This window comes from Coptis chinensis, chromosome 8, assembly GCF_015680905.1.
Source record: "Coptis chinensis isolate HL-2020 chromosome 8, ASM1568090v1, whole genome shotgun sequence".
In the NCBI taxonomy this organism is placed as follows: Eukaryota; Viridiplantae; Streptophyta; class Magnoliopsida; order Ranunculales; family Ranunculaceae; genus Coptis; species Coptis chinensis.
The window spans coordinates 92,253,697-92,325,040 of NC_141463.1; the positions used below are offsets into that span (position 1 = coordinate 92,253,697).

Sequence of the window (71,344 nt, forward strand, 5' to 3'; positions counted from 1 at the left end):
GTGGGTTTCTCAACTAACTTCATAAGTGTGTTCTTATGCAAAGAATCCATCTCGTCATGCATGGCCTTCAACCACTTTTCTTTGTGCGTACCTTCAAGTGCCTCTTGATAGTACATAGGTTCTCCACCATCCGATAGTAGCATGCATTATGTGGTGGATACTGGTTGAAGCTAGTCTCCCTGTCGGACCTCCTTGCCCCATCTCGGTGCCTCGGGGAGTATGCACTTCGCTTGCTCGGTGGTGGTTCATGCATCTCATCTGCATCTTCTATACCAATAGGTTCTATCCCATCATGAGCAATAGGATTCTCATCATGAGCTTCAAACTCATGGTTTCTGCATTCTCAATGCCTTACGACGTTCCACGGAGGGAACTTCGGTTCTCAATCAACAAGATCATTGGTGAAAGCACGTAACTTCTCACCCTCCTCAAAGTCTGCTATGGTTTGGTCTTCTAAGAACACAACATCTCGACTTCGGATTACCTTCTTCTTAATCGGATCATAGAGTTTGTAACCAAACTTTTCATCTCCATAACCCAGAAAAATGCACTGCTTGGCTTTGTCATCAAGCTTGGATCTCTCATCCGGAATATGCACAAATGCCCCGCACCCAAATACCCTCAAGTATCCATAATCAACATCTGCGACCATACTCTCTCGGATAATCACTATTGGAGGCTTTGCGGCGACAGGTTGATCACATGCACGGTTTGATGCATTGCTTCTACCCGGTAGCTTCTAGGTAGCTTAGAGTGAGATAGCATGCATCTCATCCTCTCTACAATGGTGCGGTTCATTCTCTCTGCTATTCCATTACGTTGCGGTGTCTTGGGAACGGTCCGCTCATGACTTAATCCCATGACTCGGCAATACTCTTCAAATGGCCCAATGTACTCACCCCCATTATCCGGCGAATACATTTCAACAACTTCCGGTCTCTCTTTCCACCATCTTTGTGGAATTTCTCAAACACGCCAAGTACTTCATCCTTGGTCTTCGACTATAGGCCCATATCTTTCTTTGACGATCATCAATGAATGTCAAGAAGCACGGCTCCCTGGTGGGACTTCACTCTCATAGGACCACATAAGTCGGTGCACTAGCTCAAGGACGCGATGTCCTCGCTGGAGACGGGAATCTTTGGAAAGACACCCGTGTTGCTTTCCTACCAAACAATGAGTACATGTATTTAAATGTGTACCTTTAATGTCCGGCATGGCCTTTTGCTTAGCAAGAACTTCCATCCCTTTTATGCCCATGTGACACGTCTCTCTTGCATTGTTCAGATGAAGCTTCTTCTTACGCGCAGATTCGCTTCGCTTTACACAAACTAGCCTGCGTTTTGTAAGAAGAGCAAGTCTTCTTTCCTCCGGGCTGCTACAATGGAACCTGCGCTCGGTTCCATACCCGTTACCAAACGAGTTTACAAAGCCATCGTCATCTAATTCCGGCCCGAAATTAGGCTTAACCGTATGTCGGGGACATGTCTTACATCCTTGAGTGTCAAGGTGTAGCCGACATTGGTTTCTATATGAACATCTCCAATGCCTATAATCTTCGAGGCGCCCTTTGTTACCCATCCTCACTTCACCATATTCACCACAATTTGTAGGTATAGGTAGTGAAGAATCTCTGTCGCGATTGACGTGATAGGATGCTCCTGTATCTATCACCCACTCGTATCCCCGACATGAGGTACTAAGACAAAGACACACCACAATCGACACAATTCCCACTCAGGTCGCCGACTAGTGCGGTAGTATCTCTGCGTGTTTCCGTTCCGCGCACCATGTCTTCATGTACACGCGGTTATTCTTCTCATCCCTCTTGATTGTTCTCGCGACTCATATCCGAAGTGGCCTTTTGTGGCACAATAGTAACATTGCCTCGCGCCTTAGGAGTTCTAGCTTCACCCCCTAGATTTACTTACATCATCACCTCTAGAGCGAGATGATTTTTTCTGTTTTGACCTCTCCCCGTTTCTCTCGTGAAAAGGATCTCTCGAGTGAGAAGAGTCGCTTCTTGCACTCCTTCTAGTATCCTCATTCAACAAAGGCGTGGTAGCCATCTCCATGGTAACAATTCCATCCTGGGCGCTCCATGTGTAGAAACCGCTAATGTCTCCCAACTTTCGGGTAGAGAGCCTAATAGAAACAAAGCCTCAACTTCGTCTCCCAAATTGATCTTCATCAAATGCATCGATTGATGATATTACGTACTTCATTAAGATGCTCATGACATTGAAGAACCTTCTTGGTACTTCGTGGTTCGCGCAAACTTCTTAACGACTAGCACTTTGTTTCCACCGACTTCCTCTCATAAAGGTCTTCGAAGTTTCTTCCATAGATCGAAGGTTGTAGTCTCTTGGGCCACATGGTGAAAGACACCGGTCGTCAATCCATCGTCGAATGTATCAATCGGCACTCGTCAAGCTTTTTCCACTCGGCCTCATCGGGCCTTTTTTACGGTTTTACTCCCTCATTCTCAATGGGAAGTGCCAAGTCCTTGCGATTATAGCAAGTCTTCCATCTTGGCTTTCCGGATGGTGTAGTTCTTCCTATTCGGACTCATCATACGAGTGTTCACGGAATGGTCCATCTCTACAAGTTATTTAACCTCAAATCTTCTCTCGTGAATTTCATCAAACACCGCCCGACCAAGATTCGGATAACACCCCTAGGCTATTCTAACCAAGGCTCGATACCACTTGTTGGGGATTATATCAATACCAATCGATTCCCCATTTACACGGATAACTTGTATTTGAACACAATTCAACTCCGGACAAAATCTAAATATCAACTACAACCTATACTAACATGCCCAACTCGCTAAACAACTATTAACAATGGATAATAATGTAAAGTAAAGAAAAGCAAACCACAACACAAAGATTTACCGTGGTTCGCCAATGATGCCTACTTCCACAAGAGTCGGGTTCTTAATAACGTGGGAAGGAAGATTACAATATCTCCTTTCGGTCTCTCACCTTACTAGATCACTCTTATCTCTTTACTGAGGGTTATATCTCGTAGAAAGGTTCTCTATTTGTTTTGTCCGGATTCCAATCCTTCCGACTTGTTTTGGTTAGGTTTTCCAAAACCTTGATTTTGGTTTTTATCTCCAAAAACCAAATTTTTGAATCAGAAAGCAAAGCCCACGAAAATTAGACTGGCCTTGGAAGGCCAATGTCTTCGAGATCGAAGCGCTGGTCGCCCTCTATAGCTGGTCGCCCTAGTCTATCTTGGAACCACGAGCGAAGTCGCTTCATCCGGCGCTTGCTATCTCGACATTTCCAACGCCGAATTCGCCCGTTTCTCTCCAGCTCTGTTTTCTCTCCTCATGTGAGGGATAACTCCAACACGCGAAACCCTAAAGGCAGATGAGACCGAGGCGGCACGTGGAGAGGCAGGGAACGCTGGATGAAATGGAGATCAACGAGTCAAAAGAAAGAGAGAAGTTATAAAGAGGGGTGGGAGGTTAGAGAAAAAGGGGAGGAAAAAAAGAAAAAAGGAGAGGAGAGAAGGGAAGAGAGAGAAAGAAGGGAGAATACAAGTGAGTTTAGATGGTGTAAATTTAGGTAATACAGTCACTCTGGTAGTCTGGTTGCAACATTCAATTCTTTGATTATTATTAATAATATCCCTGTTTGTGTAAAAACAAAAGTATGTAGCAAAACCTGACTTACACAAACTTATAAGTAGCAACCACTTATAAGTACTAAAAAAAGTAAACAGGCCTTAAGCTCGAGCTTATTCCTAGAATCATTCTCATATCCCATCACAAAGCTGCACGTACTGTACATGTTCCGTCAACAATACGAAGTATGAACTTCTTAATGTGTGTAGTATCGGAAATTCGGCACATGATCCCCAGGTTCATTTAAAGCAAAATTAATACAAATGAGAAGATAGTCTTGGGGTGATTACAACTTGTAATGGAGTGGCTTTCATATTGGTTATCCCAGCACCCTCAGTCATGTCCACAGGTGCACCAGATGGAGTTTCAAATATGAATCCTTGCAACAAAGATGCAAGGGTCAAGTGGATAACTTGAAGAGCAAATGAGATACCTGGGCATGATCTTCGACCAGACCCAAATGGAATGAGTTCGAAATGATTACCCCTAACGTCCATATTTGTCGGAAACCTTTCTGGCCGAAACTCAGAGGGTTTGGCCCATTTAAGTGGATCACGTTGTATCTTGGAAAGATTTGTAATTACTTGTGTGCCAGCCGGAACATGGTAACCCGCTATAGTGCAATCCTCTATGGCCTCATGTTGTACAGACAATGGCGCCGGTGGGTATAAGCGCAATGTCTCCTTAACAATGGCTTGGAGGTACACAAGTTTTTCTATATCCTGTTCTTCAACACGTTTATCTTTCCCCACTTGAACATCAATCTCATCTTGTGCCTTCTTCAAAACGTGCTTATTGTTAAGCAATAAGGAGAGTGCCCATGTTAGAGTGACCATAGTGGTATCCGTTGCAGCCACGATCATAGTCTGCTTCACAAGGGAGAGTGGTGAGTAGAAAAACAAGACACGAGTCTAGTTTCCTCATAGAAGTTCATTTACAACGACTCAAAAAAGGACTAAAATATCAGAATGGGCGTACTTCAAAAAATTTGCATACTATCAAAATGGGCGTAAATATCTATGATTTGTAATACCAAGAAACTAAATACCTATGATGGCCGGATCTATCACAACAAATCAGAATTTAACTCACCTAATATAGCAGTATTAAAAAATGTCAGATTACCAATCTATCAATATTATTAGTCTTTAATTGTGGGCAGGTATAACGATTAGCTTACCAGACAAGTAGCCTTGTTAACAACATCAGCCTCGTGACCAAATAGATTTTCATCGTCAAGCACTGCCAACATCACATCCATGAAGTCTCTCTCCACCTTTGTCTTACGATTCAACTTATCTTGTTTATGTTCCTTCAACCATCTCCCCATTATACTGTCCATTACTTCAAAAACTCTCCTCATAGCTTTTTCATGTCCTTGAAAGTCCAACCATCTGAGGAATGGAAGTGCATCAGCCACCACAAACACCCCTAATAATCTGAACATGTCTTTAGTCGCCCATTGTAACTGTCCTGCCTCACCATCATCCAACTCAGCACTAGCGCCGAAGTATCGCTTTCCAGCAACCATCCTCACAGTCACATTCAGTGTCAAGTCACCGAACCATCCTTTCATATCCATCAAAAGTGGTGTTTTGCCGTTGTTACTATTCGTCGTCCATGTTTGGTGCAATTCTTTAATACAAGTGTTAATCTCCGAGATTCTGACATGTTTTAACAACTCAAGCCGACGGACAGAAAGAAGCTCAACTATTGCTATTTTGCGTACTTCACGCCAATATGATCCGTAAGGACCCAGACCAAACATTCCATAATTATAGCCCATGATCTCCACAGCAAGGGAGCTTGGGCGAGTGGCAAGGACCCTGTCATTAGTAGTAAAACACTCCTTGGCTACCTCCCAGTTACTCACCACAAGAGCTTTTCTAAAACCAAGTCGAATACCGAAAATTGGTCCATACTTGTCAGCCATGGAGCCCAAAGTTAGATGAGGTAGTTGAGGTCCATTTAACATATGCAAGTGACCGAGGAGCGGCCATGCACCACCTGGTTCAGGAGCGAAACTGGACTTGGCGCTTGTTCTTCTCTTCCATGACAGAAGAAAATAAAGGAAGAGTATGGGCAAAACACAACTAAAGATAGTTGCTAGATTTTGGTTTAATGAATACATGAATTACTTGTTTCGAGTGATGAATTTTTTAAACTACATAACTTTTCCTAATTTATAAAAGGATGAAAGTAGAAATAGTGCGTGAACCTTGCAGTGTCTTTTGTCTTCATACTACCAACTTAAAATTTAAAATGTTATCTTCTAATTTTTAACTCTTCGAGGAAGAATATAAACTACTACCAACTTAAAATTTAAAATGTTATCTTCTAATTTTAACTCTTTGAGGAAGAATATAAAATACTACCAACTTAAAATTTAAAATGTTATCTTCTAATTTTTAACTCTTTGAGAAAGAATATAAAAGAATGAATGTAGAAATAGTCAAGGACATTTGTCGACTTACCTTGAACCTTATAGCATAGTATAAAATATCAGAATATGGGTATTTATCGATATTCAATTTCTGGATATGTATCGTGGATATATCCAAAATATCGACAAATATCGTAGATATTTCTTGATATATCATGATACATTATTTATATTTATTTGAAATATAATGGTAAATATTAAATAAAATTGTATATACACAAAATATCTCAAAATATCGCAAAATATCCCCAAACATCACAAATATCGCAAATAGTATCGAAATATTACTGATATTTACAATCGTATATATCTCTAAACATATCGTGATATTTATATATCTTTCTCTGAAATCTGGATAGATATCCCCAAATATCGCGATATATTGGGATATTTTGTACTATGTCTTCTAGTGTCTTTTGTCTTCATACAACTAATCTTTAAAAGTAATGATGAAATATCTTCTAATTTTTAAGAGTAATTCTACGGACACAGGCATTTTGGCCCAGTTTAGTGGCTGGCTAACGTGTTTGGCAAATTTCTACTACTCTCTTAAATCCACTACTCAAACAAAAAAAAACTAAATTACTCTACTACCCTTCTTATTCCCAATTTGTCATCTAATAATGTTTTAGAGTTTCTAGAGTACGTGGGATATATGGGTGCGCAGTCATCATCTCGTACTTTGATTGCAATACATCTTGGAGCAATACACACGCACCCTTGCCTAATGAGTGGCCCAGATGTGAGAGTGCACCTGTTAGATTTTGCAATAATGTTTTATATATCCTTAGACTCTGTAAATTGAAATTCCTCATCACTAAAGAACATAAAATTAGAAGAAAATTTTATTTGAGAACAGGATTTGCTGGAAAAGATGATTCCAAAAATTTATTAATGAAAAAAGGTTTTCACAAGTTTTGCACTTGTAAAGAGATTTTGTCTCCAATCAGAACCTAGAGATATCATCTTCTTTCTTTGTTTAAAAAAAAAACCAAAAATTGGTCTTGTTCAGTGTTCACTAGTGGAAGAGAGAAAGAGAGTTGGGAGTCAATGTTAGGAAGGGATTGGGGGCTATTTTTGGTTTTTTAATTTTTTTGTCATGTGAGAAAGAGGTTAAAGAATCAGAAATAACTTGCCACATCATCCATGTCACTAAACCAGGCTAAAAATAATGTCGCCCTATAATTATTTAATTTTTAACTCTTTGAGGAAGAATATAAAAGAATGAATGTAGAAATAATTAAGGACATTTGTCGACTTATTACCTTGAACCTTGCAGTGTCTTTTGTCTTCATACCACGAATCTTTAAAAGTCGTTATGATGAAACATCCGCTCAAAAGTCCAAGAAACATCCCAAATAGGTCAGCCTAATTCATTTTTGGATTCCAATTTGACACCTTTTGAAATAGTGGTTATATCTTTTTCTAAGAACCTTCGTTTTGCGAAATTGGAAACTACACTTCTAGAGCTTTTTAGTGGTATATGGTGAAGAAAGCACTAGAGCTCGGGTGGAAACACATATGGATAGAATCAGATTCTTCCTCGGTAGTTAAAGCATTCCAGGCGGGTAAAATGCATTGGAGAGTCAAGGCAACTTGGCAAGTATTACAGAAACAAATTACATGGTTAAACGTCACTGCTACTTGGCGGGAAACTAACTCTGGAGCTGATAGTTGTGCCAGTATGGAGCAGCACTACTCATGGGACAAAAAGTATGGTGGGATGTTCGACCTCCATTCATAAGAAATCTGGAGAATCATTATACTACCTACTTTAGGTTCATCAACTAAGATTTAATGTATTGAGCAGGATACACAGATGAGGATACCCTACTTGAATTCTTCGTATCTTTTTTATTTTTTCATCTTGTAATTTTTATTCTTTTAATTAATCAATCACCCTTTTAACAAAAAAAAAAAAATAGTAATATATGGTATGTCTTGAGAAACGAAACTTCCTATGTAGATTCAGTTTTTACTGTGAAACTAGGGGAAAATCTGCACCAATTTTTAATCAGCACCAATTTTTAATTATTTGTCTCTTCGTGTTTCCCGGTTTGACATTTTGTATTTATTTATAAATAGGGTCCGGTTCCTCGGACTCAAGTTTTCTAGACTCAATTTTGAGACTGTGAGATCAGATCGCTCCAAGGGTTCAGATTTTACACCAGATACTAAACATAAAAATCTATAATGGCTGATGTCATGTGGGACCTTCCATTATTTCTCTCTCTCCATTCTCAATCTCAATCTCTCTCATCATCATCTTCTTCTTTAATTCTATTATAACAAAAAAAATTCATGTATTTTTTAACTCCATAAGCAGCTAGAGTTAATGTACACTTCTGTCATTGATACAAAAACTAACGAGATACGTACAAGAGAAGATGGATTGAATTTAGTGAGGGAGCAAAACAGACAACTCAAATGGAGTGTTAGCAATGATTAAGTTTAAGGCAGGAAAAATAGGAGTAGAAGCTTGAATTGAATTATTTGAGTTTGACATGTAAATATTCAAAAAATGAGCTTGAATTAGCATTATTGATGTCAATAATGTGATTTTGGAACCAATAGAATTCATCCGCATTTTCTAAGCAACTTTCTTATATCAATTAATTTCACCTTTGGCTCCGTATTGAAGATAAAGTTGAGTATGAAGAGTTGCTCGAGTTTCGCAAGCTCCCCCATGCCCATGTCTTTTACTGTTTGGCTCACGTGTTTTATATCTCCCACTACCATTCCTTTCTCATTCTTTCTTTAATTTCCTCTCTAATTATAAAGTGTCATGTAAATATATATCTTCACAAAAGAACACAGTAACTATGTCTACACTTCTAGACATTTTCTAGTGGTTTGAGAAAATGTCTGTGACTTGGAGAAAAAGACGATGATGAGAAAGAATGAAAGGGAAAGGGAAAATAAAGATGAAAAGGTCTCATGACGTCGGCGTTAGAGATTGTTGTATTTTATTAGTGTAAAATCTAAACCCTTGGAGGGATCTGATCTCACGGTCACAAAAGGAATTCTTCTCTTTGAATTGGTGGATTCCATAGGGGGAAAGTTCTAGTGACACCTCTTATTTTCTTTAGTGGATTCCACACACCTCTTATTTTCTTTAGTGGATTACATAGGGTGGTGAGTTTTTCTTCTTTGTTTCTTTTGAAATATTTACTAGAGTGTTAATGCAGAACCACACCGGTTAGATTGAAGGACCCTAACTAGCCTGAATGTTTACATTGTTCGAAGGCTCATCAACCATGAAAGGAACCTAGCCCGAAGGCTCTTGCCGATGTGCCATTTTGAGTAGACCCTAAAGAAAATGATAATAAGATTTTTATTATTGTGAAAAAGATGATTACATCAATCCCTTAAGTGACTTTAAATAGATAGTCCAATAAACTTAATAAGGAAACGAACTAGAATAACAAGATCAATCAAATCATAATAAAAGATTATGCATGATTAGGATCTCCAATTAATATATATTCCAGAGTCTCCTAATATTAATCTAGTCCATTCTAGAATAATATTTTTCCATATATATCACCATCCATTTCTCCAATAGACCCAACCGCGTATCCACCTTGTCCATGAAGACAGAGTTTCTAGCTCAATTGGTTGTGTACCCCTCTCCTCATGGGAGAGGTTGCAAGTTCGTTTCCCACCAAGTGTTGGTTGAGATTTCTTTTTTGTGTAATTATGTGATGAGCGCCTTTGGGCCAACGGCCAGGTGTGCCTTCGAGCTAGAGACAGGGTCCTGCTACGATAAGTGGACCAAAAGTGAAAAAACAAATCTTGATGGACAAGGTGGCGAGTTCTTTGTTTTCTTTTAAGTATGTTCTAATGTTTACTCTCTATTACACAATTCTAAACGGTGTCAAATTATCTTCTAATTTTTAACTTTGATCTTTGGAGAGGAATATATAATGGGGATGGTTATATGAACTCCACCTTATAGTAACTCCAAAGTTACTCCACTTCTAAAAGTGGACTTATAAGATGAATTGTGTAGAGAACATCTCCACCAAAAATTAGCTTTTAATTCATTGTATTTAGCGGTGGAGTCATTTTGGAGTCACTATAAGATGGAGTTCATATAACCATCCCCATATATAATAAAGTTAACTCTTGTTGTTATAAGATTATTGGTGAGATTTCGTAGCAAGGTTATTTGTTGTTGTGTTCTTCCGTTGTGGATCTTATTAATTAATTCGTGTCCAACTTGTTAACCTAATGTAAGTACCCTCCGTTCTATATTCATATCACTTCAGCACACGTGGATCATCAACCCAAGTCGTATCTCCATCAGCTCGTACCACATGAGCAGCACGTCTGAACGACCCAAACTCAGGTCGTCCCAAATCACGGTTACAGCCATATATGGTAGCAAATCATCTACCGCAATTCTGGAGCTCAGTCAACGCACCAATCAAGGAGTCATTTACATTGTAACATCAGGAGTAATGACGAATCATCAAGATAGCATACAAGGTAGATCTACACTTGATGAACGGCCTTAAGCAAATAAGGAAAGTCAGCTCAAACATCTATAAATAGAGAGAGATTAACTACGTAAGAATTGATTCAAGTTGATCCCCGAGAAACTTGATACGTAGGCAACTATTATCCCAAAAAGAGTACAGCCACTTCCAATCAAACATAAAGTCAAGTCGTTCGTCCCAAAACAACTAACATCTACATTAGCGCCGTCTACCGTTTCGTTCTCTTGATAAAATATTCATACCATTTTCTCAAACCCACGAAGCTAGTCACAACAAGCCACCATGGAAGCACAACTACAAACATTATCAGATCAGATGAAGACGCTACCGTTCATAACACTTCAACAAGAGAACCAGACGATGCATGAGCACACCACCTCCAACACCAACAACGGCACTCTAGACGCAGTGGAGAACAATGCCGTCATAGCCCTCACTAACACCACCAATCAACGACTATAAGACTTCGCAAACAAAGGACCTCGGAGAAGTCGAGCGAAAGGGCCGGCCAAATTATTCAACTCTTGCAAATACAAGGCATCACCATTCACTTCATTAACAAATTTGGTGGGGACAATTTTCATTAACTCCGATTAACATATTCATTACAAAATTTTTAAAGTTCGTTACTTCATTAACAGCTCATAGAATATATGAATATATTCTTATATCCATATAATCCCAGATCCTATAGAATATATTCACATATTCTAACAATACAAGTGCAAGAACCTTCATTACAAGACTTCATTATTTGAAGGATTTACATAATAGATTGGTAAAACTTAAACCCTAAAAAAATTCAATTAAATACAAAAAATCTAAATATCAAAAAAAAAATTGGGAAAAACTTTTTCGGAAGAAACCTCATGTTTCTAGAAAAGTTGTTCAAAACATGAGGGTCGGGGCATATGGGCGAAGACAATATGTATTTTTCTAGGGGCGTTTCAAGAAAGAACTCTTTTCGGGTCGAATCGGGGACTCGCCCTTTTTTTTACAACACCTAAGAATATCACTAAACATCTTCTAAAGACTCCGACAAGTCAAATGACAAAGGGGGTCCCTCATGCTTGAACAAGCTAGAAACCTTAGGCGATCACCATTACCACGTAAACGGGGACAATTATATAAATACTTTATAGAATGGAAAGTTTAACGATTTCGAAGGATGTCCTTAATAAGCAAATGCTTAAAACCCAAGGAAAGCAATCATTACTCAACAACAACAACAAAACAAAATAGGATCATAAACTCTTACACTAAAAAAGTTCTCCAATTGAGGGAGCAATCGCCAAGCGAAGTTCTACCAAACATTTTCAAGGCCACACCAAATCCAAGTCGAAACATATAACAAAGTAAATCAAAAGGACAAAGCAAATCTAGAATTTGTCACAAGCTCAGCATATTAATGACCACGATATGTATTTTTCTAGCTCACGCGTTTCAAGAAAGAACTCTTTCGAGGAGGGAATTGAAAGAGTTCGTTCAAGGACAGACTTTACAACAATGCCAAATGCCACAAAAGCCTCTTATGACGACTCTAACGACCTAGCGGTGGTCAAATTATAAGACAAGCTAATAAAACCTTAGGCGAATTTTTGAATATCACCGAAACGCAGCGAAGTTGGGCCGGCCTTATAATTGCCGAAGAATGTCGAATTTTTGAAATTAAAAAAGAAGAACTTGGAAAGTGGAAAGAACCGGAAACTTAGAAATGGGAAATGGACCCAAGGAAAGCAATCAAGGGGCCAACAACAACAACAACAACAAGACAACAAGGGCTTATAACCACTTATAAGATGTGGCTCTTTACATTTAAAAGATTTTTCTGGTTTTTTTTGACGCGGGCCAAATTCTACTAGAAAGTTTTATATGCAACACCATACTTCAAGTCCAACATTAACAAAGTCTATAATCAAGTCTTATAACTTGAAAAAGGATGTCCATGCCGCCATTTTCACAAGCTCCACCACCATCCAAATAACCAACAAATATTGGAGCCTCAACCACTACCTCCACCACTTAGTTATTAAAACCAAATTGAAAGAGTTCCCGCCACTACCACCACCAGACCACCACCACCAAACTATTAAAAATGCCAAATGCCACGCCACTACCACCACCATCATCATGACCACGATCTACCAACAGAGGGCCACCATAGCTAGTAATTAAACTATTATTATAAGATTTGGCTAATAAAATGAAAGAATGGATCACTACCAATTTTTGAATGATCATCGGTTTAACTAAGCTACCATCACTACCACTACCACCTTATAATCACCAATTATAATGTCACAAATTTTTAAATATAAAAATTTCTACTACTACTACTACTTAACCGGTGTTTGGAAACTACCACGGAAAGAACCGAAATTTGCTATTAATCACCAAATGGAAAATCTCCCATCTAAAATCGATCATTCTAATTATCAACTAAGATTTGAAATCGAAAATCAAACTATATCTTTGTTTCAAAAAAATATTTATCCAATTCAAATAACCAAAAATGTATTTGTTTTTTCTATTTTACAGTTATAAGAGGAACTTAAATGAAAATGAGCTATAACTACAAAAAATGATGTAACATTTTACAGGGTGCTTATAAGAGGAACTTAAAATGAAAACAAACCTTAAGACCTCTTAAAACCAAAACATGGTCTTATAAGACCCTCTTGCTTAACCTAAAAACAAATAGCCCCTAAGATAAAAACTTGGAGGAAGAATATCATGACCACGAGTTCGATGTTCTTTGCTAATTCAACTTTGTCTCCAAAACAAAGGATTCGGATGCTTCTAAATTCGCGGTTGGTTCTCCTCCGTCGGGTTGGTTGTTAATTCTCGCTCCCATATTTTGGTTGAAGATCATATTTCTAAGGTGAAGCAAGTTACTTTTTGAGACAATTGTGTAAATTGTGGGGAGCCGAAATTTAGAAATCGGGTTTGGGGCCTAAAAATCATCGCATTATAACAACATCTTGTTGAGCTGATAATGGTTAGGTCAATGTAATAGTTGGGTTTCTCGGACATCATCTCATTTGGTCACGGGGTTAACCCATTCTATATATGATCCTTTGTTTTACATTTTTTTTGTTTCTTTTGTTTAAAATAAGCCATGAACGGCTTATCTCTTTGGCCGTAGGAATTTGTCTTATTGGACTAAATGCTTTTTTTGCCTTACTCCTTACGTAGCATGACATATGAATGAAATTATGGTAGTGAAAAAAAAGTTGAGGTAAATACTAAATAGTAAGTAGAACCAAAAATTTCAACTTAGTATTATTTTGTTCATGAATAAAATTTTTAAAAGGAAAAATAAGAAAGAAAACCCACTATATAATTATATATCAAAAATTTTAAATGAATTTCAAAAGAATGTATTAGATATTACCCGTTTAAAACACCTAATCGTATTTTTGCCGTTAAGCGTTTTTTTTGGACCGAATATTTAAAAGTATTATTGTTAAACATTTGAATCTTAGCTTAATAATTTCCGATCGAACTTTTGCCATCCACTTAATTTACTAGCTATGGCGGGGAGCAAAACGACCGACAATCTAAATCACCGGGTCGGTCGAGGCACAAATGAGAAGACACTCTTCGACCACGAAGAGGAAAAAGTAATCAACATGATTACAGACACCTCTAACGACGAAATCTCAGGTCGGGAAAAGCGCAGAAGGGTAGGAGCGTTTAAAGAGATCTACTATCTCTCCTACAAAGCTGAAATCATCACTCCTACCAGCTCTAAGTCAACGACCTCCATAGCATTCACAGAGGACAATCTAGACAAGGTGTGCCTACCCCACAATGATGCCCTGGTAGTGCATGTCAAAATCAATAGATGGACATTCAAGAGAGTCCTAATCGATCCAAGTAGCTATTGTGACATACTTTTCTATCAGACTTACAAAGACATGCATTTGCCAGATTCAGTTATAATAGAATCAAACGCGCCACTCTACAGGTTCAACGAAGACCGCACATACGCCATTGGAGATGTCATCTTACCAGTTTCCATTGGAAAAAAAGAAGACATGGTCAAAACTTCAACACGCTTCAGTGTGATCGATGTCAAATCATCCTACATTGCTATCCTAGGATGGCGATGAATTCATAAGATCCAAGCAGTTCCATCCACTTTACACCAAGTCTTACGATTTCCGGACCCCAAGGCATCATGGAGCTCAGAAGCAATCAACTAGAAGCTCATCGATGTCCTTCATAACCGAGCAAGGAACGTTCTGCTACAACGTCCTACCATTCGGCTTGAAGAACGCAAACGCAACCTACCAAAGATTGGTCACTAAGATGTTCAAAGACTTGCTAGGCGACACCATGGAAGTCTACATAGATGACATGGTGGTCAAAAGCGAGAAGGCGGGCGATCACATCTCTCACCGACAAGAAGCCTTTGAAAGGTTACGCCAAAACAAGATGAAGCTCAACCCAGCCAAATGTGTATTCGGAGTAGCCTCAGGGAAGTTCTTAGGTTACCTCGTTTCACAAAGACACATTAAAGCAAACCCATAGCAAATACGAGTTCTCCTAGAAATGCTAGAGCCAATTACAAAGCAACAAATCCACATGTTATCTGGCATGGCTTCAACCCTCAACATATTCATCTCACAGGCATCCGACAAGAGCAGACCATTCCTACAAATACTCAAAAAAGGTGCAACATTCACATGGACAAACGAATGCCAAAAAGCCTTCAACGACCTGGAAGCTTATTTATCAACTCCACCCGTCCTGTCCAAACCAGAAGAAGGAGAAACGATGGGGCTTTATCTTGCAACTACCGACTTTGCCATTAGCTCGGCCCTCTTTCACGAAAACGAGGGAATCGAAAAGCCAGTCTACTTCACAAACAAGACATTAGCAGATGTAGAGAAGCATTACTCGGCAATAGAGAAAATGATGTTGTCTCTGTTATACTCAGTTTGAAAATTCCGACCTTACTTTTAGGCTCACAGCATCAAGGTAATAACCGATGTACCCATCAAGCATGTTTTGAGATCCAACAACAAAACTGCTCGAATGGCCAAGTGGGATGAAGAGCTCGGAGAGCACCACATCGAGTTTGTTCCCTGAATGTCTCGCAAAGGACAGGTCGGTGCTGACTTCCTTGCGGATTTTCCTGTCGAAGACATCAACTGGGAACCCGAGCCCATCACGTCACTCCATTAACCAACCACCCCAGACACATGGCACCTCTAGGTAGATGGAGCGTGCAACAATAACGATATTGGACTGGGGGCTGTGTTAACTTCACCAGAAGGCACCCAGCTACAAAAATCAATCAAGATTGATTTCCCAACGTCCAACAACGAAGCGGAGTACGAAGCATTAATCACAGGTCTCCGCATAGCACAACAACTACAAGTCCCAAAGCTTAAAGCTTACAGCGACTCCTAGCTAATCGTCAAGCAGATCACCAAAGAATATGTCACGAATTGAGCAAACCTGGTAAAGTACGCTCAGGTCGTTAGTGACCTCATCAGATCGTTCACAACATTCTCATTGGAGCATATTCCCAGGGAAGATAATGCACATGCACAATCTAGCTTTTTAGCCTCAAAGACACAAGAGGTTTGCCCCAACACAATCTACATTGACATCTTAAAGAGGCCCCGCTACCAACAAGAAAAGCGATAATAGCCTCCGGATTTCCAACCCTCATCCAAATGAAGAGATCAATCAATCTTGGATAGGCCCATTTCTCAAATTTATCTTACATGACGACCTCCCATCAGAGATAAAGAATGCTTGAGCCATACAATTTTGAGCTCCTAGATACATTGTGATCAACTAACACTTGTTCCGTAAATCCGCGGGAGGATCCCACCTCAGGTGTGTAACTCCACGCGAGAGCCAACTCATTTTCGACAAAATTCACAAGGGCGAATGTGGCAACCATGCAGGAGCAAGATCCCTGACACACAAAGCAATAACCAAAGGATACTATTGGTCAGGCATGCATATCGAAGCAAAGATGTACGTTCTTAAATACCTCCAATGTCAAACATTTGGACACAACCACCTAAGCCCAACACGGGAATTTGTCAACATAGCAAGCTCATGGCCTTTCCACATATAGGGGCTAGACATCATGGGACCATTTATCCCACAAAAGAAAACATGGCTTAAATATGGCCTAGCAGCCATAGATTATTTCACCAAATGGGTCGAAGCAATCCCACTAGTCCAACTTAAGGAAGTTCACGTCATCAATTTCATATGGACCAATATCATCACAAGATTTGGTCTACCCCACACCTTTGTTATAGACAACGGTACCCAATTTGCTGGAACACAAGTCAAGGTGTTTTCTACGTAAATGGCGATCACTCAAGTATTTCTACACCTAGATATGCACAAAGCAATGGCCAAGCAAAGGCCACAAACAAAGCAATCAAAGAAAATCTCCAAAAGAAGTTGGAAAGCAAGAAAAGTCAATAGCTAGAGTAGCTCAAGAACATTTTATGGGCATACAGAACAATAGCCAGAGCCAGTACCAACGAGTCTCCTTTCGCACTTTGCTTTGGAATAGAAGTAGTGATACCATCAGAGCTCACAATCACAACCACACGCTCAGACATCGTTAAATAAGGAGACAATGACAACATCTTAGCCAAAGAAGTCTATCTCCTAGAAGAGCGAAGGGAAACAGCTGTAATATCCTTAGCTCGATACCACCAAACAATCCAACGATCTTACAACAAGAAGGTCGTCCCAAGGTCCTTCCAAGTTGGTGACTTACTCCTCAAAAAGACTTTAGCACCAGCCAAACTCAACCCAACTTGGGAGGGACCATACATAGTAGACAGAGTCGTTGGAAATGGAGCGTACTGGATCAAAACTTAACTCGGTGAGGTGCTTCCACGACCTTGGAACACGGCTCTACTCAAGCATTTTTTCCAGTAATTTGTCTCCAGTTGTAACATTCAAATTGAATAAACTTCCAACAAGCATTCGACGTATGAGTGTTATCTTTGCATTACATGAATACCGCACAAACAACACGCTAACCAATCCAGGATATACAATATCCGACCTAGCACCAACGTCAGAAATCAACACAACCAAACTATAATTACCATGCAGTGGTTAATTATCAGTCAAATTCAATATATGGTCCCCCAAAAGGACCATAATCAACTTAGCACCAATACCAGGGTTAAGTATGATTCAACTATAATTGCCACTCAAATGCCAATTATCAGATAAATAGAATCAAGGGACCCCCAAAAGGACCCCAAGTCAGCTTAAAGCCTCGAAAGGATTTAAGATAGAATCAACTACAATGACCATTCAAAGGCTAATTATAAGAAGTTCCCCCAAAAGGAACGACTCAGCACATACACCTAAGGACACAAGGAAGACTAGGTGCCAACTATACAAACATATTAGGTCGTACACAAACGTTATACGACCTGTTACAACCAGACGACCTAACAAAGACCAACAACTTCTCAGTTCCACCACTATACCTCTAAGGTCGTCAACCCACTAAGGTCATCAGCAAATGAACTCGCATGCATATCAATCTTAACCACAATTCCAACAAGTAAGTAATTTAAATATTTCTACTTAAAATACAACTTTGGTTATTAGATACTGGAGGCCCCCAAGTTATCCCGGGAAAACGACCTCAGTATCCCCCTCATCAAAAATATTGTTTATCAGTAGCAAAAACACAAGTGTTTAAATATTGTTCAAAGAACTTGCAAACCAAACTCAAACCAGAGAAGCTCGAGACTACATAACATGGGAAATTTGATCAACGCTCAAAGGATCCAACTCTAAGCCCTCTACAACACCAGAACTGTTAATTGGATCATCACAACCATTCAACACATCTTTGACAGCATCTTCAGGAGAGGTAGCTGGAACAACACCTAGGTCGGAGGGTAGATCAGATCGTCTACTAGCATCTGCAGCGGTACTATCATCAGTAACCACTGCGCCCCACTTTGACAAATCTCTTGGGGCATTGTATTTTACGATCTAGTTCCAAAAAGTCATCTATTAGAATGTATTCACCCCCGCTCTCCACCAAATCGACCAAGTCGTTATACTCGGCTGAGCTTTTTCTAAGCAACGACACATTGCTTTTTGCACTCACCCCAAATTCTTGTTGAGTCTCTAGCTTTGAAGCATCAAGAGCAGGTTGCAACAAGGCCACTTTCCCAGCCAGATCGTGCACCTGAGCCCTCAGTCCAACAACTTCAACCCTCTCCACATGTTGCACAGCCACCAGCTTGTCATAGGCCTCCTTGGCAACATCCAGCTCCTTTTTGTACAAGTCGGAGATGGTTGTCATATCCCTTAACTTCATGTATATGGCCAGAACCTAACAAGCAACAAGATAAGTTAGATAAAAAAAATACTTACAAAGCATAAAGAAAACAACCCCAGATCGGCAGAGCACTCACAAAGCACAGCGACCGATCCATCTATTTAAGATGTGCATTCAAACCTTTCCCAGAATCCAACTTCCGCCTATCTCCATCAAGAGCAATGCTCTCCAACAACCCTCTAGCCACCAATGAGGACTTAAAACTACAGTCCCCATCCTTCACAAACTTCCTCATCCCACTTGTAGGGTCCTCATACATGACAAGCCTACTCAGAACATCATCTCCACTCTTGTCACTTGGGGCCACACTCCTTGACCCCTTGCACTGCTGAGTAGCAGGCTTACCCTCACCAACTTTCTTCTTACCACAGGCTTACCCTCACAAACTTCCTCAACTTTCTTCTTACCACAGGCCCCAGCATCAGCAGCCAACTCACTCAAGTTCATCTTCTTCAAAGGGACCCGACCTAAAGAAGTCACGACCTTCAATTCACCAAAGACTGTGTCGTTTCTTCGTTTCGGTTCGAGGGACCTCTTCATCCCTCCATCTCAACCCACTTCGCCTTCTTCAGATTAGGCCTCGAAATGAAGTGGGAGCATCACCACTTCCACCAACACTCAAACCAAAGACTTACTTAAAGACTTCCACCAACACTTCCACCAACACTTTCAACAACCAAGACCACCAAAGACTTCCAAAGACCCACTTCGGCGTTTGGATCGCGGGCGATAACCATCACCCAACTCAGAGTGGTTGGATGCAGAACGATCCACATCACCCAAGAAGGAGCGTTTGGATGCAGAACGTCCTCCATCCCCCAACTCGGAACGTTTGGATCCCGAACGTTCCACATCCCCCAGTGTTTGGATGGTTTGATGCAGAACGGCTTTTCAGCGGCTCTGCGCGGTATCCCCTACTACTGAGAACAACTATCAGCAGCCCCTCCAACCATTCTCATTCCAGAAATAGGTGCCTTCCTTTGGCTCTCCCTCTCCATGGTAGGATCCGAGCTAGAATCAGAGAGAACAACCACAGCCTTGCGAGCCTTCTCCTTTTGCTCCAACTTCTTACGGTTGATTTTCTCTCCTCCACGCCTCTTAAAATAATGCACAACCTCCCCCAACAAAGCTCGTTTCTCCTCCCAACTCAAACAAGCAAACTTTTCTATAGCACCGGTCTTAGTACGACCACAAATAACAACATCTGCAAAAACAAAACAAATAAGTCAAAACGCTCAAAGTATCAACCTTACAAATAGTATGACCTAAAACAAACGACCTACCATCCAACTGTACAACACGAGTGTTCAACTCCCAACGAGATGGACAATATCTATCTACAATCAACAACGGCCTATGCCCCCACTCCTCCTTACTCACCCCCACAATAACATGAGATTTCCCCTTACCGACCTGAAAACTGAAGTTCAACGTAGCCGACCTCCTCACAATAAAATGCTCTAGTACATCTGATAAGCAGATGTTATAGCCCCTCTCATTCAACAAATCCAACACATGGAAAATCCTCTAACTATTGCCTACGAACTGGCAAGGAGCTTTTCCCAAAAAATTCATTATCTCCACAGTAAGACAGGAAAACGGCAACCTCATCCTAGCCTTCAACTGCCCATAACAAACCACTACTCCCCCACCCCAAGGGACGTAGTCAGTACTATACAAATTCCTCTCCCCACTCAGGTCGTACATGGCCAGGTCGGCCTCCACCCAACCAAACTCCCCCCCTTTAAACATCATAATAATCCTCCAACCTAGGCCCCCTCACATCCTCAGCCATCGTCTCCAACGACGAAGACGATGAAGCCTCATCGCCACTACAAGCCCTATCTTCAACTTCGTCATCACTTACTGTTCTCTCTCTCCACTCATCTATCTCAACTTCACCACTTAAACTATCACTGGTAACAGACATTTCGAGTGCAAAAATAAAATAAAAGATCAAACTTTTTATCAAAGAACGCATCTAAAATTAGAAAGACGTGAGCTTGGCGTTTTTCTTTTCTCTTTGCTTTTGTTTCTTTCTCTCCATTTTCTTTCTTTGCTTCTGATGATAACATGGAAATGAAAAGCCAACCCACACAAAACCTTTCAAACACACAAACCTCAAAAACAAACAAAACGATTCAGTTTCCCAAGCTAACACAATCATAACTCACCCACAAAATCGTCGTGATTTGGGCCCATGGTTCAAAGTCCAACTGTTCCCGCACATTTTCCAAACCCTTAAACAAACCAGCTGTCAGACACGTATACAAATGCTTCGTTTTATCTTTTTCCTTTCACATCATAACTATCAAAGCGAAGAAAAATAAAACAAATGGGGTTGTGTAAGTACCCTCCGTTCTACATTCATATCACTTCAGCACACGTGTCATCAACCCAAGTCGTATCTCCATCAGCTCGTACCATGTAAGCAGCACGTCTGAACGACCCAAACTCAAGTCGTCCCAAATGACAGTTACAGCCATATATGGTAGCAAATCATCTAACGCAATCCTGGAGCTCAGTCAACACACCAATCAAGGAGTCATTTACTTTGTAACATCAGGAGTAATGGCGAATCATGAAGATAGCATACAAGGTGGATCTACACCTGATAAACGGCCTAAAGTAAATAAGGAAAGTCAGCTCAAACATCTATAAATATAGATAGATGAACTACGTAAGGATTAATTCAAGTTGACCCCGAGAAACTTGATACGTAGGCAACTCTTATCCCAAGAAGAGTGCAGCCACTTCCAATCAAACATAAAATCAGGTCAATCCCATTCAAAAATAGTAAAGAGAGAACATGTTGTAGTATATCAGTTCGCGAAACCCTAAAGGCAGATGAGACCGAGGCGGCACGTGGAGAGGCAGGGAACGCTGGATGAAATGGAGATCAACGAGCCAAAAGAAAGAGAGAAGTTATAAAGAGGGGTGGGAGGTTAGAGAAAAAGGGGAGGAAAAAAAGAAAAAAGGAGAGGAGAGAAGAGAAGAGAGAGAAAGAAGGGAGAATACAAGTGAGTTTAGATGGTGTAAATTTAGGTAATACAATCACTCTGGTAGTCTGGTTGCAACATTCAATTCTTTGATTATTATTAATAATATCCCTGCTTGTGTAAAAACAAAAGTATGTAGCAAAACCTGACTTACACAAACTTATAACTAGCAACCAATTATAAGCATGGACCAAAATATCGCCGATATATCCGATATAAAAATCAATATTTCCGACAATACGAATATAGAACCTTTTTTTTTCCGATATAGGATATAAAACTTTATATACGCCGATATAATCAATATATCCGATATTTTTATATATAAGACCATTTTTTGACCTCGATAGATATTTTAAATAGTTTGGAATGGTTCCAAAATAATGGATATATCCGATATATTCTCATATCCCATCACAAAGCTGCACGTACTGTAGGCCATGCTTATTCCTAGAATCAACAATATCACAAAAGTATGAATGTTCCGTTAATGAACTTCTTGTGTAGTATCGGAAATTCGGCACATGATCCCCAGGTTCATTTAAAGCAAAATTAATACAAATGAGAAGATAGTCTTGGGGTGATTACAACTTGTAATGGAGTGGCTTTCATATTGGTTATCCCAGCACCCTCAGTCATGTCCACAGGTGCACCAGATGGAGTTTCAAATATGAATCCTTGCAACAAAGATGCAAGGGTCAAGTGGATAACTTGAAGAGCAAATGAGATACCTGGGCATGATCTTCGACCAGACCCAAATGGAATGAGTTCGAAATGATTACCCCTAACGTCCATATTTGTCGGAAACCTTTCTGTCAGAAACCTTTCTGGCCGAAACTCAGAAGGTTTGGCCCATTTAAGTGGATCACGTTGTATCTTGGAAAGATTTGTAATTACTTGTGTGCCAGCCGGAACATGGTAACCGGCTATAGTGCAATCCTCTATGGCCTCATGTTGTATAGACAATGGCGCCGGTGGGTATAAGCGCAATGTCTCCTTAACAATGGCTTGGAGGTACACAAGTTTTTCTATATCCTGTTCTTCAACACGTTTATCTTTCCCCACTTGAACATCAATCTCATCTTGTGCCTTCTTCAAAACGTGCTTATTGTTAAGCAATAAGGAGAGTGCCCATGTTAGAGTGACCATAGTGGTATCCGTTGCAGCCACGATCATAGTCTGTTTCACAAGGGAGAGTGGTGAGTAGAAAAACAAGACACGAGTCTAGTTTCCTCATAGAAGTTCATTTACAACGACTCAAAAAAGGACTAAAATATCAGAATGGGCGTACTTCAATAATTTTGCATACTATCAAAATGGGCGTAAATATCTATGATTTGTAATACCAAGAAACTAAATATCTATGATGGCCGGATCTATCACAACAAATCAGAATTTAACTCACCTATTATAGCAGTATTCAAAAATGTCAGATTACCAATCTATCAATATTATTAGTCTTTAATTGTGGGCAAGTATAACGATTAGCTTACCAGACAAGTAGCCTTGTTAACAACATCAGCCTCGTGACCAAATAGATTTTCATCGTCAAGCACTGCCAACATCACATCCATGAAGTCTCCCTCCGCCTTTGTCTTACGGTTCAACTTATCTTGTTTATGTTCCTTCAACCATCTCCCCATTACACTGTCCATTACTTCAAAAACTCTTCTCATAGCTTTTTCATGTCCTTGAAAGTCCAACCATCTGAGGAATGGAAGTGCATCAGCCACCACAAACACCCCTAATAATCTGAACATCTCTTTAGTTGCCCATTGTAACTGTCCTGCCTCACCATCATCCAACTCAGCACTAGTGCCGAAGTATCGCTTTCCAGCAACCATCCTCACAGTCACATTCAGTGTCAAGTCACCGAACCATCCTTTCATATCCATCAAAAGTGGTGTTTTGCCGTTGTTACTATTCGTCGTCCACGTTTGGTGCAATTCTTTAATACAAGTGTTAATCTCCGAGATTCTAACATGTTTTAACAACTCAAGCCGACGGACTGAAAGAAGCTCAACTATTGCTATTTTGCGTACTTCACGCCAATATGATCCGTAAGGACCCAGACCAAACATCCCATAATTATAGCCCATGATCTCCACAGCAAGGGAGCTTGGGCGAGTGGCAAGGACCCTGTCATTAGTAATAAAACACTCCTTGGCTACCTCCCAGTTACTCACCACAAGAGCTTTTCTAAAACCAAGTCGAATACCGAAAATTGGTCCATACTTGTCAGCCATGGAGCCCAAAGTTATATGAGGTAGTTGAGGTCCATTTAACATATGCAAGTGACCGAGGAGCGGCCATGCACCACCTGGTTCAGGAGCGAAACTGGACTTGGCGCTTGTTCTTCTCTTCCATGACAGAAGAAAATAAAGGGAAGGGTATTGGCAAGACACAACTAAAGATAGTTGCTAGATTTTGGTAAAAGGAATACATGGATTAGTTGTTTCAAGTGATGAATTTTTTTCACTAATTTATAAAAGAATTAAAGTAGAAATAGTCAAGCACACTTCTGGACGGACTTGAACCCGTGAGGCCGTGAGTGTTTTTGTCTTCATACTACGAACTTGAAACCTTCTCTTCTAATTTGTAACTCTTTGATACGCTAAAGTTAACTATGCTTGTTCTTGCCGGCCACAACGACAACAAAAGATATCAAACTTTAGATTTTTTGACAATGTGGGGGGACCAAACTTTTTGATTTTGTGCAATGTAGGAACTAATTACCTATTCGTCAAACTTCTCACAACACACCGTTTCCTAATTCGTATTAATTTTCAATTTTTTTTCTTCTCAAAATAAAAGGCATGCTGATGTGGTGTAACTTTAAGTACGTGGCTTACAAAACACACGCACACATTTTCTCACGTGATAACAAAGAGTCTTCCCCAAATTAGAGTTTCAGTGATTGAAAAAAAAAAACTTAGCTAAGTTATTCCAAAAAAAATAAACTTAACTTGGAGTCCCAAAATTGGAACCCCTAAATGGTGGAGTGCGAGACAAAGTTGTTTTTGTTGAAGTTTGGTATATCGACGATTCTAGTACTCGAACCAAGTGAATTCCATGCTTTTATCTTTTGATATGGTTTTCGTTTTGGTTCTAAATATTGTTTACAGTGTTGAACTGCAACGCATTCGTGTGTTTTTTTGGGTTTTGCCTTTTGTTTAATCAAGTATTGTATTTGCACCCACCAGTTATATATAACTTTGATATATGTTATATGTTGGAGTATGCTATTGTTGGTGACATGTTTGAAATATTTATATTCGGCACTATAAAGTTGAACAGATCCAAATGAGAAATATGACATTGTTGGCGATATACTTACACCACATCAGCATGGCTTTTATTTTGAGAAGAAAAAAAATTGACAATTAATACAAATTAGGAAATGGCGTGTGAGAAATTTGACGGAATAGGTAATTAGTTCCTACATTACAAAAATTAGACATTATGGTCCCATATTGTCAAAAACCAATAAAGTATGGTACCCTTTTTAGTCATTTTTCGTTCTTTGTCCCAAAATTATTTGTTGGTGTGTTCTTCCATATATTGTGGGTCTTAATTAATTCGTGTCCAATTTGTTAAATATAATCTAGCAAAAAAACAGTCAATAAAACCAGCTGAATGATTGATATACGTATGCTTCTCGAATTTTCAACCACAAAAAAGAAAATCTTACAGCTATAATTGTAAGATGTATGTGAGATAGGGTCGATGCGGTGATGTTGACTCTATCACTCCTAGTCCTGCTTTTCTCTAACGCCACTGCTTTGGCTGCTGACTTTGTTCACCAACAACTTGCTTTGATCAAGACGGAACCTTATATTATAATATTGCTTGAGAAACCGCTCTCAACTGAGATTGTCTCTTAACTAAGAAGAAAACAAAATTATAGCACTTGGTTGATATTCAATCCAATATTATCTTCTGACTCACAGACGAGCATATTGCAGGTCTTCAAGGGAACGTATCTGTGTTTTGCTGCACATACTACATTACTACGTACATACCCTCCACGTAACATGCCACTGACGAGCGAGCGTATCATCCCTCTGATCATGATACTTTTAAAAATTTATGCGGAAGAAGCAACCGTGCACATTTAGTGATTTCAAAAGCCTTCGATCTAAGTGACGTTGGGAATTATTCCACTAAAATAAATAGATCAAATTTAAATATACATAAGTATAAGTAAATAGAATTGGAACAACTTACATTTTTTTTCGTTTTTTTTTCTCTCTCATCTCAACAAGACAAGTAAAGCATAAAAAACACCGATTTTTCTTTTTAGGGGTTTATTTGAAAAAATTGGGAGAACTAATTTTTGAATTTTAAATTTTATAGGATTTACTGAATTGGAAATGAATTAAAAGCTTGAGATTTTGCTATTGAAGCAAAAAATCCATTCCAATATGTTTCTCTTTCCCGAATTGAGATTCTTCTAGGTAAAAGTGTACTAGCTAGTTGGGGATATCTTGCATTCATTTCCAATTTGAAGGTAAGAACTTTTGGTTGCTTTGTTCCTTTTTGATTTTTTGTATTTGTTCATTCTTGCTTATTTACATCTTTGTTGCATTTTACATTTCGTTGATGTTGTGATTTCTAATGGTGAATTGGGTAATCAGGTTGTTGCAGCAAGTAGTAACATGGAAGGTGGCAGTTCTGATTTGGTTCTGAGGAGTTCATAACCGAAATTGAATGTTTTTAGGATTGCTAGTAGTACTGGAACAGTTCAAGTGACTGGTGTTGTTAGCTCTCCAAAGAAGTGGTAATTTAGAATGCAGGTGATTTTGCTTGGACTCTGGTTTTTTAAATTTGTAGTTTACTGATTATCATATGCTCTTTCAGCTTTATATAAATATAAAATATCTTATAATGTGCCGTTTTATAAACAATGACCACTTGCTAGTTGCTTAACATAGACTGTAGAGAGTATGAAAATGCATTTGTTGAAGTTATTAAAGTTAAATGCATTTAGAATGAGAATTGCTAATTACTATCTAGTTCACTCATTCAAGCGTAAAGTATATTGTAAGATGTGTATTGAAGTTGTCCAATTTATAACTTGGTTACTTGTCAAAATGTATTCATGGCTGATTAATTCTTCTTTTATTCACGAATAATGCTCAAAGTGTATGAATAGCTACTGTACCTTATAATATGAACGAATGCCTGAATCATGTGTGTTAACCATATGTGGTAATCCTGATAACAGAGCAACCGTAGAAGTGAAAAAAAAATAATAATGAAGAAGAAATATGAGTATCATATAAGCATGCACAATTATGTTGAGGTGCCCATTTCTACAAGCTTGTTGTAGTATTGGTTCTTTGAATTGTATTGTTTCTCTTTTAGCTACTCCATATATCCTATATAAGATTTTTGCACCTGAAACTGAAGAAACTCTAAATGCCCCTGTTGTAGCAGCTTTGAAACTAGAGCAGATGGGTCCTGTGACAAAGAATGAATGGGTGATGGTGGGTACAATGCTTCTTGCAGTTTCATTGTGGATCTCTGGTGAGTTTTCAGCTCCCTCCTTTATGATTATGTTCCTCGTCGTGACAAAATCTTTATAAACATGCATGGTTGACAATCGGATTAGTGAAGTATTTGACTTTTTAAGCAATGCAAGCGAGAAGCAAAAATAAGAAATGAAGTGTCAGGCTGTTGACATGTATATTTGGACCCTGTTATGTGCATGAACTTAGTGTAGACTCCCCCTAGAATTGAGTGTCCTTGTTATTTAGATTTTGTGCTCTTGAAACTTAATGGTTATTTAGTTTTGGCTTGAAAGTAGCCTGAGGGAATATACACAACCATGATTTTAATGAAAAACCGATATAATATTCTCTACCCGTGATTGCAGAAAACTCAACTAAACTAATACAATTTATCACATGACATCGGTCAATTTCATCTCACTTTTTTTCCCGTAAGAGTTTCCTCGCATCCAGTTCAAAAAGTTCTTCTACATGGACAGAATTCATGATCAAGAATGATCTGTTTGCCGATTATGGAGGAAGGGATTTAGGAAGCCATTCTCTGACTCTTGGAAGATTATATGCTTGGGAAAAGAAGCTTTGCGAGGAGGTTAAGGTATGCAATTTCAAAGCAACAGAGCATTATTATCTTGAAACTCTTATGGTGTATCTAGTGGTCTTTGTCGCATGGGATACACATTGCCTTTGCAATCTATATTGGTATGAAACTGATGATGGGAAGCATGAAGTGTGTGAAGGGTTAGACTTGTATCGTGAAGGCCGGATGATGAAGATGGGCGTGTTCAAGTCTATATTCTTATTTTAGAGTCCAACGCAATTTATATTTTTATTGTTTCAATTGAATGACTTATCTTTTCCTTTTATAAGTTGTGTTTTTTTTTTCTTATGTTATGTTTATTTTGTATGTGCACTTGGAATTCTATCTTTCAGGATGAATAAAAATTAGAAATTGGGCTCCAGATACTTTCTTTAGCTTGCTTTTTGTCTAGAGAAAGACAAATATTATCTTTTGATTCTACTCTAATTTTAACAACACGTCATTTTTTTGGTTTATTAACTGTTTTTAAAACTTTTTATTTCTCTTTTTTACCCTTTCATTTGTAACTGCCAATTTCTTCCACAAATAAATAATACGAAAATCATCATGCTTGGTTTTGTAGGGATCTTGGCGTCAATCGAGGCCACTCATTAGGCAAGGGTGCGTGTGTATTGCTCTAAGATGTACTGCAATCAAATAATACAATTGTCTTATAAAAAAAAAATCATTTGTCCCTTTACAATTTCACAATTTGAATTACATCAAACAAAGCTTAAACATGTTATTCAAAATTATCATAGATGTATTTTAAATTGCTAAAGATGTATTGAAATTAGTTGTAATCAACATAATTTTTTTTCCGTTTTTTAAGTTGATGTTTTCCACATTGTTTTGGTCTCTCCAGAAATTCATCTAAATTTTAATTAGAATTTTGTAAATTTCGGATGAATTTTAGTTATTTTGATTAATCCACTACTCTTTTGGTAACTGATTTAGTTCGTAGTTTTTTTTTTGTTTGTAGTTGCTTCTTTAGTTTGGACTAATAAAAGAGGTTAAAATTATAAAATTCAGTCTGAAATTTGAGACAGATGTCAAATTTCAGTTTTTATGGAGGAAAAACGATTTTTTTTTTTGTTATTTCTTCTTAACTTAAGAAATTTGCGACTGTGTATCTATACCCAATTTTTTGGAATGAAAATAGTGATTTTGAGGTGTAGGATGGTTATGGGATTTTTGCTAGGTGATTGGTAGGTCTGTTGATTGCAGGTAAACTGACCCAAGAATGAAAATATAAATATTTAAAAAAAAAATAAACTAATCACTCTGTCGCGGTTTAGAACTGTAGCAAAAATATTATTTTCCACGGACCAAAACCGTAGGAAAGATGACCTTTTGCCTAATAGGTTTTACCAATATCCCACTGCGACGGTCTAAATCCGTGGGAAAAACCTGCTTTCTTGTACGGGCCGGATAAGATGTTCTGATACGTTTTGTGTTCGACGCCTCATCGAATGACATATCATCGTCAATCTCCACAGCCCTTTTTCCGAAGAAGACGCGCGCACTAGTAGTACTAGGGTTATCATTTTTTGCGCCCGTCATTCCTTTCAATCCTACATAGAGCGCACTTTTCTTGACCCCTCATCGTATAGTCGTATGCTGTCCAACTAGTACTGTTATCCGTCCCGTTGTTCTTTTGGCTTTATGGAGGGAGAAAAAAATCTTCTTGCAAGTTGTATCCGATTATTCTGTTATTTTGATCAGAGTAAGCACTTGTAAGTGCTAAATAAACAAACTGGCTATAAGCTCGAACTTATTCCTAGATAATCATTTTTAAATCCTATTTATATATATCACCAAGGCTGCATAATATAGTCGTAGATGTTCATCAACAATATGAAGTACGAATTTCTTTTTGTCATATCGGAAATTCGAACATGATTTGCATGTTCATTTAAAGAAAAATTAATACAAATGTGAAGGGAGTCTTGGGGTTATCAGAACTTGTAATGGAGTGGCTTTCATATTAGTTATCCCAACACCCTCAGTCATGTCTACAGGCGCACCAGATGGAGTTTTAAATATGAACCCTTGCAACAAAGATGCAAGGGTCAAGTGCATCAGTTGAAGAGCAAATGAGATCCCTGGGCATGATCTTCGACCGGACCCAAATGGAATGAGTTCGAAATGGTGACCCCTAACGTCCATATTTGCTTGGCTTGTCAGAAACCTTTCTGGCCGAAACTCAGAGGGGTTGGGCCATATAAGTGGATCTCGTTGGATCTTGGAAAGATTTGTAACTACCTGCGTGCCAGCCGGAACATGGTAACCGGCTATAGTGCAATCCTCAATGGCCTCATGTTGTATGGACAATGGCGCCGGTGGGTATAAGCGCAATGTCTCCTTAACAATGGCTTGCAGGTACAGAAGTTTTTCTATGTTCGATTCTTCAACACGTTTATCTCTTCCAACTTGGATATCAATCTCATCTTGGGCCTTCTTCAAAACGTGCCTATTGTTAAGCAATAAAGAGAGTGCCCATGTTAGAGTGCCCATAGTGGTATCCGTTGCAGCTAAGATCATAGCCTGCATCACAAGGGAGACTCCGGTGAGTAGTCTTATCTAAAAAAAACAAAAAGACTGGTGAGTAGAAAAACAAGACAGCCTGAGTCTAGTTTCCTCGTTGAAGTTCATTTATAACGACCTCAAAAGTGGAACTGCAATATCAGAATTGACGTACTTAAATTATTTGTCATACTATCAAATTAAATGGGATTAAATTTAAATATATATCTATGATTTATTATACCAAGAGACGAAATATCTGTCATCGATCTATTACGACAATTCAGAATTTCACTCACAGAATATAAAACAATATTCAAAAAGGTCAGATTACCGATATATCAATATCGATTAGCTTACCAGACAAGTAGCCTTGTTAACAACATCAGCCTCGTGACCAAATAGCTTTTGATCCTCAAGCATTGCCAACATAACATCCATGAAATCTCCCTCCACCTTTGTCTCACGATTCAACTTATCTTGTTTATGTTCCTTCAACCAACTCGTCATTATACTGTCAAATACTTCAAAAACTCTCTTCATAGCTTTTTCATGTCCTTGAAAGTCCAACCATCTGAGGAATGGAAGTGCATCAGCCACGACAAACACCCCTAATAATCTGACCATTTCTCTATTCGCCCACTGAAATTGTTTTGCCTCATCACCATCATCCAACTCAGCCCTTGTGCCGAAGTATCGCTTTCCAGCAACCATCCTCACAGTCACATTCAGTGTCAAGTCACTGAACCATCCTTGCATATCCGTCAAAAGTGGTGATTTGCCGTTGTTACTATTCGTCGTCGATGCTTGGTTCAATTCTTTAATACAAGTGTTAATCTCTGAGATTCTAACATGTTTTAACAACTGAAGCCGATGGGCTGAAAGTAGCTCAACTATTGCTATTTTGCGTACTTCGCGCCAATATGATCCGTAAGGACCCAGACCAAACATCGCATAGTTATAGCCCATGATCTCCACAGCAATGGAGGTTGGGCGAGTGGCAAGGACTCTGTCATGTGTAGTAAAGCACTCCCTGGCTACCTCCCAGTTACTCACCACAAGGGCTTTTCTAAAACCAAGTCGAATACCGAAAATTGGTCCATACTTGTCAGCCAAGGAACCCAAAGTTATATGAAGTAGTTGAGGTCCACTTAACATATGCAAGTGACCGAGGAGCGGCCATGCACCAACTGGTTCAGGAGCGAACCTTGGGTTGGCACCTTTTCTTCTCTTCCATGACAGAAGAAAATAAAGGAAGAGTATGGGCAATACGCAAGATTAAGATAGTTGATAGATTTTCGTTGAAGGAATACATGGATTAGTTGTTTAATTTCAAGTGATGAATATTTTTCATTTCATTACTTTGCCTAATTTATATAAAAGAATGGAAGTAGAAATAGTCAAGCAAGCGTGTGGACAGACCTTGAACCTGTTAGTGTCTTTTGTCGTACTACGAACTGAAAAATTATCTTTTAATTTGTAACTCGTTGAAGAGGAATATATGTGATAAGGTTCACTCTTGTAGTTGTGGCAAGATTGGTGAGTTTTTGACTTTTGGTGGCATGGTCGTTGTTGTTGTGACTTTTGGTGGCATGGTCAATCCGCTGTATGATTGATATACGCCCGTCTTTCTCTTGGACTTTCAACCAAAAAACAAATCAGAGGATGTCACACCCAGAAGAATTGTAAGTAATGTAAGGCAAGGCCGATGCGATGATGTTGACATTAGATTTTTTTTTTATTATTACTTGGTTGATATTCAATCCTCTTATCTTCTGATCCACAGATGAGTAGTTCGTGTTGGAATTTCTTGTTTTATATTTTAAAATGCTTGTGTGTGTGCAAAGTGGAGAAGAAAATCATTGAGTGTTTCTCTTGATTTTGTGTTTTTGTGATAGTCACACGGTATCACTATCTTTGTAAGTATATCTACACTATTCTTAGTAATGTTTTTGTATTAAGAGTAGCCGGACCGCACACAAAGTCACATGTGTACCCACCCAAATCGCGTCGTGATGGGATTGGTCGGGCTCAGGCTTCAATTCTTGTGTGTGATATGTTAGTGGGTTTGGCCAACTCCCTAAACTGTTTTTTGCTTCTCAACCACGTTTTAGTCTTCCTATACTGTTTTGGAAACTAAACCGACTTGTTCCCTATACTATATAAATAGGACTTATGTCCATATCTAAACACAGTCTTAACAAACCCTAAACCGAGTTTTTTCTTTTCTCTGTTATAGCCGCTAGAGAGAGTTGTGTTGCCGGTCTAGAAGAGTAGTCTGTTTGAGTGCATATCAATCTGCTATTACTATTGAATCCTGTGAGGGGAGTCGTCTGCTAAAGCTTTTTTGCACAATCTAAAAGGGGAAAAATCTTTCATTAAGGACAGTATTTAACATACCTTGGTAGTTTCTGTTCGTTCTGTCCTTATCACTTTTCTGATTCCTAACCCCAGGTACAACAAGTCGCCCGGGAGAAAAAAAATATGTTTAGTTGCACATACTACTCTCAATGTAATAAACCTCTGACGAGCGAATCATCTCTCTCATGAGACTAAAAATTGAAGTTGAAGATGCAGCATGCACATTTAGTTATTTCAAAAACCTTCGATCCAAGTGCTACATGGAAAATCCTGACATGCTTGAGCAACTCAAGATGGAAAACAAAGGAGCTCAAGCAAAGTTTTTGTAAGCAAAGTTTTAGTGCAACTGTGCGCCTGCACAACCTATAAGTACTTAACACACTGACACATTTTTCTCCTCTCAGCTGGGAAGCTCAAAGGGCCACAAAGAACTCGTCCATGGTGGGGAAGCACATACAGGCCACCTATGTTATCCCAATTACTATTATGAAATGTCATCACAAGTTCATCAACTTTTAGACACTGCTTAGTAAAAGCGCAATTTCAAACAATGAACCAAACATAATCAGCAAGAAACAAACGTACTCAGCAACAAATAACAGAGTCTTCACTTGATCCAATTGACTAAACTCTAAACTGTAGACAGCCTTTGTAGTTCTACACTTAACGAAGAAAAACCTTCACTACAGTGAAACTTTTGTAGATGTTTCTCCAATGTAAGAAAACACGATTATAAAGAAGAGAAATTGATCCATAATACTTCCCATAGCCTCGGAAGGACACATATATTTGGCCAGAAATCAAAAATCAAAAATCAAATAAAAAACACATCTATCTATTCTACCCTATAATGCGGCGTAGGGATTTGAGCCATTTGGGCGTGGCAAATCCGTTTGCACCACTTTGCCTTAAATTACAAAAGAGTCTCCTAAATACAATTATAATAGTTTTTTATATTTTAGGAGCTAAAGTGTAATTTACTATAAAAATGAAACTTATTTTATTAATGATGACGTGGGCCAATTTCTTGATTGAGTTGTCTCCATCAATACAAGATATTTGGACGATTTCTTATTTTGCATCTTAAATTACATAATAGTGGGCATTTATATCATTCTAATAATTAGTATATTTTAGGGGCAAAAAAGTATCAAACATTTTTTTATAACAAACGAAAGAACTTATCAACCAACCAATAATCAAGAATTCTACAAAATCATATTAGTTGAGACGAGAAGAAACTGCTGTGAATAGTGCGATGAACAGAGGAAGATAAAAAGAATAATTCTACGCGAGATAGAAGACGTGTGCCCCTATAATACTTCAAACAAACAACTTGGAATATATAACAAATACTTTGAACTAAAGAAAACTCAAACTTAGGTTATTAGAGGTCAGGGAGCGGGGGCGCTCTGAGATAGCGTAAAGTGGGCGCGGGTGCGCCTATAGAGAATAATGTTATCAATTGTAAGATATAGAGATGAGGGCATGCACGCCTAGCAGAAGGCTTAGACTGAGTGCGTGCGTGCCTTCCACTAGAAACGAACTTTGAATATTGAAGAGGGCGCCTATACGAAGATAATCTTGAGCGCGTGCGCGCCTTGATCAATAAAGAGACAGAGAGATTACCTCGATTGATTGAGAGAGAGAGAGAGAGATTGATTAGGGTTAGAGTAATTGAGAGTTATTGTTCTCTACCCAGAGTTACATATTTATACTAACTTAAAACATGAGAATAGAAACTATTAGAAATGGGCGTCCACACTTATAGAAACGTGGGACTTTACATATATGACATATTCTAATATAAGATTTAGAGAATAAAAAGAAATTAAGAATCTTGTTTTAAGAAGAAAATTGATAATTTGAGTGAATGGTAATCGAATACCTCAACATATATACTACAATTACCTCATATAGATAAGCCAATGAACAATCATAGTACGTCGTCAACCCCCATTGTTTACAATTAATTATGAAATTGAAACTGATTGGATTCAGGCATGGAAGGAGTACCCTTCAGTTGGAACCCCCAAAGCCCATGGCGGTACTAGTTCAATATGAGATACATCCATTCGCTTTCCCGGCCTGTCCATGTGAAGTTGATTAGCTTCTGTAATGTCAATCCTGTTTTGCATTATACTTCTGGACAATTGTCTAATAGAAGCTTGCGCTGTACTGTTGAGGTCAATGGGATAAGATGTTCTGATACGTTTTGTGTTGGACACCTCATCGTATGACATATCATCGTCAATCCCCACTGCCCTTTTCGAAGAAGATGCGCGCACTAGTAGTACTAAGGTTATCATTTTTTGCGCCCGTCATTCCTTTCAATCCTACATAGAGCGCACTTTTCTTGACCCCTCATCAGTGGCGGAGCCAGGGGCCCTGGGTACACCCCTAGCATACCTTCAACTTGACCAAACAAAAAAAAAGTAGCTATCAAAAGTATCAAGCCTATCAGCTACGGCGCAAGTGGTAAAGGCAAAAAAAAAAAAAAAAAAAAAAGTGGCATGTGCTAGAAACGAAACAAAAGGGATGCATGTGCTGATGTCATGTGATGTGTGATGTACTTGATATACAAATTTAAATTTAACTCGTTTATTTCGTATACCAAAAAAGCAAATAGAAAATCCAATAGTACTTGTACTCCTGTTTATCTCGTATTTATCCACCTATATATAAAGAAACCATCTTGTATCTATTAAACCCCCTCAATTCTCTATTACTCTATATTAAAATTTAAGTCTTCTACTCTTCTACCCAAACAAACAACTTTAAACCACCGGTTTTGTTGAGATAACTAAGTAATCCTTATTTAATTTTTTGTCGTCTTTTTATACTGATTTCTAAACCATATTATTTAGATTTTTATATGTTTGTGATTATTATTTTATTTTGTGAACATCATTAGTGGTTTATTTTAATTCGTGCAATTTCAATTAAATTGATTGGTGGTTTATTTTAATTGTTTAAATAGCTCTGTTAAAGTATTTGATCAAAGAAAAGTCGTTGCCCGTTTAACACATATCATGTTGTTAGTGTTGAAATAGGATCTTCTTCAAAGCGAAATCACTAAGAAATTGAGGATAGTGATGTTGAACAACCTACGTCAAAGCGGATTCAACATGGAAATCGTGAAGAACTTGACTTGTCTAGTCTTCCCAGAGACCCTGGATTGAGGAACAAGATTTCAGATTATCATCCTAATGATCATGACTTAGTGAGAAGAACATATTTGCTTAGGGGTCCTTGCCAGCCTAATCATACTTTTCCTCGAAGAACAATAGGCAAAAAGAACCGTCGCTTTCAAAAAGAGTGGTATGGAGAGTTTATTTGGTTGGAATATAGTATTCACAAAGATGTCGCGTTTTGTCACTACTGTTATCTCTTTAAACCTGATCAGGGGGCACAAGGAGGCGGAGATGTTTTTCCTCACAAGGGGTTTACTAATTGGGAAAGGAAACCAAATTAAAATAGCATGTTGGAGGACCAAATAGTGCTCATAATATTGCTTACAGGGCAGCACGGGCATTGCTAAATCAAGAGCAGCATATCGAAACATTTCTTGAAAGACAATCTGACCAAGTTCGAAGGGATTATCGAATACATCTAACTATAATAACATATTGTATTAGGTTTCTTTTGAAACAAGGTTTAACTTTCCGTGGCCATGATGTATCAGAGGAGTCGATCAATAAAGGCAATTTTCTTGAACTTATACGATTTTTGAAAGATCATAACGAAGTCATTAAGAATGTTCTTGATAATGCTTCTAAAAATCGAAAATTGACCTCGCCTGATATACAAAAAGAGATTGTGAATGCAACTGTTGTGGAAACAACAAATGCTATTTTAAAGGATTATGGAAATTCATTGTTTGTTATTTTAGTCGATGAAGCACGTGATATATCAATTAAAAAGCAAACGACAATTGTTTTGCGTTATGTCGACAAGAAAGGTTACGTGATTGAGAGATTTTTTGGAGTTGTGCATGTTAAGGAAACTAGTGCAATAACACTTAAAAAGACAATTGATGAGTTGTTCTCTAAGCATTGGTTAAGCATATTTAGATTGCGTGGACAAGGGTATGATGGGGCCAGCAATATGCATGGTAATTTGAATGGCCTAAAAACACTTATAATGAAAGAGAATGAGTCTGCACTTTATATTCATTGTTCATTGTTTCATCAGCTTCAGTTAGCCCTTGTATCAGTTGCAAAGAACCATGAGTCAATTACTAATTTTTTTAGTGTTCTCTCTAATATGGTAAATACTATTGGAGCATCATGTAAGCGACGGGATATGTTACACGAAGCAATGAAGGCTAGAGTTGTTGCAGCCTTACAAAGCAGAGAAATTTCAAGTGGCAAAGGGTTAAATCAAGAGACTGGTCTTAAACGATTTGATAGCACTCGATGGGGCTCACACTATTATACACTTCTTGGCATGATAAACGTATATTTATGGTTCAGTACTTTATGTGCTTGATAATATAGCGGAAGATGGTTCAAGCTCGGAATAAAGAGGTGAGGCTTACGGATTATTGAGTTCAGTGCAGTCTTTTGAATTTATCTTAAATTTGCATTTGATAAAAGCAATATTAGGAATTAGCAATGATTTGTCAATGGCTTTGCAGCGTGAAGACCAAGACATTGTCAATGCTATGACTCTTATTAAAATAACAAAGGTACACTTACAGACGATGAGAGATGATGGGTGGGATAGTCTCCTGATTGAAGTTTCTTCACTATGTGCCAAACATGATGTGGTTGTTCCAAATATGGAAGAGAGGTATGTGGCTCGAGGGAGGTCTCAACGAAGAGCGGAAGGAAGCACTAATTTACATTACTATCGTGTTGGATTATTCTATCATCGTATTGATTTGCAACTTCAAGAGTTAAATGACAGGTCTAATGAAGCAAACACATAATTACTTTTTGCATAGCATGTCTTGATCCTTGTAAGTCGTTTGCTGCTTTCGATAAGCAAAAGTTGATCCATTTTGCTCGACTTTATCTCGATGATTTTTTAGAGATAGATCAGATGGAATTAGCATATCAGCTTGAGAATTATATTACTGATGTGCGTTCCGATACTAAGTTTGGTAAAATAAATAGAATTAGCAGCCTAGCTAAAAAAAGGTTGAGACGAAGAAAGACATTGTGTATCCACTTGTGTATTTGTTTATTAAGTTGACGTTGATTTTACCTGTTGTTACTGCTACTGTGGAGAGGGCATTTTCTGCTATGAATATTATAAAGAATCGTCTGCACAATCGGATGGCGGATGAATGGTTGAATGATTGTTTAATAACATATATTAAAAAAGAAGTTTTTGATAACATTGATACTGAGTTGATCTCGCAACGCTTCCAAAAGATGAAGAAGGATGACAAAAAAGAAGGCCACCGATGACAACTATGAATAAGTACTTGTTTAGATTGAATTATTTTTTATTTTCTTATTTTTTTTTATATTGCATTTATTGCAATTATTTTATATGATTTTTTATGTTCGAAATATACTTGTTTTGTGACCGGGTTTGAATTTTAAGTTAAAAAAAAAATTAGTGTATTTTTTTTTTCATGCTTGGTTTCTAGGTGGCTCACCCTCACTTACATTCCTGGCTCTGCCACTGCCCCTGATCGTATACTCGTACACTGTCCAACTAGTAGTGTTATCCGTCCCGTTGTTCTTTTGGCTTTCTGGAGGGAGAAAAAATCTTCTTGTAAGTTGTATCCAATTATTCTGTTATTTTGATCAGAGTAAGCACTTACAAGTGCTAAATAAACAAACTGGCCATAAGCTCGAACTTATTCCTAGATAATGTACATGTTCATCAACAATATGAAGTACGAATTTCTTTTTGTCATATCGGAAATCCGGAACATGATATGCAAGTTCATTTAAAGAAAAATTAATACAAATGTGAAGGGAGTCTTGGGGTTATCAGAACTTGTAATGGAGTGGCTTTCATATTAGTTATCCCAACACCCTCAGTCATGTCTACAGGCGCACCAGATGGAGTTTCAAATATGAACCCTTGCAACAAAGATGCAAGGGTCAAGTGCATCAGTTGAAGAGCAAATGAGATCCCTGGGCATGATCTTCGACCGGACCCAAATGGAATGAGTTCGAAATGGTGACCCCTAACGTCCATATTTGCTTGGCTTGTCAGAAACCTTTCTGGCCGAAACTCAGAGGGTTTGGCCCATTTAAGTGGATCACGTTGTATCTTGGAAAGATTTGTAATTACTTGTGTGCCAGCCGGAGCATGGTAACCGGCTATAGTGCAATCCTCAATGGCCTCATGTTGTATAGACAATGGCGCCGGTGGGTATAAGCGCAATGTCTCCTTAACAATGGCTTGCAGGTACAGAAGTTTTTCTATGTTCGATTCTTCAACACGTTTATCTCTTCCCACTTGGATATCAATCTCATCTTGGGCTTTCTTCAAAACGTGCCTATTGTTAAGCAATAAAGAGAGTGCCCATGTTAGAGTGCCCATAGTGGTATCTGCTGCAGCTAAGATCATAGTCTGCATCACAAGGGAGACTCCGGGTGAGTAGTCTTATCGAAAAAAAAACAAAAAGACTGGTGAGTAGAAAAACAATACATTTACAACGACCTCAAAAGTGGACTGCAATATCAGAATTGACGAACTTAAATTATTTGTCATATTATCAAATTAAATGGGATTAAATTTAAATATATATCTATGATTTATTATACCAAGAAACGAAATATCTGTGATGGATCTATTACGACAATTCAGAATTTCACTCACAGAATATAAAACAATATTCAAAAAGGTCAGATTACCGATATATCAATATCGATTAGCTTACCAGACAAGTAGCCTTGTTAACAACATCAGCCTCGTGACCAAATAACTTTTGATCCTCAAGCATTGCCAACATAACATCCATGAAATCTCCCTCCACCTTTGTCTTACGATTCAACTTATCTTGTTTATGTTCCTTCAACCAACTCATCATTATACTGTCAAATACTTCAAAAACTCTCTTCATAGCTTTTTCATGTCCTTGAAAGTCCAACCATCTGAGGAATGGAAGTGCATCAGCCACGACAAACACCCCTAATAATCTGATCATTTCTTTATTCGCCCACTGAAATTGTTTTGCCTCATCACCATCATCCAACTCAGCCCTTGTGCCGAAATATCGCTTTCCAGCAACCATCCTCACAGTCACATTCAATGTCAAGTCACTGAACCATCCTTGCATATCCGTCAAAAGTGGTGTTTTGCCGTTGTTACTATTCTTGGTCGATGCTTGGTTCAATTCTTTAATACAAGTGTTAATCTCTGAGATTCTAACATGTTTTAACAACTCAAGCCGATGGGCTGAAAGAAGCTCAACTATTGCTATTTTGCGTACTTCGCGCCAATATGATCCGTAAGGACCCAGACCAAACATCGCATAGTTATAGCCCATGATCTCCACAGCAATGGAGCTTGGGCGAGTGGCAAGGACTCTGTCATGTGTAGTAAAACACTCCATGGCTACCTCCCAGTTACTCACCACAAGAGCTTTTCTAAAACCAAGTCGAATACCGAAAATTGGTCCATACTTGTCAGCCAAGGAACCCAAAGTTATATGAAGTAGTTGAGGTCCACTTAACATATGCAAGTGACCGAGGAGCGGCCATGCACCAACTGGTTCAGGAGCGAACCTGAGCTTAGCACCTTTTCTTCTCTTCCATGACAGAAGAAAATAAAGGAAGAGTATGGGCAATACGCAACTTAAGATAGTTGATAGATTTTCGTGAAAGGAATACATGGATTAGTTAGGGTTGTTTAATTTCAAGTGATGAATATTTTTCATTTCATTACTTTGCCTAATCTCTACACTATATAAATAGCCAGGTTTTAAGGAACCCTCCCCACTATCGAGTAGGCTAATTTAGATCTCTTTATTTATATAAAAGAATGGAAGTAGAAATAATCAAGCAAGCGTGTGGACAGAATTGTAAGTAATGTAAGGCAAGGCCGACGCGATGATGTTGACAATAGATTTTTTTTATTACTATTACTTGGTTGATATTCAATCCCTCTTATTTTCTGATCCACAGATGAGTAGTTCGTGTTGAAATTTCTTGTTTTATATTTCAAAAGACTTGAGTAGCTCAAAAGTCTTTGTCTGATCACTTAATGTAAAGTATAAATATGTTTGTCAAAAATACAATTTCTAAACCCCATAATTTAATTGAACTGAAATCTAGTCTACTGAGTGAGACGTGTTGGGGATTACACCAATATCAATCGGTTCCCCCACTACACAGATAACTTGTATGAACACACTTCAACTCTAGATAAATCTCAAATATCACAAACTACCTATACTAACATTTAAACTCGCTAAACAACTATTAACAATGGATAATAATGTAAAGCAGTAAAAGCAAAACCACAACACAAAGATTTAAGTGGTTCGCCAATGATGCCTACTCCACAAACAAGAGTTCTTAATAAAGTAGGAAGGAAGATTACAATCTCCTTACGCCTCTCACCTTACTAGATCACTCTTTATCTCTTTACAAGGGTTGTATTACATAAAGGTTCTCTCTCTTTGTTTTAGTCACGGATTCCAATCCTTCGACTTGTGCGGTTAGGTTTTCCAAAACCTTGATTTTTTGGTTTTATCTCCAAAACCAAATTTGTGAATCTTGTAGCAAGGCCCACAAAATTATATTCACTCTGGCGATGATGTCGAAGACTGGAAAGGCGGTCGCCGCCTATATTCTTGGAACTTCGGCGGCCATATCCTCATCTGGCGGCTCGACTTCGCGATGCGCCGATTGGCTTGTTTCTCTCGGCTCGGTTTCTCTCCTCATGTGAGGGATAACTCAACAATCTCCCCTCGAGCGGTGAGGGGATACCTCCATCAATTGCCAAATCAGCGGGGGAGGAGTGTCTTTGCCATTCCCGAATAAGACAACAAACATCAAACTTACCTTCGGTAAGACTTTGGTCATCATATCCGGCCCCGTTCTTGTCGGTATGGATCTTCTCGATACACAAATGCTTGTCCTCAAGTACTTCTCTAATCCAATGATACGCATGCGTGTATGTGCTTGGATCTAGAATGAAAACTTCGGATTCTTGCTCAGTGGATGGCGCTCGACGGTCACATAGAACTACAAACTGTTTCGCTTTAGCCCTAGTTCGTCGAAGAACCTCTTCATCCATAGCAACTCTTTGCAACACTTTCGGTGGTTTTGGGGTGGAGGGCAACACACTTTTGCAACTTAGATTGCCAAGAAACCGCTCCCCGCAAAAAGTAACCCGGATAACCGGGAGGTGGACTTCATCGAAGTCAACATCACGCCGCCATGTGCATCGATGTAGCGCCTTCAAGTAAGGGCTTACTTCCACCAAAGCACAAACATGATTTGGAAGTGCCTTTGAGATATCTCAATATCCACTTAACACCTTCCCAATGTTCTTTACCGGATTTGTGAAATCGCTACCACCCCAACGGCGAAAGCAATATCCGGGTCTAGTACACACCATGGCATACATCAAGCGCCCGCCTGCGGATGCATAAGGAATCTTTTCCATCGACTCGCTCATGCTCACCCTTAGGACACATCTCTTTGGTCATGCGGGCGGCCACCAAGCGGATAACCGACTAGGCGGCGATCCATGTTGAATCTCTTCAACACTTACCAATGTAGCTTTCTTGAAAGCCACAACTTCCCACTCTTTTACGTCGCGAGTGATCCGTGATCCCAAGTATCTGCTTTGCTTGACCCAAATCCTTCATCTCAAAGGACTTACTCAAGTCTTTCTTCACTTGGATATCTTGTTGATGTTTGGGCCAACTATCAACATATCATCCACATACGAATAAAGACAATGAAATCTCCATCGGAAATCTCTCGAACAAGCGCGACAATGATCGAGCCGGACTTCTTGTATCCTTGCTTCACCATAAAGGAGTCAAACTTTATGTACCAATTTCAACCCATACAAGCTCTTTATCACTTGCATACTAGGTGCTCCTTGCCTTTGACCTTAAACCCCGGGTCGGGTGGTCCATAGACATCTTCTTCAAGGTCTCCATGAAGAAAAGCTCGTCTTGACATCTACAGCTTTCAACCTCTAGGTTCATACTTGCGGCCATACCCAATACCACGCGGATAGAAGTCATCTTCACTACAGAGAGAAAATCTCATCAAAGTCAATTCCTTTCCTTTGACCAATCCCTTCACAACAAGGCGAAGCTTTGTGCCTTGGGTGAGGATTGTTCTCCCTCATGCTTGACTTTGTATATCCACTTATTCTTGAGAACTTTTCTCCCCGTGGGTTTCTCAACTAACTTCATAAGTGTGATTCTTATGCAAAGAATCCATCTCGTCATCATGGCCTTCAACCATTTTTCTTTATGCGTACCTTCAAGTGCCTCTTGATAGTACATAGGTTCTCCACCATCCGATAGTAGCGTGCATTATGTGGTGGATACTGGTTGAAGCTAGTCTCTCTCTGTCGGACCTCCTTGCCCCATCTGGCGGTGCCTCGGGAGGATGCACTTCGCTTGCTCGGTGGTGGTTCATGCATCTCATCTGCATCTTCTATACCAATAGGTTCTATCCCATCATGAAAGCAATAGGATTCTCATCATGAGCTTCAAACTCATGATTTCGCGCCATTCTCAATGCCTTAAAGACGTTCCACGAGGAACTTACGGTTCGAATCAACAAGATCATTGGTGAAAGCCCAGAGCTTCTCCCCCTTCTCAAAGTCTGCTATGGTTTGGTCTTCTAAGAACACAACATCTCGACTTCGGATTACCTTCTTGTTAATCGGATCATAGAGTTTGTAACCAAACTTTTCATCTCCATAACCGGAAAAATGCAACCGCTTGGCTTTGTCATCAAGCTTGGATCTCATCCCCGGAATATGCACAAATGCCCCCGCACCCAAATACCCTCAAGTATCCATAATCAACATCTCTGCTCGACCATACTCTCTGCGGATAATCACTATTCGGAGGCTTTTTTGGTGATCGGGTTGATCACATGCATGCTGCAGACGATTCTTCTACCCCAAGTAGTTTCTAGGTAGCTTAGAGTGAGATAGCATGCATCTCATCCTCTCTACAATGGTGCGGTTCATTCTCTCGCTATTCCATTCGATTTGCGGTGTCTTGGGAACGGTTACGCTCATGACGAATCCCATGACTCGGCAATACTCTTCAAATGGCCCAATGTATTTCACCCCCCATTATCCGGCGAATACACTTCAACAACTTCCGGTCTCTCTTTCCACCATCTTTGTGGAATTTCTCAAACACGCCAAGTACTTCATCCTTGGTCTTCGGACTATAGGCCCATATCTTTCTTGACGATCATCAATGAATGTCAATAAGTCTGAAGGCTCCTGGTGGGACTTCACTCTCATAGGACCACATAAGTCAAAATGTGGTGCACTAGCTCAGGACGTTGTCCTTTACGTGAGACGGAATCTTTGGAAAGACACCCGTGTTGCTTTCCTACCAAACAAATGAGTACATGTATTTAAATGTGTACCTCTAATGTCCGGCATGGCCTTTTGCTTAGCAAGAACTTCCATCCCTTTTATGCCCATTGATACGTCTCTTGTGCCACAGTTCGGATGAAGCTTCTTCTTACGCAAGTTTCGCTTACGCTTTACACAAACTAGCACGTGGTTTTGTAAAGAGAGCAAGTTTTCTTTCCTCTGGCTACTACAATGGAACCTCGCTTTCGTTTCCATACCCCGTTACCAAACGAAGTTTACAAAGCCATCATCATCTAATTTCCCGGCCCGAAATTAGGCTTAACCGATGTCGGGGGACATGTCTTACATCCTTGAGTGTCAAGGTGTAGCCGACATTGGTTTCTACATGAACATCTCCAATGCCTATAATCTTCGAGACTCCACTGTTACCCATCCTCACTTCACCATATTCACCACAACTGTAGGTAGTGAAGAATCCCCAGGCGGTGTGGCGGATAGGATGCTCCTCAGATCTATCACCCACTCAGATATCGACGCGAGGTACTAAGACAAAGACACACCACATCGACACAATTCCCACTAGGTCATTGACTAGTGCGGTAGTATCTCTGTGTTTCCGTTCCCTCGCACCATGTCTTCATGTAACACGGTTATTATTCTTCTCATCCCTCTTGGTGTTCGCGACTCATATCCGAAGTGGCCTTTGGTGGCACAATAGTAACATTGCCTCTGCCTTAGGAGTTCTAGCTTCACCCCTAGATTTACTTCGCCATCACCTCTAGAGCGAGATGGTTTTTCTGTTTTGACCTCTCCCCGTTTTCTCGTGAAAAGGATCTCGGTGAGAAGAGCTTCTTGCACTCCTTCTAGTCTCCTCATTCAACAAAGGCGTGGTAGCCATCTCCATGGTAACAATTCCATCCTTGGCTGCTCCATGTAGAGAAGCGCTAATGTCTCCCAACTTTCGGGAAGAGAGCCTAATAGAAACAAAGCCTCAATTTCGTCTCCCAAATTGATCTTCATCAAATGCATCGATTTATGATATTCTCAGACTTCATTAAGATGCTTTCGGACATTGAAGAACCTTCTTGGTTGGTGCCGTGGTGCGCAAACTTCTTAACGACTAGCACTTTGTTTCCACCGACTTCCTCTCATACGTGTCTTCGAAGTTTCTTCCACTGAGGTGAAAGTCGTAGTCTCTTGGGCCACATGGTGAAAGACACAATCGTCAATCCATTTGTCTAATGTATCCAATCGCTTTTACGTCAAGCTTTTTCCACTTCGGCCTCATCGGTCTTTTTTCGGTTTTACTCCCTCATTCTCAATGGGAAGTGCCAAGTCCTTGCGATTATAGCAAGTCTTCCATCTTGGCCTTCCGGATGGTGTAGTTCTTCCTATTCGGACTCATCATACAGTGTTCGGAATGGTCCATCTCTACAAGTTATTTAACCTCAAATCTTCTCTCGGGGAATTTCTTCAAACACCTTCCGACCAAGATTGGGATAACACCCTAGGCTATTCTAACCAAAGGCTCGATACCACTTGTTGGGGATTACACCAATATCAATCGGTTCCCCACTACCACGAGATAACTTGTATGAACACACTTCAACTCCGGATAAATCTCAAATATCACAAACTACCTATACTAACATGCCCAACTCGCTAAACAACTATTAACAGCCGGATAATAATGTAAAGCGGTAAAAGCAAAACCACAACACAAAGATTTACCGTGGTTCGCCAATGATGCCTACTTCCACAAGAGCAGGTTCTTAATAAAGTAGGAAGGAAGATTACAATCTCTCCTTACAGTCTCTCACCTTACTAGATCACTCTTTATCTCTTTTGAGGGGTTGTATCTCGTAAAGGTTCTCTTTTTTTTTAGTCCGGATTCCAATCCTTCGACTTGTCCGGTTAGGTTTTCCAAAACCTTGATTTTTGGTTTTATCTCCAAAACCAAATTTCGCGAATCTTGTAGCAAGGCCCACAAAAATTATGCGGCGCTGGCCTCTGGAGAGCGGTGAGCTGGAAGACTGGAAGCTGGAAGGCTGGCGCCGCACTGGCTGGTCGCCTACTATGTTCTTGGAACTCTGAAGCGCTGGCGCTCATCAGCGCTGGCGCTCGACTAATCGCGATGCGAATTCGCTTGTTTCTCTCCAGCTCCAATTTCTCTCCTCATGTGAGGGATAACTCCAACAAGACGACCCAAGAGTAATAACTTGATTGATTTGAAATCAACAATCACATTAATTTTGTTATTCAATTGAGATTGAGAAAGGGTCAATCTCTTTCACTTTTACTTTGTTCTTCAATTTTGGATTTGAGATTTTCTATAGATAGAGTGAGATTTATCGAAGGGTTTTTGTAAAAGAGTTGAGATTTTAGGGTTTTTGCGACGATATTTTGGAGAGAAAGTGTGAAACCACGGGAAGACAAAAGGAGAAAGCTTAAAAAACAGACTTCCCGAAAACGAGGTTTTAGACTTACCATAAATACAGTTTTTTTGCTTTCCCAATTCTTATATTTTTAGCTTTCTAAGATTGACAAATGTGCGCTTTTCACTTCTGTCCTTCTAGAAAATCCAGGAAGTGACTTATTGAGGTCTTGCCAAACGCTCTCTGAGTGTTTCTCTTGACTTTGTGTTTTTGTGATAGTCACACGATAAGCTACCACTAATTTTGTAAGTATATTGTTTAGACCCCCACCTATGTGGCAAACGTTTATTAGTAGGGGTCTCTACACTACTAAAAAAAGACTTTTTGCCGCGGCCCCCGACCGTGGCCAAAACTACTAAAAAACCGCCACAAAAGGTTTTTTGCCGCGACAAAACATCTTGCCACGCCTGTGGCAATATTTGGTGTGGCCAGAACGATTTTGCCACGGGAAAAGTGTAGCCGCCAAAAGTATACATATTGCCACAACCCTTTCCGCGGCCAAATGTTTGAATAATGACAAGAAAAAACAAATCAAAATCTATTTTTGCCGCGACAAGATGTTTCAAAATTTTGAATTTGTACGCCTGGAAAAAATTTCAAATATCTTTTAGCCGCTGTGACAGCTGCCACAAAAAGTTGTTGTACAATACTTTTTTGCAGCAGACCTGGCCGCTACAAAAAGCCTTATTTTTATTTTTATTTTATTTTATTTTTTTGCACCTGAATTTATTTATTTTTCCTCTTGAGAGACCTATTTCCTACACTTGTTCAATCACTTCATTTTAAACCTATATCAACAAGGTCCATCCACAAATAAATTAATACTAATAATTATACTTAACCAAATATCAAAAAAACAAATAAATTGAACATCCAAAGTCAAATTCAGTACATTGGGTTATATTTGGCTAATACCATAATCCAAAACATTCACAAGTTTCCAATCTACAAAATAATTCACAAATTCTCAATCTCCAAAACTTCATAAGTTTTCAAGTTGCACAAAATTCAAAAATATTCTAGTCCAATGCCCGCTACCAAAAATAAATAAAAAAACTTCAACACTCCCCCATTGATGCGGCCTATCCAACCAAATTCAAGTATGCAAGTTTTAACAAAAAACGCGAGTCTTCAAGTCGAATACTAGTATTCCCCTTGTTCATATCTACAAAAAAGAAAAAGGAAAAAAAATATGTTAAACCTTAACGATATATAAAAATAAGAATTAAACATATTATGCTGGTTTTTATCAAGTAGCTAGGTATAGTTGTATATAACTATATATCTAAATCAATTTTTGACACAAAGCTATTGCCATAAAGAATCAAATCACTCTTATAAATTATACGCATGATATACAGACATTAAGAATGTAATTAAGGTGCATCTTAGAACAACTATATTTTACAGTACAAGTATGGGATAGAGTGCCTACAAACATGCATGTATATTATTCATATCATCAACTCATCATTTAAACCCTACATTCTAGAGAGGGATGTTCTCTGCATTAGTGTTTCCATAAATCGAGCTTCCATCGCTTCATATCGTGCATCAAACGCTCTCTTTATCTCATTCATCTGAGGCAATTTGACCCGAACTAGCTTCTTTCTTGCTTTCATCAAGCACCCATGACTCCCGAAACACGATGTAAATATGTATCATAATATCATGACACAGTTGAACCTAGAACGTTAATACCCTAGAGCTAATCATGTTAGTACTATACTACTATATGAATTCTATAGCCTTAAGCGGGTTGGATAAGGGGTGCTACCTTAATACCCTAGAGCTAATAATGTTACTACCATAATATCATATTCTAGTGTTGGATGAGGGATGTTACCTTAAGCGTGTTAAGTTCCATAGTGATAACTTATGAGATCCATCTTGCTACCCCCAATACTTAGTCCAATCAAATCCATGTGATGATGCCATCAATATTCCAATAGATATAGCAAACAAGCTTGGAGTGTATCTGGTCCATCCGGTTGATCATTGCTATTCCAAGTCAGTTCTAGCTTCGAACTTGACGGTTTATTAAAAACCTTGGGAAGGGTAGAAGTGCCTCTAACCCATTTTCCACCTATTTAGGATGTTAAATATAGAAATCAGCACAAAAAATAATATGAGTTAGATATTACTCAAGCGGTAATAACCTAAGAATTAATTTAAAATCAGTTGCAAAGCTCACCATGCTCATCGCCATTTGGATCCTCTCGTCGTCTTTTTACCATTGCACTTATCTATGTTATACAAAAAAATCAAGCAATGCCTAAGGTGACTAATAAACACACTCATAAGAAAAGAAAAATCTATCACATGGACAATAAATCTCATTACCAAACTCTTTAGGTCGTTTATCCCAGGCTCACTTCACAAACTCCTCACAACCTAGAATGTACTTGCAATTGGATCTTCCAACAGTTAGGTGCATCCAACTTTTATCCATCAAGTGCTAATTAATACACAACAAAGACAAAACCAAACATATATAAGAATCATTCTTAAGACACAAGTAGCCTAATTAATATTAAAATCCATTAAGGATGATAAGTTACTAAAATTAAATCAAACAAGAAAACTCGTATAGGGCATTCGTTTCTCAAAGACCTACGCTAATCATACTTAACAGGGTGTATGCTTATAGCTACAAAACACAAGCATTTAACACATTTTACTATCTCAGCCCAAGCATGTTAAACTTCATAACAAGTAAAAGCAATGGGGAAATACAACATGAGATGGAAACGCATATTAAGAGTCCAATAAACCAAGTACATGCAAATCTGGCATTGCAACTTCTCAGTGAATAGGGAACCAATCACCCTAAGATGGTGTAGTAGTAGCCTAGTAGGCAACAAATAAAATAAGATGACACACATGCTAAATATCACACTAGAGCAAGCTAGACATTCCTACCAAAGCAAGCAAGCAAAATCAATCAAACCAAACAAAAAGCACGCAATGCATATTGATATCTCATATATAAAATGACATGCTGATTTTTAATTTGGTACATGTTGCAAATGGGTGATAATCATAGATGATGAATTACAATACTCACAAGATCTTAAAACAAATTAATCATTTAACAAAAAAAAGAAGAAAAAACAGCATTGTTAAACCGATACGCTACTAGACTAATTAATGCAAAAGAAAAAAATTTGTTTTACCTTTTCAAGTGTCTAACCAAGACTAGCACCGGCAACAAAAAACCCCACCTCGAGATCTTGTCGAACTAATGTCATTTATAAAGCCGCCTTGATTACAATAAATTATGACATCAGGAAGAAACAAATTAAAAGAACGAAAAAAAGAAACAAAATTTCCCTTAGCTGTTTAAAGATTATCTAGAACACATACTGACATTTCTTTCTTACTTTTTCCTTATCCATAACATCCAAATTGTATTTAACAATTGTTATTTAGTGCATGGGTGATTCAAATTCCAACCACACAAACAAAATTACAAACTAAAAACAGAAACACTTGAACAAAAACAAGCAAAAACAATCAAACACACTCTATCTAGAAAATTACAAATAATCAATTTTTACAAGTACATATATACATGTTAAATTAGCTAGTGTAGTCTTTAGCCTTCACAATGTACCTAATTTAAGAAAATAAAAGCCAAAAGATGCATGCACATCCACAAATCTCAGATGCAAATGATTCCCAAGTGAGACTTTACATAAACAATCCTAGCACATTTAATGCCGATTTTGTTGCAACCATGATTAAGAAGGGAGACATCAGACCATTAACTGGTTCCAATGGAGAGATTAGGAGGAATTGCAGGAGAACTAACTGAATATTTAGTTTCCTATTATAGCAAATATGGTCATATACTTGTATGTGTATTCTTTTCCAATCTTGAAAAGGGGACTCATCTTGCTGTCTCCTGTTATATAGAAGTATGTCGACCTGTTTTTGGTTTTTACACACTAGCTATACACACTACACCATAATTACATGCTTATAGTAAATAATGCAGACTTGAAAAAAAAATAGCTAAAACCATTTTCTTTAAAGAGAGAAAACTCCACACACTTTCTAGTTTCTACTATATTATGGTTTAAATCAAAACAAGCTTAGTCACATGTTTGAATGGACTAGACACGAGAGCAATAAGCATGTACTAAGTAAATGCAGCTGTGCCTATGTTGTTGTAAGATGCTATGTGAGCCCCAAATCCAACATTTAAGGACCCCTGTACACAAATACATGTTTTCATACTGGAACTACCATACCCCTATAAAATTAATGGAATGTTTTTTGCAATTTCTCAAGTAGCAACTCTAAGATTTTCATTCCAAACATGTTTGTGACACCAATACAGTTCTTTAACTTCCTTACATAGAGGTAAAGCATCATGATAGTAATCATCCTTGAACACATGAGTTTGACTATTTACGAACATGCATTATCAAACATAGAATAATTGCCCAGAAAACAGATGCAATAAGTCTCATATATAAACATTTATCCAAACATTCTAAGTACATCTGCAAATTCAACTCAAGTTCATCAAAATTCTAAAATCCAAAATTTAAAGCAACTTGCTTTCAACATTTAAACTCAAGTAAAAAAATTGCATCGCCTTATTCTATGAAATTCTACACATGAGACAAACATATAGCAAAGAAATGTAAAATTCGAGATTCAAATACCTGAACCGATAAAGTAGTAGAAATTTCGGCAGGAAAGCTCTCCACCGACTGCCATTACAACACCAAAACAATGAGGAATCTCCACTTCAAATTAAATGAATTTTTAGAAGGAAAAAAGACAATGAACCTGGTTGTGAATTAGTAGTATATTGAAATCTTTTGCTTTCGGTAAAAGGTATGAAAAAGGGTTTTGAGATTACAGCCACCTAGTTTAGTTTGGAAAAGAGAGAAAATAGTTAGGTCTATTTTGCTTGGGTTCTTTGTTTTCGATAATTTGGGCGAAATGGGCCGGGGATATCGAAAACATGGGCGGGATAAGAAAATAAAGCGCGAGCAAATTTTTTTCCTATGAAAACCAATAAAAAAAAAACATGTAGCAGTGGCCTAACTAATATCGAGGCTAGAGGTGCACTTTTAGCCGCGGATGGTGACAAGCCGAGGCTATAAACCACACTTTGTCTCAACTAAGTATGGCTGCAGCAAAAGGCGACTTTTAGCCTCCAAATCTATGGCCGCCACAAAATCCTCGCAGCAAGAAGCTTTTTTTTTTTGTAGTGCTATTTTATTCATTTAATCGACAGGGCTAAAGCCCAATTTGCAATATCATAGATCAATGTACATCCCCATTAACTCATGTGTCTAAGGCTGAACCTTAGCCACATGGCTTGCCACTAATGTACATTGATTTATGTCCAGATTCATTTATTATCAAAGAGATAATTATCAGATGAGAGTTATAGTCTATCACAATTACTCAAGCTACAAGATTACTTGAGCTATAAGGACTCTCTACTCTACCTATATAAATACCACATTATTTTTCATAAGGAACTACGTTGAAACTTGATCCCTAGAGAATAGATCTTGGGTATGTAGGCAGCCATTATTTGGTTCAGTTTCATCTCCCTCAACATCAAATTTCTCTGTTTCTTAGTGCATTCTTTACCATTCCTTTCGTTGTGTTGAAGCAGTTTACTGCCGAAACATAATTGGTGCCGTTTGTGAGGATTTTAGAATTCATTATCACGTGAAACAATCAAGATGGTAAGCACAAGAAGCAGACCAAATAGTCGACATATTCCTCCTGCTAATAGGACTCACAACCCTCAAAATTCAAATCGGCCAATGCAAGAACCGTTGAACAATCAAGTTGCTCCTAGTGGTAGGATCAATTCTCAACATCCAACTGTAGCAGCGCAATTGCCACCGCCCGCCACCGCCACCGTAAAAGGCAGTACAACCGCCGGCACCAACCCTAATAGTCTTGCAACAAGAAAACTGACAAGTCAGTAATCCTCCATGCGGTTCGCCGTCTGTCCATGTCGATCCTTCAGTTGACATGGATATGGACGTGGACATTACCCTCACACCAATTAACGGAAAAGGTGATAGTAACAGCCAATTCACCCCTAATATGGTTGAGCGTGAGTTACGACGAGTCAAAAATTTTAATAGGAACTTGAGAAAGAAGCTGGCAAAGAGGCAAAGGCCGGTGGACGATGTTGCAAATTCAATAACATCAAGGCGACCATGAAGGGACGCAGGCCATTCCAGTGTATGGGACCGTCTTGAAGATCCACTTCATCGTCCTCAACAACGTGTTATTTCTCAAACACAATCAACCAGTGCACACTCTAAGAGTAATGACCCTATTACGTGTACTTATGGGGAGAATCGGATTGGCGGGGATAACTACTACCCCTAGACACGCCCAATCTCAAATGGAAGATTTACCTCACGAGAAGCAATTTCGGGAAGACCGCCATCCGAGATATATGTCCGACATGACGGGAAGGCGGGCATCCCAAACAAGAGCAACAAAACATGGAGAAGTGGTATAATTATATCGACCACCCCCCAAAGGGTGACTACCGCCTAGACAGCTGGTTACTGAGGATAGACAAAGACAATCACCGGTCTGAGCTGATCGTCTGCCGCCAAAGATCTCTAACTCCAATAAGAGATAATGGAAGGTATCCTTCTCCACATGGGCACGACCGGGGGCGTCCAGTTGTTCGAGCCAATACTTTAACTCTAACAGAACAACAGTTGAAAGAGTTGATTGCAAAAGAACTTAACAATAGAGAGTCAATGGATATAAGAATGAAAAACTTGACAGTCAATGATGGAGTACTTGATAAGTTTTCGCTCGACATTCAGGAAGCTTACCACTATCCCGACTTCAAACAACCCAATTTTGAACTTTATGATAAGTCGGAAAGAGATCCTGGCTTGCATGTTCTATCGTTCAAAAATAAGTTGGTGTTATGGGGTGGAGATGATCCACTCATGTGTAAGCTCTTTCCATCAACTCTAAAGGGAGAAGCATTACGCTGGTTTAGTGAGTTGCCTTCAAGATCAATTCACTAATACAATGAACTAGAAAATCAATTTGTTAATCGTTTCTGCCACAATTGCAAGACGCCAAAGGATGTCGACTCACTTTTAAACATCAAGCAACAACGTGACGAAAAGTTATGTACTTTTGTTACTAGGTTCCAGAAGGCAGCAGCACCGCCGCCGCCGCTACCGCAAACGGCGGTACAAACGCCTCCGAAAGAAGGCGTCACGGAAGAAAGTATAAGGAAAACCTTCATTCTAGACTGGACCGACCTGACAGGGAAGGCCAACCTCGCAGATTTGAGGAAAATCGCCATCCTAGACAGGTCCGACCAGACAGGGAAAGAAGGCGTCATGGAAGAAAGTATAAGGAAAACCTTCATCCTAGACTGGACCGACCTCGCAGATTTGAGAAAACCTGCCATCCCAGACAGGTCCGACTAGGCAGGGAAAGAAGGTGTCACAGAAGCAACTAGAGGGAAGACCACAATCCCAGACAAACTACCGACCTAGATAGGCTGGTTACACGCAAAAAAAAAGACAATCTCGGTCGGACCGAACGTGTTAATACGCCTAAAATCTCTAACTCTTGTAAGAGGTAATGGCAGGTGTCATCTTCCACATAGGCTCGACCGGGGGCGTCTGTGTGTTTAAATCTTCTGGGTAAAATAGATTTCACATCACTTAACACTAAGTCCCTTTGATGTAACTTCCCACTCATCATAAAGTTCATCTGAACCTTAACGAACCTTAACGAAGCTTGTCCGATTCATCCGTGTCCATTGCCACGAATTTCCAAACTGGTGAACGCCACTTCGGGATTCCAACGCCTATCTTTCATGGATGCTTCTTCAGGGTACTACCAGGTATCTTTGAATGTGGATGACCAAGAGTTCACCGCCTTCATCACCAACCAAGGCATTTTCTGCTACACTGTTATGCCTTTTGGTATGAAAAATGACGGTGCAACCTACCAAAAGCTTGTCAATACAATTTTTTCCGATCTGCTGGGAAAAATAATGAAGGCTTATATCGATGATATAGTCGTTAAATCGAAGCATACTGGTGATCATCTTTCCAATCTTCAACTTGTTTTTGATAGGCTTAACAATCTTCAATCCCGCCAAAGGTTTTTTGGCCTCTCTTCTGGAAAATTTTGGGGATACCTTATGACTCGTAGAGGTATTGAGGCTAATCCTGATCAGATATGCAACGCTATTGATATGCCATCAAAAAAAAAAAAAAAATGAAATTCAATGACTTACTGGTCAGCTTGCCGCTCTTTATAGATTTATTTATAAATATTCTGATCGTTGTCATCCCTTCTTCCAGACTTTAAAGGGGGCGGCAACTTGGAACGTTGATTGTGAGATGGCATTGCAACAACTGGAGAAATACTTGGTCAGTCCTCCTATATTGACAAGTCCTTCAACGAGTCAACCTAGTGGCATATCTATTCTTTTCATTAATGATGGTAGACCCGTCTTTTTTATCAGTAAGACTTTAACTAGAGCTGAGTCTCGTTATTCAAAGATGGAAAAAATTGCACTTGCATTGGTTCATGTCGCTCGCCGATTGAAACCATACTTCCAGGGGAGGTTGGTCAAAATTTTACTAAAATCCCTTACACAAGATATTTCGTAATGCACAGGAATTAAGTAGATTAGCCGAATGGGAAAGTTATCTTAGTGCATATAGCATTGTCTTTGAAAGTTGTACTACTAAAAAAGGACATGCTCTGGCTTCTTTGATAGCTGATTTTCCGATTGATGATTCTCCTATTGACGATTTCTTGCGCCAGGAAGAATCTATGGAAGACATTCTGCAGCCAATAACTGGGGGCGACGAAGACCAACATGCAAACGCAATTCCTAATCCCATTGACCTATGAATTGTTTACTCAGATGGCTCCCATAGTAAATCTGGGTCTATAATTGGATGCATTTTTTGTTAAACCCGGTGGAGAAAAGAATGGGAAATCTGTGCGACTTGGCTTCGCCGCTTCAAATAACAAAGCCGAGTATGAGGTTGCTATTTATGCCTTGAGAACAGCTTTAACAATGGGGGCGCGAAAACTCCAGTTATACACGAATTCTCGCCTTGTTGCCAATCAGTTTGGTGGGTCTTTTGAAGAAAGAGATGAGCGTATGGTGGCTTATCTTAGTTTGATACATAGTCTTGCTTGACAATTTGATAGCGTCTCTATCACTCAAAGACCCCAAAATGACTTATGTCATGCAGATTCATTGGCTTATCTCTCCGCCACCGTTAGAAGCGAAGGGTCAAGACACATCACTTTTGTAGTCATCTTTTCGTCAGTCTAAGTTTGAACGTTTTTACGCTCGCTTAGTTCGTTACTCTCATTAAAAAAAATCTGACGAAGTTACCACATTTAGCTTCGTCAGTTTAAGTTTGAACGCTTTTACGCTCGCTTAGTTCATTACTATCATTACAAAAAAATATGACGAAGTTACCACATTTAGCTTCGTCAGTTTAAGTTTGAACGTTTTTACGCTCGCTTAGTTCATTACTATCATTACGAAAAAATCTGACAAAGTTACCACATTTACCGGTTTAAGTTTGAACGTTTTTTGTCGCTTTTAGTTCATTACTATCATTCTGAAAAAATCGGGACGGTTACCACATTTAGCTTTGTCAGTCTAAGTTTGAACGCTTTTTACGGTCGCTTAGTCATTACTATCGCTACGACAAAATCTGACGAAGTTACTACGTTTAACTTCGCCAGTCTAAGTTTGAACGCTTTTACGCTCGCTTAGTTCGTTACTATCACTATAACAAAATATGGCGGCAAAGTTACCACGTTTAGCTTCGTCAGTTTAAGTTTAAACGCTTTTACGCTCGCTTAGTTCATTACTATCGTTCCGACAAAATCTGACGAGGTTACCACGTTTAGCTTCATCAGCCTAAGTTTGAACGCTTTTATGCTCGCTTAGCCTATTTTTGCAAAGTTAAGTACGCATTGGGGGAGTTTTTCTCTACGTGGGGGCATCTCGTTCTATTTCATTTCAACTACATAAATCTACAATATTGTCAGTTTTCCGCAAGTATGTTATCTGACACAACAACAATATTCAATAACAAACCCATCTTTATTTTTATTTTTCATCAAAAGAAGTTTTAGTTTTATGGTATTACATTCACACAATTACCTAATCAATTGTCTCTGTTAATTGTCTTACGGTTGTTCGATTAAATCTTCATTTTCTTCTTCGAAATCTGCATTCTCTTCACTTAGCGCTTTCGGTTAACTATTTTCCGCAGTCATTCTTTTTTCTAAGGCATTGTGCCGCTCTTTCTCAATGAAACTTCTGTCAGCTTCTTTAATTTTTCTACGACATTAATTGACATCTTTCTGTACTAAATTTTTCTCCGTCGACTCTTTATGAATATAATTTGCTCGTAATACCTCCGTTTCTCCGTGCGGCAAGAATTCACATTACATCACCTTTCTTCGCGAAAACTTTCTCCAGCTTCATTATTTTTTATAAGGCATTAAGTCGAACTTTCTGAATGAAAAACTTTCCGAGTTAAACTTTCCGTCATCTTCATTATTTTTCTAAAGCATTGTGCCGATCTTTCTACGAAAAAATTTCCGAGCGAAAATTTTCGTCAGCGTCGTTATTTTTTCTAAGGCATTGTACCGATTTTTCTAAAAAAAAAATCCGAGCGAAAATTTTTGTCACCTTCATTATTTTTTCTAAGGCATTGTGCCGATCTTTCAGCGAAAATTTTCGTCAGCTTCATTATTTTTTCTAAGGCATTGTACCAATCTTTCTAAGAAAAATTTTCCGAGCGAAAATTTTCGTCACCTTTATTATTTTTTCCAAGGCATTGTGCCGATCTTTTCTGAAAAATTTTCCGAGCGAAAATTTTCGTCAACGTCGTTATTTTTTCTAAGGTATTGTACCGATCTTTATAAGAAAAATTTTCGAATGAAAATTTTCGTCAGCTTCATTATTTTTTATAAGGCATTGTACCGATCTTTCAGCGAAAATTTTCGTCAGCTTCATTATTTTTTCTAAGGCATTGTACCGATCTTTCTAAGAAAAATTTTCCAAGCGAAAATTTTCGTCACCTTCATTATTTTTTCTAAGGCATTATGCCGATCTTTCTACGAAAAAATTTCCGAGCGAAAATTTTCGTTAGCGTCGTCATTTTTTCTAAGGCATGCCGATCTTTCTAAGAAAAATTCTCCGAGCAAAAATTTTCGTCAGCGTCATTATTTTTTCTAAGGCACTCTGCCGATCTTTCTACGAGAATTTTTCGAATGAAAATTTTCGTTAACGTCATTATTTTTTCTAAGACACTCTGCCGATCTTTCTACGAGAATTTTTCCAAACGAAAATTTTCGTCAGCGTCATTATTTTTTCTAAGGCATTAAGCCGAACTTTCTGAGTGAAACTTTCCGAGGCTCGTACAACCATCGTTTCTCCGTGCGGCAAAAATTCGCATTACATTAACTTTCTAAGCGACACCTTTATTCAGCTTCTTTATTATTATTTTATTATTTTTATTTTTATTTTCTACGGCATTGTGCTCTTTCCGTTCGAAACTTTTCGTCAAGTCTTTTGCTCGTAATTTCCATTTCATTTCAACTGCAGCACAAATACAAATATTTTCGTTAGTCTTTCAGACTTAACCAAAATTTGAAGCTAACTGGAAAAAAAAAATACTAACATACCTGTTTTATGCTGTCAAAACTCTTTGATGCCGCTTTTTTTATATTCTCCGAACTTTTCTTTGTCTTCTTCGGCAGCCCAAATTCAATTTTGATCGAAACTCAACAATTTAAACTTAATATCCTAGCAGATCCAATTTGAAACTAATCAATCATGGCCTAGCTTATGCGGTCATCTGCACGAGTATCTGTCATATATCCTACCGTCACCAGCAGTTTCCTGAGCAATGATACCAGCCGCGGCGACAAAGCTGCGATCGAATTTCTTCAGCCTCCCTTCTAACCAGACACAAACTTCCAAGTCAAGATGATTTGTAGGTTCATCAAGGAGAAGTATGGTCGGATTCATGAACAAGGCACGTGCCAATGCAATTCTCATTCGCCATGCACCAGAAAAATCCCGAGTTTTCTTAGCTTGCATCTTCTTCTCAAATCCAAGTCCAAACAAAATCTCAACCGCCCGCTTCTCAGCAGTCGCTGCATCCAATGCATCTAAGCGCTCATAACTACAATCCAAGGCCTCTCCACCACCACCATCCTCTCATTCCTCTGCTGCCAACGCTTCTGTTTCTTTCTCCAATTTAATCCTCTCCTCGCCCCAGCATATAACAGACTCCAACGCAGACATATCAGCAGCTTCGATCTCCCTTACGCCCATAGTGTTGAGACGCGAGGCATAGTACTTCCAGCACAAATAGTGTTCATATTTTCTTTTAAAGCCCTCCCAATCTTCCGTATTTTGAATCAATTCTAACTCCAAGTTAGACACAAACACACTTTTTGTCTTTTCCTACATGTGCCTTCACATGAATACCTCCCCTACAATTTCCAATCTGTTTCCTAATTAGATTCTTAATTTGTCTTTGCTCCACCATCTCTAAGTAATACACAATTGTATTTAATTCTTGATACACATACATGTGCCCCTCCTCAGTATATTAAACCACGCTTACTTCTACCTAGCTTATTAATTCGCTTCACTCATTTTCATCTTTTGTTACTCTATCCCTTTATTTGCCTCTTTGATGCAATGTTCTCATTCCACCAGTAAGCCTTCCCAAAAAAGCACGGGTTTTCTCTTCTTTTATGATAAGATAAGATAAGGAATTACAAACAACTTCGGACTTATCTTATCATAAAAATAAAAAATAAAACTTTAAACTTATCTAGTTAAATACATATATCTCGGTACACTTCTTTTGTTCTTTATGAAATACTAATTACGTACCATTAAAAATTATCCAAGTCCACTACTTACTCCAATTCATTCTGAAGTTCTTTTCTTCCTATTATTACTAAATTGCTCCTACATATAATTTCAACGGTCTAATCCTATTATCGCTATTCCGGTAGCACGCGTCGTCGAAATCAACTTTCGAAGTATTGTCACGTAATGCGTTCGGTGTAGCTTTCGACAATCAATTTCTTTCGAAAAAATTTCTGTGCATTTTTCAAGCCTTTTTAACTACAATGCATCCCGTATACGTTAGTTTGACATTATTTCATTTTCAATAATTCACGAATTTTTTCCGATTGTTCATTTTCCTATCGTTTACGTTCACACGACACTTTGTTATACATTCCGCTTACTCTTTTCTTATTCAATTTTTTCCTTGCTTTTTCTTCTCTTCTTTGCCATGTGCACTTTGTTCGCATGCCAAAAAGCGGTGTTTAGACCCCCACCTACGTGGCAAACGTCTATTAGTAGGGGTCTCTATTTTATTCATTTAAAGCGGGGCTAAAGCCTAATTTGCAATATCATAGATCAATGACATGCCCATTAACTCATGTATATAACCTTACCGCATGGCTTGCCACTAATGTACATTGATTTATGTCCGATTCATTTATTATCGTTGAAATTATGAGAGTTATAGATATTATAGATCTACAAGATTACTTGAGCTACAAGGACTCTCTACTCTACCTATATAAATACCACATTATTTTTCATAAGGAACTACGTTGAAACTTGATCTAGATAATAGATCTTGGGTTGAGGCAGCCATTATTTGGTTCAGTTTCATCTCCCTCAACATCAAATTCATTTATTTCTTAGTGCGTTCTTTACCATTGCTCTCGTTGTGTTGAAGCAGTTTACTGCCGAAACATATATCTAGACTATTCTTAGTAATATTTTTGTATTAGGAGGGCGGAGACCGCACACAAAGTCACACGCGTGTCCGCCCAAATCACGTCGTGACAGGACTGGTCGGGCTTGGGCTTCAATTCTTGTGTGTGATATGTTAATGGGCTTGGCCAACTCCCAAACTGTTTTTTGCTTCTCAACCACGTTTTAGTCTTCCTATACTGTTTTGGAAACTAAACCAACTTGTTCCCTATATAAATAGGACTTGTGTCCATATCTAAACACAGTCTTAACAAATCCTAAACCGAGTTCTTTCTCTTCTCCCTAATAGCCACTAGAGAGAGTTGTGTTGCCAGTCTAGAAGAGTAGTCTGTTTAAGTGCATATCAATCTACTATTACCATTGAATCCTGTGAGGGGAGTCACCTGCTGAAGCTTTTTTGCACTATCTGAAAAGGGCAAAATCTTTCATTAAGGATAGTGTTTAACATACCTTGGTAGTTCATGTTCGTTCTGTCCTTGTCTCTTTTCTGATTTCTAACCCCAAGTACAACAAGTCGCCAAGGGGAAAAAAAAATGTGTTTAGTTGCACATACTACTCTCAATGTAATAAACCTCTGACGAGCGAATCATCTCTCTCATGAGACTAAAAATTGAAGTTGAAGATGCAACATGCACATTTAGTGATTTCAAAAACCTTCGATCTAAGTGCTACATGGAAAATCCTAACATGCTTGAGCAACTCAAGATGGAAAACAAAGAAGCTCAAGCAGAGTGTTTGTAAGCAAAATTTTTGTGCAACAGTGTGCCTGCACAACCTACAAGTACCTAACGCATTGACACATTTTTCTCCTCTCAGCTGACAGCTGGGAAGCTCAAAGGGCCACAAAGAACTCGTCCGTGGTGGGGAAGCACATATAGGCCACCTATGTTATCCCAATTACTATGAAATGTCATCACAAGTTCATCAGCTCTTAGACACTGCCCAGTAAAAGCGCAATTTCAAACAATGAACCAAACATAATCAGCAAGAAGCAAACGTACTCAACAACAAATAACAGAGTCTTCACTTGATCCAATTGACTAAACTCTAAACTGTAAACAGCCTTTGTAGTTCTACACCTACGAAGAAAAACCTTCACTACAGAGAAAACTTTTGTAGATGTTTCCTAATGTAAGAAAACACGTTTATAAAGAAGAGAAATTGATCCACAATACTTCCCATAGCCTCGGAAGGATACATATATTTGCCCAGAAAAAAAAAAAATAATAATCAGAAGCACATCTATCTATTCTACCCTATAATGCAGCGTAGGGATTTGAGCCATTTGGGCGTGGCAAATCCGTTTGCACCACTTTAGACACTTTTGTCCTCAGTTTCCATCTTAAATTACAAAAGAGTCTCCTAAATACTATTGTAATAGATTTAGTGTAGGGTGATCTTGGACATACCCATAAAAACACTCCCTTACCCCAACTTTAAAATAAATAAATAAAATTGTTTAAGACATATTTAGATTCCTAAATTACCTTTTCTTTTATTAAGTATATCAAAGACAAAACAAAACAAGTGTTTATCCTTCCAGCAAACACAAACCCTTCGCACTTATTTTACTTTTTTTCTGTCATTTTTTTTCTCCTTTACAAAATGAATTAGAAAGAGATAAAATTGTAGAATTTAGTCTTCCTCCTCCTCTCACTCATCAGCCATTAATGTATTTTTTTTCCTCATTAAGACTCCTTTGCTTTGTCTTTCTCATTTTCCTCTTGAGAAATTTTCAATTTGATATATTTCTACTAAACTCTTTTAACCCTTCCACAATGATGAAGAAGAAGTTATTGCAATAAGAAAAAAAAAATCAAATTTGAAGCAACTTCTAGAAGAGGAAAAAAACAATTTGTTTTTTGGGCATTCTTTTACCTTTATTAGAAGTTCTCTTATTGTGTAGTGTACTGTAGTAACACAAAGATTCTTCAAGGTCCAGAGTATTATTTTCAATTTTTTTTATTTGTTGTTTCCTTTTGGAATGAGTCTCTCTGTCTTTTTGTTTTTTCTCTTTCTTTATCTGGAAATATCTCAAATTAATTTGGAAGATAGTATTGGATTGAAGCGGTTATTGGGGTATGGCAAAAACTAAGTTAGTTAGGGGGTACAGGAGTATTTTTAGGATGACAGATTCCAAGTCATAAGGTGAGACGTGGTCGACACACCCCCTAACTATAGCCACTCAAAACTCATAGAGGGTGAATCTATCTAACAAAACAGAAAGAGAGTGGGAGAACATATTCCACGTCATAAGGTGAGACATGGACGACACACCCCCTAACCATAACCACTCAAAACTAATCGAGGGTGAATTAAAAAGCTTTTATGGGGTGAGTTAAACAGTTTTTCTCACCTCACGCACCCCCTACACACAAAAAAGTCAATATTGGACAAAAATTTTATGAGTTGAATCTTTTATGGGCTTGGAAACAAGCATGGGCTCAATTAAAAAAATATGGTAATAGTGGGGTAAGCATCCAAAAGTCAACAATTGCGACTGGGCTTATAAACTGTTGGGCCTCCAAATTTGACATGGTACTGCACAATTGGGTGACTCAATTGATGCTATTGGGCTTATGGATAATAGACAATTGAGCTGGCCTTGCGCCGCGACGAGTTGTTTAGCTCTCGGAAGGCGCATTTATCGCCTTTGCGCCGGCCGCGTGACGAGTTGTTTCGTGCGAACGCCAACATGTTGTTTAGCGTCTGAAAGCACGCGTTCGGCTGCGTATCGTCTTTGCGCCAAAGGCGCGACAAGTTGTCGGGGATAGCGCGGCAGGCGCGTTGAGGTCTCTCAGGCCGTAGGCACAGGCATATCCTAGTTTACTATAAAGATGAAACTTACTTTATTAATGACGTGGGCAATTTCTTGATTGAGTTGCCTCCATCAATACAAGATATTTGGACGATTTCTTATTTTGCATCTTAAATTACATAATAGTGGGCGTTTATATCATTCTAATAATTAGTATACTTTAGGGGTTAAAAAGTATTAAACATTTTTTTTATTCTTTATGATAAAATTGGTCAGTGCAAATTAATTGTGGGCCACGGGCTAAAAACTAGTTATTTCTGAAGGCAGACAACAAAACAAATGGGCACACTTGCACACTCCCAAACACACACAAGACACGCACCTTAACACAAGCCAGACTTGGACTCCTGTAGGTGCTATACAAGACCCAGAAGCAATGCCGACACAAGGTCTCATTCGACAGAAATGGTGCCTCGATGGCCTTGATTGAAGTTCTCCATTCATTGAAGGAATTAGTTGTGAACAAACGAGACATGCAATGAAGACCTGTGCTTAAATATGGCATAATAGCCAGTCGTCATATCTAATATAAAAGGAGGTTACCCTCCTGTTGAAATTGGTTATGTAATTTGTTACACACTCTAGTTCATAATGTACAGACGACAGTGTTATAACTATAAGGGTAACCTAGTAGATGTCAACGATGTGAAGGATTGTAAGTAGAAACTTTTGTGCTGCAGTCCAATTACTCGTCAAATTTCAGATTCCAACTCCTGGCAGAAGGAACATCCAACTACGATGACACGTCTTTCCAACACCTCTATTGCAAGCTAGCAAGCCGACTTGTAAGCCCCATAGTGCTTCTTCTGATCAGTACTGTTCACCTCCTACTCCACAATCCATTTAGATTTCCGCTGATTCTTGAGATAGAACAAAGGAACAACTCCATAAATCTATCAACAGCTGGTTGTGGAAACTGCTTTGGTTTGGAGAATGTAGAGTTTGGAGGAATGCATTTAACCATTGATAATATCTGTTCGTAATCTTGACGTTACCACTCCAGGATTTAGGTGCCTCACCTTGACAGCTTTCATTGTTGAGATGATAATTGCATTATGTACTTCATAACGGCACCACAACAGAATAATAGAAATTCATAACACAAAGAAGCTCCTCTCAACATCGTGCAGTCCAAAATTAAGGTAATGACCGTCTTCCTCTGTATTCTACACGTTCTGATAATACAGAATGTTTGTGAAATCTCATGTATCTGGATTCTGGACCATCTGAGCCCATAGAAGAACTTGTTACTGCAGTTTCATCTTACTGGTCAACTCATACCTTCCACAGGATAATCATCTTCCTTTGTACTGTACATGTTACAAATTCCAATATTAAAGAATACTTGGAAGTCTCATAAATCTAGGCCATCTGAGTCCATAGAAGAACTAGTTAATGCAGTTTCATCGTCACTGAAACTGGTTGGCATCTCTCCAACATACCTAGATGACAAACTATTTGAAGTCAGCAATTCAGCAAGTGGGAGATGTATTCCCAAAAATTGTATATTGTGATGTTAGGCTTAGAGATATTAAGGCATAACTGAAGATGGAACTAGATTATGCATCTACGAAATGCTATAGAGTAACTATGGTCTAGAATATCCTTATGGGATTACGCACATCTTTATTTAGGACTAAAGTTTAGCATGATATGTTGGTATATGATAGACTGTTCGAAACTTTAAATCCATGTCTAATGAGATGTCGCCAGAACAACTCTGATCTTTTAGACGTTGGAAGATATTCTGTACGGGCCATCAGTGTCACCTTTCTTTTATAAAATCACAGGGACATGGTCTAATTACGATGGTACTATTTTATCATGGTGTTGTCAAAAGTTAGAAAAGGACAAACCGTAAACCTAGAACCACTCTAGGATTTCTAGAATTCATTCCCATGGAGAGGTATAATTCACAGATTTAAGATGGAACGGAAAACCTTCAACGCTATGAATTTTTTAAATTAAAAAAAAAAAAAAAAAAAAAAAAAAAAGAGGCTCTGAGGTGTAAATGTGTAATACTAACCCTTTAATCTGGTCTCCTCGAGGAAGCAATCCATTAGGGGATGGTGTTGTAGAAGCATAATACTGTGGTAGATACTCATCACTTTGTGATGTCTTCCCCCACTTCAAAAACAAAAATAAGAATGGTTTTCACAAAAAGGTAAATTTAATTGGAATAAGAAACAAATTAACTCTTAAACATAAAATACAAACTTACACTTCTGTCGCTCTTCTGCTGCATCTTTACTTTAATCGAGTTGGTGAACTTTTCACTCTTTCTCCTCTCTCCATATAGCTTTTCCTCCTAGAGCAAGATACAACCCCAAAACAACAATCTCAGACCTCCCAGATACGGACGAAAGTGAAGATTCTAAACATATTAATAAGCTTACCTTCACCATCCCAGAATGCTGTCTGCGCTCTGTACCAAGGCACTCATCATACTGAACTATCATGGGTGATCTATCCTTCAAGTTATGTAACCTCTGAGAGCTAGGACTATTGCGGTTGTGTAGCTTCGGATGGGATGATCCTTTTGTAATAACTTTTGCATCATATGGATGAAGAATACGGTTTGAAACGGAATCAGATCTCATTCCCTCTACACCATGCATTTGGCTAACCCCATGTATCCTCCTGCTTTTGTTAGAAACATTGGCCACTCCCGCAGGATCTTCCTCAGTACTTCCCACAGAAAAATACTGGCCATGACTATAGTTGCTGAAATCGGTCTGCAATGAATTGTGGCCATTGAAACCATCCCGATGATCAGGCCCCAAACCTGTTTGTTTTAGATGTTCTACTTGCAGATGAGAATTATGAGGATGCATTACGTGATTATATTTGGTGTAGCCCTGGAAGGCACAAATAAATTTTGAGTTCTTTCAGACGTTTTTTTTTTAAAATATTATCATAAGCAGAATATTACCATTACAAAAAAGACAATAAGAGAATTGAGCAAGACAACTATTAAATTCGCTTTCTCAAAGTTCGGGAGAAGAGTCCCAACAAACATCAAAGTACGGAAGAAAGAGTCATAAAATGTCTTTCGCTGGAGAATATACAAATGTATATTATAGGTATATGCTTCCGGAATTATAATATCTAGAGATGCTTATTACTCGAAATAACTTTTTAGATGGCTCGGGAAAAAATTCCCACACCTCTCAAGGATCATTTTACTTATCCAGTCACATGTTAAAGATATCCGGAATGTTTGATGTTTTTGGTGCATCATACAACCGATCATAGTTATCAAATTGTTTACTGTATCATATAGCATTTTTTATGTTTACCATATCAAGTCCAAATCGTGTCGTGTATCGCATGATACGCTTAATATATATTTTTATAAAATTATGTGTTTCCGCATGTGTATGTAAGTTTTATGTACAAAGATACACAATAGAGTTTAATTATGTACATGTCTACAAATGTATGGTAAAAATGTCATCATTTTCAACCACCGCACCCAAATTAGTATCATACATAAAGGGCTAAGCTAGCTCTTAATTTGAGTAAGTAAATATTGTTTTGGACTATGGATGTTATTTATCAAAACTAAAACCTAAGACGGTTTTCCAAAGCTTAGAAAAGAGAAGGGAAAATTAAATGACTCTTAAAAACTCGTTTTCTAAACATCTTTTCGTGATTTCATGTATCATCATATCGTATATCGTATAGTGTGATACGCTCCCCATATTATGCAATACTTCAAATTTTCTATAGAATAGTTTGATACGTATCATTTTTCTTTCGATTCGATATTTATCGTACTATATGTATTGTGTATCATACAATATTGACAACTATGCGACCTGTTCTTTATTAGTAATTTAGTCTGCAGGTCCAGGTATTATAGGCAGCAGTAAAGTGAAGTATTTAGCAATTTACCCGAACTGTTCTCTAGCGATCGAAGTACCATAAGGCAGCTCTCCAAAAAATGTGAGTGAAGAAACACAAAAAACTGGGATATATCCAGTAATAATTCTTGGTTTAAAATTCTCAGAACATGCAGCACATGAGCTCTGAGAGTTCTGACATTGAAAAATTAGACAAATGCTTACCCTTGTTATATAGCATGACAATTATAGCCATAGATTAGAATGGCCTACCACAAGCTACAACAATGCTAATAAATGTATTGCCAAGATTTTCCAAGATAGAAGAAAACATTGACCAAAGTAAACTTACTGTATCCAAAGTGGGTTGTTTGTGAACTTTGAGGACACCTACATTATTTGGGACGATGGAATCTCCCACATAATATGGTCCTGCAAAGGATTTGAAACGAAATATAAGTGACACTCCAAAAGCAGAACAGAGGACTAAAAATAGAAATTCACATTTCGAACTATAACCTAAAGGAAAGTAGATATACTATAAATTAAAACTATATCTATTTTTTAAAAGTATAATAGTTCCTTTTATAATTAATAGTAACAGGTAGTGTCTGGACCAAAATCTAGTTAGAGTTACTCTCAGTCTCCTGAGTCCAAATGAAAAAAATAAATAAAAAAAATCCTATGCATAAACAAGTCTTTGAAAATCACTTGCCTCCTTTCTGTTTCTTTAGAAGAAAAGTATAACAAAGTTGCTAATTGCTGTTGCTGTTGCTACTGTTATTGTTATTGTTATTGTTACGACTATTATTATTATATCACTACCAAGTGGGCAATATTTACCATTGATTGCATCTGCAATAGGCAAATCAAATGCACTAGGGGGAAGTGTCTCAAATTTAACACCAAGTGCCGGACCATCTTCCCTGTAATGCCTTCCAAGTTGCCTCTTAACCGCCAAAATAGCAGCATTCTCAATGTCTTTCTGTGAGTTTGAGTATTCAGATCCAACCATATGACCTCTAGGCTTAGGCTTCCAATCTTTATTTTTCGTCAATGGAAAATTGCTACTCGAGATAAATACCCTGCAGGTTCCATACCATAATGACCCTTACCCTGAGGAAAAATCCTTTCTTGTGAAGCCGAACTACTTCCTGAAGAAGTATTGTCCACAACACTGTAATTTCTTGAATGCGTATACCGTCCCATGCTTCTGTAAGTGAGGTCTTCAGTGGGAGAATCCTGTCCACAGAACCTTCGACTTTCAACCTCTCTTGGATCAACATGTTTATAATCCCCTGGTTTAGTGCTGCTACACGAATCCTGCTTAAGTGCGCTGCAACGATCCTGTATAATGCCACTTGAAAAATCTTGTCTTCCAATGAGCCGTGCTTCAATCAGCATATTTTTGTCTTTCAACCTTCTGTGGCAAAACCATCCAGAAACTTGTTTCTCTGACAAGCCTATCTCTTCCGCAAGCTGTGCTTTTATTGACTCAGTGGGGTATTTGTGTTCTGAAGAAAATAACACCATTTCAGATGAAAACGCAACTAACTTGTAGATAACACAGAATGAGACATGATAGAGAACAACTCCTACCATTATAAAGTTTTTCCAAGGCCTCAAGCTGGGATGGAGTCTTCAGCGTTCTTTTCTTATTATTCTCGGGATGAAACTTATCCTCTTCAAGCACCTCACATGATTCTGACATAAATTAACACAGAGTATGTAATCTAAAACTAACATGATGACTAGAACAGTAAAATTGACTTCACAAATAGTAGAATTAAGTTAGAAGAGGTCGGAAATGTATACTGGATACAGGTTTTTAGTGAGTAAATGAAATTCAATAAAATATGAAAAAACTACAGCCAAATAGCAAATACGTTGAATTTGACATATTTAAGTAATTAAATAAAGTAAACCTATAGTTAATAGATAAAATCTTGATATAATGTGAAACCTAGATCGCAGGAGGGAGGGGGGATCCTAAAACAAGCACATTATTTAAGGTAAAGGCCTACACTATAGAGAACCAATTTTGAACGCATTCATTCATCAACAGCTCCTCTCTATTCCCCACATAAATCTTGATAGAGTCATCTTAAAGCTGTGTTGCATGGGTATGGCTGAGACACGACATTATCAGTTAAAATGTGGAGTGTCCGACACAGGTATGGCTTCAATTTTCATTGTTCCAAAAACACTCTCTCGGGCACTGTAACCAAAGCACTCTGATGCCTCCAATTTTCGGTTTCAGGTTTGCCCAATCAAGATAATATTAGTCCACCATAATGCAGTACCTGTTGGTCCAGGAACTGAAGCCACACTTTGAACAAGTATTCTGCTTGTCATTGGTGGGAGCTAGCAAAAAACTCGGAGGCTACAAGTAAAACCCTTCAGTTTTTACTTCTCCGTTTTCAATTTGTTTCAATTACAAGGGCATGCAGATGCACAAAATTCTACAATATATATTTTAATTGATCCACTGAGTTTTTCAAGTTTTATCCTAAAATTGCAAATAATAATCTAACTGTAAGAATAAACATATAGTCTATTGTTCAATCTCACACCATAAAGCTCACACATTGCACAAACACAAAAGCATATAAATAAATAGAATAACCAACATGAATTATATAAATAAATTCAACTTAAAACCGCCTCAAACTTCTAAGGAAACCCAAACAGCATAATAGTATGGTATGTTACAGACAAAATTAACAATGATCAAATGCCCCACATATCAAATTTTCATAAATCCCTCCAACCTTAATATCTAAACAACAACATTGCATGCATAAGCACATAAATAATCCAACAGCAACAACAACATCTAATTTTATATTTACAGAACACCACAACTCAAACAATTATAAAAAAAAAAAAAAAAAAAAAAAAAAATCAGAAGCAATTGCATGAAATTATTACGTTATAAACAAAATGATGATGAAACCAAACAAAAGGATCTGGCTTGCATAATTATTATTTATTACCTTCCATGGTAAAAAATTAAAAATAAAAACTAGCGTTTATTCTTCCTCTACTTGCTCCTTCCTTTGCGTTAAGAGTGGAAAGGAAGAAAGGTATTCTTGTTTTGAGTAATGAGAAAATGAGAAAATGAGAAATGTTTTGTTTGGTCACTTTGGTGTTGTTGCCAATGTCCCATTCTCTCTCTCTTGTCCTTTTCATTGATCTACTACTCCATGTTGTTAGCTTACCCACCTAACTCACCTCCTACTTAATGGGCCCTTTTTTTTCAACCTATTTACACCCCACCCTAGGTCCCTAGCTATATCTCGAAATTTGATTAGAATAAAGGCTGATGCAAACATTTGAGGATTATGAGTAGGGCTGTCAATGGGTTGGGCCAGGCCAGATTGAATCTGAACCGATTAGATAGGGACTTAGAATTTAAATGTTGTGCAATAAGACTATTGGACCAGTTATGGACATACTCCTATCCGACCCGATAACGGCTCAGTTCGAAAACTAAGATTATTTTTTTAGTTTTTTAAATAAGTACTATTAAATTTGTAACTACTAGTATACATAAAATGTTAAGAGGTTTGATAGATTAGTATTGTAGTGCTCCATATAAAGCTTGGGTTTGAGTCTTACTATATTCTATTTCAGTTTTTTTTAGAAAAATAATAAAAAAAAAAATACATTATTTCTATGTAATTTTATTAGATCTAGGTCAGGTCCGAATCCAACCATGTCTAACGGGATCTAGACCGGAACTTGAACTTTCTAAATGTAAATATAATTTGGACAGAATTTAGACATAGGTGAATCATGTTCAAGTTCGGCCGTTGACAGCCCTAATTTCGAGCTATTTAAATAATAGTGGTGACCAAAGATAAGTAAATGGCACTTACTTATTAATTTGTGAGAGGACATAAACGAGTACGCGTGCACCTTGCGTCTTTAAACTTCAATCGATCGGCGTGTAGTGTAGATAATTAA

General features: G+C 38.4%; 6 protein-coding genes and 3 long non-coding RNA genes across 11 annotated transcripts; 3 read left to right on the forward strand and 6 right to left on the reverse strand.

Annotated features, from left to right (window-relative positions):
• Positions 1–3,604: 3,604 nt before the first annotated feature.
• On the reverse strand, positions 3,605–5,914 carry LOC147484414 (cytochrome P450 CYP82D47-like). Its single transcript, XM_086576445.1, has 2 exons — positions 4,821–5,914; positions 3,605–4,506 (listed from the first exon to the last, which is right to left on the reverse strand). Exons 1-2 carry the CDS (start codon positions 5,769–5,771, stop codon positions 3,895–3,897), a joined length of 1,563 nt encoding a protein of 520 aa, XP_086432571.1. The 5' UTR covers positions 5,772–5,914; the 3' UTR covers positions 3,605–3,894.
• A 16,551-nt stretch (positions 5,915–22,465) lies between these two features.
• LOC147484415 (cytochrome P450 CYP82D47-like) lies at positions 22,466–24,408 on the reverse strand. The gene is made up of 2 exons (XM_086576446.1): positions 23,443–24,408; positions 22,466–23,128 (listed from the first exon to the last, which is right to left on the reverse strand). Exons 1-2 carry the CDS (start codon positions 24,235–24,237, stop codon positions 22,502–22,504), a joined length of 1,422 nt encoding a protein of 473 aa, XP_086432572.1. The 5' UTR covers positions 24,238–24,408; the 3' UTR covers positions 22,466–22,501.
• Positions 24,409–25,852: 1,444 nt separating this feature from the next.
• LOC147484416 (uncharacterized) lies at positions 25,853–28,421 on the forward strand. 2 transcript variants are annotated; one of them, XR_015204861.1, is made up of 4 exons: positions 25,853–26,459; positions 26,587–26,745; positions 27,389–27,478; positions 27,942–28,421. It is a non-coding gene; the product is annotated as an uncharacterized LOC147484416 (long non-coding RNA). The 2 variants fall into 2 exon arrangements; XR_015204860.1 differs by having other exon boundaries at positions 25,855–26,459; positions 27,386–27,478.
• A 1,409-nt stretch (positions 28,422–29,830) lies between these two features.
• Positions 29,831–32,362, reverse strand: LOC147484417 (strychnine-10-hydroxylase-like). Of its 2 annotated transcripts, none has more exons than XM_086577827.1 (2): positions 30,926–32,362; positions 29,831–30,586 (listed from the first exon to the last, which is right to left on the reverse strand). In XM_086577827.1, the coding sequence occupies exons 1-2, from the start codon at positions 31,721–31,723 to the stop codon at positions 29,966–29,968; spliced, it is 1,419 nt and encodes a 472-aa protein (XP_086433953.1). In that variant the 5' UTR covers positions 31,724–32,362; the 3' UTR covers positions 29,831–29,965. The 2 variants fall into 2 exon arrangements, with proteins under 2 accessions (XP_086433953.1, XP_086433952.1); XM_086577826.1 differs by having other exon boundaries at positions 29,831–30,622.
• A 149-nt stretch (positions 32,363–32,511) lies between these two features.
• On the forward strand, positions 32,512–33,808 carry LOC147484418 (uncharacterized). Its single transcript, XR_015204862.1, has 2 exons — positions 32,512–33,251; positions 33,331–33,808. It is a non-coding gene; the product is annotated as an uncharacterized LOC147484418 (long non-coding RNA).
• Positions 33,809–36,288: 2,480 nt separating this feature from the next.
• LOC147484419 (uncharacterized) lies at positions 36,289–38,688 on the forward strand. Its single transcript, XM_086579746.1, has 5 exons — positions 36,289–36,370; positions 36,819–37,384; positions 37,426–37,455; positions 37,566–37,720; positions 38,529–38,688. The coding sequence occupies exons 1-5, from the start codon at positions 36,289–36,291 to the stop codon at positions 38,686–38,688; spliced, it is 993 nt and encodes a 330-aa protein (XP_086435872.1).
• LOC147484420 (cytochrome P450 CYP82D47-like) lies at positions 38,652–40,974 on the reverse strand. Its single transcript, XM_086577825.1, has 2 exons — positions 39,777–40,974; positions 38,652–39,466 (listed from the first exon to the last, which is right to left on the reverse strand). Exons 1-2 carry the CDS (start codon positions 40,728–40,730, stop codon positions 38,846–38,848), a joined length of 1,575 nt encoding a protein of 524 aa, XP_086433951.1. The 5' UTR covers positions 40,731–40,974; the 3' UTR covers positions 38,652–38,845.
• Positions 40,975–47,766: 6,792 nt separating this feature from the next.
• LOC147484421 (uncharacterized) lies at positions 47,767–51,773 on the reverse strand. The gene is made up of 5 exons (XR_015206701.1): positions 51,543–51,773; positions 49,210–49,324; positions 49,061–49,112; positions 48,713–48,952; positions 47,767–48,031 (listed from the first exon to the last, which is right to left on the reverse strand). It is a non-coding gene; the product is annotated as an uncharacterized LOC147484421 (long non-coding RNA).
• A 12,246-nt stretch (positions 51,774–64,019) lies between these two features.
• Positions 64,020–69,086, reverse strand: LOC147484422 (Homeodomain-like superfamily protein). The gene is given in 8 exon segments (XM_086576801.1): positions 64,020–64,972; positions 65,557–65,657; positions 65,752–65,838; positions 65,927–66,388; positions 67,728–67,807; positions 68,219–68,360; positions 68,396–68,889; positions 68,975–69,086. Coding segments are annotated over 8 exon segments (1,566 nt in total). The 3' UTR covers positions 64,020–64,884.
• Between the last annotated feature and the right edge of the window lie 2,258 nt (positions 69,087–71,344).

What these genes read in the sequence shown, in the direction of transcription:
- LOC147484417 (XM_086577826.1), bottom strand. Translation starts at nt 31,723, where the DNA reads ATGTTAAGTGGACCTCAACTACTTCATATAACTTTGGGTTCCTTGGCT. An exon ending in TTAACAAGGCTACTTGTCTG is followed by an intron (nt 30,623 to 30,925) that starts GTAAGCTAATCG and finishes TGTTTTTTTTAG; the next exon opens with ATAAGACTACTCACCGGAGT.
- LOC147484415 (XM_086576446.1), bottom strand. Translation starts at nt 24,237, where the DNA reads ATGTTAAATGGACCTCAACTACCTCATATAACTTTGGGCTCCATGGCT. An exon ending in TTAACAAGGCTACTTGTCTG is followed by an intron (nt 23,129 to 23,442) that starts GTAAGCTAATCG and finishes CTTGTGAAACAG; the next exon opens with ACTATGATCGTGGCTGCAAC.
- LOC147484420 (XM_086577825.1), bottom strand. Translation starts at nt 40,730, where the DNA reads ATGTATTCCTTTCACGAAAATCTATCAACTATCTTAAGTTGCGTATTG. An exon ending in TTAACAAGGCTACTTGTCTG is followed by an intron (nt 39,467 to 39,776) that starts GTAAGCTAATCG and finishes CTTGTGATGCAG; the next exon opens with ACTATGATCTTAGCTGCAGC.
- LOC147484414 (XM_086576445.1), bottom strand. Translation starts at nt 5,771, where the DNA reads ATGTATTCATTAAACCAAAATCTAGCAACTATCTTTAGTTGTGTTTTG. An exon ending in TTAACAAGGCTACTTGTCTG is followed by an intron (nt 4,507 to 4,820) that starts GTAAGCTAATCG and finishes CTTGTGAAGCAG; the next exon opens with ACTATGATCGTGGCTGCAAC.
- LOC147484419 (XM_086579746.1), top strand. Translation starts at nt 36,289, where the DNA reads ATGTCGCGTTTTGTCACTACTGTTATCTCTTTAAACCTGATCAGGGGG. An exon ending in GATGTTTTTCCTCACAAGGG is followed by an intron (nt 36,371 to 36,818) that starts GTTTACTAATTG and finishes TTGTTATTTTAG; the next exon opens with TCGATGAAGCACGTGATATA. An exon ending in CACTTCTTGGCATGATAAAC is followed by an intron (nt 37,385 to 37,425) that starts GTATATTTATGG and finishes TTGATAATATAG; the next exon opens with CGGAAGATGGTTCAAGCTCG.